We start from the raw sequence: 72,089 nt of genomic DNA on the forward strand, positions 1-72,089 counted from the left end.
AAGCCTGTGGTACCACTGCCACTTCCTCTCTTGGTTCGTTAGCGAAGGCGGAAACTAATTCTTTATTGCATTTAGCTGGCTCCATTTCTTAAAATAGTTCAGAAGCTTTCTGGCTTTGGAAGAAAAGATCACCATTGTGAAAAGCAGTGAAAAGCAACTGTAATCTTGTTCTTGGTTAGTAATGAACAGCAGTAGACTTTACAAAGTAGGCTGTTAAGATGACAGTAGCGGATTTCAGATCAGAAGTTTTTCCCACACAAATTCACAGTTTTAATTAACAAAGCTATGATATTAAAAAAAATAATAGAATCAAATCAATTAGAACTAAATTAATCTCAGAACCCCCAGAGCCCCCTCAATATGTGATTATGCTTGATTATGTATGATTACATACATGATTCTGTATGATTACAGGCTGAAAGGATCAAATAAGCCACCTTACATTGACAGCATGTATTTAATCTCGCAACACCTGAGCTTTTAAACTATTCTGACCCTTTTCAAGAAAACCTTTTTCAATAAGAACCTACAAGTCTAAAGAATTACTTCTTAAAGGCAGAGCTGTAGCTGAACATATTGTAAACGATGACAACATTGTTCTGTTAGGGCAAACCATGGCTAACAGTGGATTTTGTATACCTCTAGACTTGGGGGCGATAAATGTTTTATGAATATGGTTTTACAGGGGACACTTTAGTAGGGACGAATTAGAAAGATCTTGAGTCTAGAGTTTCTGCTTTTAGAACAGGGACTTCCATGTGTCCTGCACACAACTGTTTTCAAAGCGTTGTGAGTTGGTGTGGCTGGGGAAGTTGGAGATCATGCTGTGGCTTGCATAGTGTCTACGTTTTGAAAGAAAGCTTTAAATTCATCTTTAGAGAAGTCACTTTGGTTCAGACAGACAGAAGTCATGCTTTTTATTATACCATACACATTACTACTAAAAACAAAAACATTCTCCTGAATCTGAACATCTCCCATCTTAAAGTATAAAACTGTAAGATGGAAGAGGAAACTGAATATTCAAGTGGAAATGTTTTGAGTATTGATTGGAACATATTGATAAAATGTTCTTTTTAAAATACACTTTTGTGAACATATCCAATGTTTCAGATTTACAATGTTTCATTTTTCAAAGTAAAACTAATGTTGTGTTAGAGGTAGGTTCATAGTTTTTAGGGAAACACAACAGCCTAACCATTGTGTCAATAGAATTTTTATTTTTTTCCCCTAATTTAAAAGTAGATCAATAGAAAGGTCAATTTTATTGGAATGTATATTCTTGTTAAACAACTAACAGCTCCACAGCTTAAGACAAGTTCCTTCTTACCACAGGTGTTAAAAGTCATTTTTAATTTCGCTGGCTCTATCTTGTATCTTCTTTGTTATTTCTAAAGTAATATGAAGAAAGACAGAAAGCCAGCAATGGGTAGGAATATTCAACATTTTTAAAATACATATAAAATACATACATGAAAAAATTAATGACGTGCATGCTTTTCCAAATAATTTTTCATAGTACACGAAGTTAACCAAAATGGCAGGCTGGCTTAAAGTAACTGAAAAAAATATCAGTTTGCAAACATTATAAGAACTTTTATAAATACATGAAAATGAGTTAAGAGACAATTGCAATGAATTGTAGAATTGATCATCATTGAATCACAGGGCTGCAGGAATTTAAATGCACAAAAACATGGAATTGCAAGACAGTTCTGTTTTCTGTATCATTGTGATTGGACATGGAAATGTAAAAATGTTCCATACAACTGACCACATAACCACCAAACAAAGGTTGCATTAAAAATATTCTAGCTATTGCATTTCCTGTAGATAGCCTCCTGTTGTTCAGCTTTGATATATTGAAGTATCATCTGCGTAGTTTCAGGAAACAGTAAAATAATCTGTATTTTAGAAAGGTTAATGTATTCTTCTACAGAGTGTCTATGACTTCCTGGCATTTAATGCTTAAAGACACTCTTTATCAAACATATTTTATGTGTCTAGCTTTTCAGGAACTTTCAGATTTTATGACACTTCACTACAGATTCATGTTCAGAATTTTGACATTTCTAAATCCAAATTCCCTGTTGTCCACATTATGTAATTGTTATCATGCAAAAAAGGAAACCAAGATTGTCAAAAAAAAACGTGCTGTGAAAGGGAAATCTTATTTACCCAATTATATTTGATTTACTATAAATTACATTTGTCTTTTTACAGTGGTAGAAAATGTAAGATGCACAATATGTTTATTTCCTTCTACTCTGGTTACTAGATAAAAGATGTGTATGTGTGTATGCGCAGTCAAGGTGGAACAGTAGCTTTAAGCTTACCTTTTCTGCTTTCAGATGTGGAACACTGGCTCTCAGGAGTTCCTGTCACACTCCAAATGGCATTACAGTGTTAATTGCACTAGCAGTGTTCTTCCGCAGCCTTTGTAATAATGACCTTTAAGGTTTCACAGCAGCTTCCAGTTTTAATTTGCACCCAGTTGCAGCTACTTCCACACTTACTTGCTGCATGCAGTGTAAGGGAAGAGCTGAAGGTTACCTAAAGGACACAACGATAGGGACTCAGCACCATTTTGAAAAGACTACTTTTCTCACACTTGCCTGACATGCCGTAATTTATCTGTGTAAACAAGATATTAAACAAGAAAACATGGCTCCTGTGTCAAAGGGCCAGGGAATTAAAAAGCAAATTATGTTGCAGCTGTTTGTCTTATTCCAAACAAGGTAGGATACACCCTAGAGGGGACACCTGTCCATCGCAGGGATACAGATACTGAACACGCACACACTCACACCAGGGCCTGCCTTGAGACCATTGCTTGCTGGGACAAACTTCGGCCTTTTCATAACCCTGTATTGGATAATGTGGTTATAAAACGGATGGTGGTTGGTTTTCTAAACTGTTTATTGGCATAGTGAACTATACTTCTAAGAGACCCACAAACAAAGTGGCTCTTGAAAGAATATTTTTAAGGTGTCAGTAGAATTTTGCATCGTTTAGAGTTGTGATTCCTGAAAATACACCACAGTTGGCTGCTAATCCAGTGATTCATTTTACTCCTGTAAACTTAATATTCATTGATATTTATTCATTGACATCCCATTTTGGGTATTTTGTCTCAAAGATTTTACTTCTGCTTTCAAATTAAACACTACCATTTCCATGAATTTTGAGTGCAAACAATTATTATTTAGGGCCTAGTACCCAACCTTTGTGTTCAATTTCAAAAAGAAGGGTTGGCCAGTCTATTCAAACCTGTTCTTAACACCTTATGTATATATTTTGTCATTACTACTTAACACAGCAGACAGGTAAATGATTGGGCAGTAGAAACTCTACTGGTACAAGAACATTTGAGACAACATAAAAAAGTCAAAAGTACTTTTTTTTTATCTGTACTTGCTTAGCGCCTTTTTAGTTTGGCTTACCTTTACAAGAAACTTTACAAGCACTTTCACAGGAAGAGCTGCAGTGTTCTTTCCAGAGGTGTTACATTCACACCATCCTGCATTTAGCACAAACTCATCCAAGAACTGATAATTAATTTGATCTCCACAATCTGTGCTTACTTGCATACAGATTTTTTTAATTTAGAACTAAAATCTATTTCTTATTCTTTCAAAAGAAGATCCTTCTGTTTTACAAGTGCATTTGTAAATATTACAACATCTAAAGTAAAAGCTCATTATTCATTTCTTAGCTTTACGTTTGCTAGATTGTAACAGCCATCATATAATTTATATAATTATACAGCACAACTTAACTTCGCTTTTCATTTATCATCAGGTTTCAAAGATTGGAAAATATTTTTATTTAATCATTTTTTCATTGACAGATATTGAGGTCTGAGCAGGTACTATAAACCTGGGCTAAACAAAGTGATACTTAATACATAAAAAAGCATGAAAATGTTTCAGATTCAGTGAGGTAAATTTCTAACACAACACTGTCACTTTAGGAGAAATGCCGGCTGGTTTCTTGTGTAAGGGATTACTTTTTAAATGAATACTGTATATTGCTATATTTTAATTTTTACATATCGAATATACCTACAACTATACATAGGTCACTGCACTGGCTAACTTTTTCAAATTACTTTTCTACAACTTTGTTAATTTAAAAAAATGAATCCTTTTCAAGTTACCTTGCAATAGTAACTTTCCCCTACATGGCACTATATTCACAAAATAGTCTGATTATAGAGATTGAGTCCTCCAATCTGCTTTGCTACGCTGAATTGTATTTCCTGTTTCTGTGGTCTTGGGGTGAAAAGCAAATAGAGGTTATGTTTTGTGAACATTAGACAGTGTAGTGCAGATTCTTCTAATGGGTTTTTACAGATGGATTTCTTCTACCCAAAAAATAGGTTTTCTCACAGAGGTCTGGTTCCAAACTGTTTCTCTTGTAAAAAATGGCAGATAATGACAACATGAGAAATTAATATACCCATCATGCACCACCATTACAAAGAGGAAGCACAGTTAGTAAAATTAAATCCCCATAGTCATCTAATGCACATTGACTCTATACATTTTACTAGCGTATAAGCAGTAGGCAGCTGGCACCCTGATGCAGTGGTTAGTGTTGCTGCCTTGCAGTACTGGGGCCCTGGATTCAATTCCAGACCTGTGGTGCTATCTGCATGCACTTGGAATGGTCACCCTGTGTCTGTGTGGGTTTCCTCCCACAGGCCTAAAACCTACTGGTAGGTGAATTAGCTCCTGGGAGAATTGGCCCTGGTGTGAGTGTATCTGTCTGCCCTGTGATGGACTGGTGTCCTGTCTAGGGTGTACCCTGCCTTGTGTCTGTTGCTTGCTGTAGCTAATCTTACCCTTCTCCTGCCCTACCTTAAATGCAAACATATCCTTCTCTGCTTGGCAATTGCTTTTTCCAAGAACTATACTAAGCACACCTTCAGAGCAGAAAACACATGCTTTTCTTCATCATAATAAGGCATAACTATGCTATGATTTAGTACAATTCATAAAGATAATCAAAAAACAAGATGATCCAAGTTATACTATATGGATAAAATATCTATATACTGTACAGTATAATACATTCTGGTGATTTACTGTATATGCCTGAATCCATTTGCAGCTTTATTACAAACACTTCATATTACGACAAAATATATTTATTATGTTAGATTATTTCTAATATTTTCCAACATAGCAATCAGAATTCACTTTCTGACCAGTAGAAAATACATTTTTAGAAACAATTCTACACACCTACAGTTGTAAATTCCTTTACTCAATTTTTCTGAATCTAAAAATCTGAATTCCTACGGACATATAGTTTCGAAAACTTAATTAGTTCAACGAATAGCAAAAACTGAAGTATAAATAAAGATCTGAATAAAAAACTGAAGTTGTTCCGAATAAACTAAACCCCCTTATCACACAAGCACCTCCAAATACACAATTCAGGTGAAAGGGGAATTTACTATTGAAAAAATATAAATAGTAACGCTATGAACTGGCTGAGAAATGCAGGTGTGTGTTTTCAGGGAGTTATTATATAGCACATTGTCTTAAGGCAAGCGATTCTGGTGACTCATTATTAGTCATCTGAAAAAACAATCCTGGTTTGTCAAACTGTTTTCTTTTGTGAAACTGTTATGTAGAATAAATGCAAATAAAATCTGAACAGACTTTCTTTTTTTGTTATTGATGCTTTCTTTTGTCCTGCTTGTCTGTATTCTCAGTATGTGTTACCACATTGGCCAGGTCACAGAGTCTTCAATCATACTGTATGATTTAATCCATCAACATGCCAAAGTTCAAAACATGGCCTTTCATTTTCCCTTTCTCTTGAATATTATTTTTGAGAAAATCCTTAAATGTTTAACATACAATTACCTCATCTTTTTCAATGTTAAGTAAGGGTGAGCTGGCCTACTTTTTCTGTGTCTTGGTTTGATGAATGATAGCAGTGCATTCAGTCCTGGTGACAGCATGTTGCCACACTCCTTAGTCATTAAGAACTGAGATTCTAGATGTGCTTAATTTTAGTCTGAAAAAACACCTACACCATAAGTTAGGAACAAACTGTAATCCCACCCACAGTTCTCATTTCTTCAGTCATACATTTGTTTACTTAGAAATCCTCTCCCTTCTCATCATATTTTTATGTCATCTTGCACAGCAGGTATGGAGGTAATCCAAGATGCCTTGTTCAGAATCCTCTTGCCTCGTTAATGTATAAAAACAAAAAAGTCTGCAATTGGGACAAGGCTGTTAGGCCCCTCTAGCTCTTGCCTGGACAAGATACTGTATTTGCATCAGCTATGGAAACATGCCAGAGAATTAGCTTTAATTGGTCGGGCTGTTTGTTAACAAATGTTTGTGATTGTGATGCAACCCTTCAGAATGTTCAGACTGCCCAGGTCCTGATTTATTATCCACAGTTTTCTATTTATGATTTTTGATTAGGGTTAAGCTTCAGAAGGTTGGTTTTTCAGAACCCTTTTCCCTCTTTCTATACCATAAAGTATTGTAACAACCAATGTGCAAGGTTAACTATCATGAACTTCATGATTTATATACCTCTTACACACACCTCCCTTTCTATAAACAACCCTGCTAAGCACCCGTTTTTTGCAAAGATCAGGTGGGATATTAGCAGGGTTAAAAGAACCGTTTCTCTGCTTAGAAGCACATGTTGGTGTCAAGAGGCAAAATAACCTCCTTCTGAGAAGTAGCATCCCATCTGTTAGCATCCAGCACATGATAGCACTCTGTATTTCCATCTCCTTTTGTTGGAGAAAGCCTACACACATATCTCATCACTGGTTACTTTTTTTCTTTTTTTTTCTTAAAGGAAACTTAGTCGTTTAAATCTCTGTCTGCCAGAAATGATTTACATTTGTATATCGTCAGTTCTAAATACACAAGAGAAATACTAACAAAATGTATACCAACGAGCTGAGACTGTAAAGTTGTCTTGTACACGTTAATAAGTTAAAATCACACTTTTGGGTATTAATGAATTTTTACATTCTGTCTTGGTCTTTACTTAAGTAAGGATATAACAGTTGACTGGAATGAAGTTGTAAAGATACAAAATAACTAAAAATAAACTGAAAGGGGTTATGCAAAACTCCAGGCAACATTGACATACATGGCATTATTCGTGTAAAGCTGCGTAGTGTACAAATCAGAAACAAAAGTAGCATTTTAGAGAGCTGCCTGTGGTTGCTGAAAAATACTACCTTGGTAAGAAAATATCCAGAGCAAGTTACCAACCCAACTATTACTTTTATACTGCAGGTATAGATTTGTCCATTCAACATGGATAGTTTGAAGAACAAACTGGAAGTAAAGGGTGGTTTTCAGAGCAGAACATATTCTTCCAAAGGTCAAATCTTATTCCAGGCTCTATCACCCAGAGCTCCAACAGTGTCAGGACAAGCTGCTCACCATCACAGTAAGAAGGTAAATCACTAAGACAGACCTCACGCTTACGCACTACAGGAAATCTTCTCAACTAAGGCTGTAATTGGGGCAATCTCCTGTAAGACAAGGTATGGGCAGTATCCGCTGGAGAGGAAATAATGTCTTGAATTGACAATGCTAAGTTAATAACACAAGGCAATCTGCATAAAACGTCTGTTCAGAATTGTGATATTTTAGGCTACCTTCAAATTAACCCTTCATATGACATAAATAAAAATCACACTATAAAAAAATTACATTATCTCAAATGTCCTAAAACATATCAATTAACAAGACCACACTACAGATATAACCAAGAATACCATTACAAACTGCACATTTGGTAGCATAAAATGAGAAATGGCAAAAAGCTTAGCCTCTTGAATTATTCTGCGACTGACATTCCTGACAATTGTTTTTATTTACAAACTTCAATGGACCAGAATCTACAGATCTGGATCTTTTCAACATAAAAAAAGAATGGATTGAAACATGTTTTTCAGCTTGAAAATGAAAAGCAGATATGGATAACATTTTTATCAGATTTTAGAAAATAGGGGTTTCGGTAGCAGATGGAAGTGTACACAAACACTTAACAGAATTAGAAACTCAAGGAGATATTATCTCTTGTACCTTACAGAATTCCTGTATTTCCTGATAGTCTTTTGTGGAATTTTATTTACATGGAATGCTGACAGGGCATGATAAGAAGTTCAAAATGTGAACACAAATACTCTTAGTAATCCAAGTAAATGGCAAACCTGAATCTGGTTTTACTTTCAAAATCAATACAAAAATAGTTAAAGAGCAGCAACTTATCTGCCATGCCATTTACACTTAACTGGCTTGATTACATGTTTTTAATCACTGCAGGGAAGCAATTAATAAGATAGTAGGCTTCTTGTTTTCTTCTGAATAAAGAAGACTTCTGAAGATATTAAATAGTTTAACTCAGGTAAATAAAGAACCCTGTTCACAAGGGTCTTGAGTATCATTTTCCAGAGTTTGAAAGAGCCATTTTATCAAGGTAGTTAACATCTCCAAGACAAGTGTCCACAGGTTAGACAACAAGGAAGCTCAAAGTAATATTTTCCTATGGTTTGAAATATGTATGCTTTGTTTTGGCTGAAATAGTATTTGTTGATGTCGGAGTTGCAGTAAAAGACACAATAGAAGCTGTTTGAAACTAAATAAAATCCATGTCACCTTGAGGGTTCTGCTTAGTATTTAAGTGAGTGGTGGTGTAAAACAAGCCTTTGTGTGCTTGTACCTAAACATCAGGTGGAAGAGATTCTCCAAAACACACTGTTTAAAGGTTAAACAAAATATCTAACATGCAAGGTGAATTTCAATCCAGGGAGGAGAACGACATCTCGCATTCAAGGTCTATTTCACTTGCAGACACTTGCCTCATCAGTGCCTACCAGAGATCATTACAGCGTCCGAAAAAGCTATGACCTGGTCAAGGCTTAATCTCTTAGTAATTAATCGGGAGAGAATCTTTTTAAAGCACGCACATTGCTTTCCCAGTGCAGAGGTAAAGTGAGGAAGCATATGGTGTTGTTTCTGTGACCTCACACCCCCAGTGTTCCCACCGATTGGCTATAACATAATTTGTTAGAAATAGCTTAGTTAATAAACAAAGAAGGAAACAATACACAGCATATATTAGCCTGTAATATACATTTTCATGCATGATTTAATACAGTTTTAGCTAGTTCCATTAACAATGAAGATGTGCTTTTGAGATCACTGTAGTAAATATATCCAGTATATGCAAATAGTTTACTAAAGAAATGTACAGAATGCCCTGGCAAACATAACATACTGTATAGCAGTAATAACAGCAGTGGCATGTCAGAAGCCTTTAAAAATACTATGGCGAAGCAAGCGTCTGCAAAACTTGGAATCTCCTGTCATCGGAGAGTATGAGGTACTCCGGAAGGATATAATTAAGCAAACTGTAATTAGATGATGCAATTTTCCTTTCATACAATGTGAGATGTGCTGTTCTCAGAACAAGGTGTTTGTGCCATGCTTGCCAATTGTGTGTTTTTTGTTTAAAAAATGTTCTTTGTGATCGTTTTTTGCTCATTGATTTCATTTTCTTTGAGGCAATGCCTTCTTTCCTCCCTCAGTGACAGGCTCTGGCAGCTGAGCCTGTCGCACCCTTTCGCTTTGTGGGTTAATGAGACCAGGCTGTCTCAGAGTGACTGGGTCTGCTGCCACCTTCCTTGTCTCACATCCTTCCCTATCACGTTAGAGAATTTGAAATATGATCCCAACACATTTCTAGTAATATTCTCTTGGCCCTGTGAAATGTTTATGCAAAGCCATTAGAAAAGCAGCAGAGCAACATTACACTGCATGTCAACCTCAGTGCAATGCTTTATTTTGGGAACCTCAGCTAAAACACAAGATTCAATATATACAAATGTGTCACAGCAGAACTGTACATTGTCTGAATATTGTTGTTATATGGTGTTCTGGTATACTCCGTGTGCTTGCTTTTAAAGGGTTTGTCTTTCAGATTAATCTTTTTTAAAGAAGAAATTGTTTGAATACAATAAGTTTTATACTACACAGTGGAGGCAAAAAGAACAGAGGAGGCCCTCATCTAGCCTCCATTTGGTTGTTAGTGTGCTAATTGATCCATGGATCTCATCCAGTTGTTTCTTGAAAATCAGCTATATGACCACATAGAGTTTGTTTCAGACTCCCTTGACCCATTGTGTAAAGTGCCTTTTGTTCACAGTTTTATATGCACTTTCCTATAGTTTCCACTACTTCTGGGTTGTGGTTCACTGTTCTGATTCTGAAGAAGTCCACTGGTTTGATTTTGCCAGTGTCTTTGAAGACAGTTCTTGAATCAGGGCAGCTCAGTCTTTCCTGTTCAAGACTAAAAGGTTTCAGCTTTTTTTTGCCTGTCAGAGTAGGACATTCCTTTATACTGTACCCAAGCCCGTCCTTGGACTAATTTCAGAACATTTTTACTCTTACATTGTAGAATTTTAATACATCTTCTTCAGTTCTAATTCTCATGTTTATAATCTTACAGAGCAATAACATCCGGAATCAGTTGTGACATACAGTATAGGAAATCCCCAAGGGTGTCAAAGTGTATTTTTCCATATACAGTATAAGCCACAGAAGCTCATCAAGGGAGAGTTTATCCTGGTTTAAGCAGACAAGAGAAATACATGACCCCCCCCCCCCCCCCCCCCTCCTGGAATGGACACTGGTCTATCACAGGATTACAGCAAATCTAGTCCATTTACACAGCAGGGCGCACTGGTGTATCTTGCTCAAGGTATTAATGTAGGTCCTTAACAGGGACTTGAAGCCACAGCCCACCAGTTATGAGTCCAGATACTGACACATTACACCAATAATCCAAAACAGACCAAATATTGTAATATATATGTAATTACCCCATTATAGCATTGAAAACTTAATGCAATATAAAAATCACAACTATATCAAATATGCTCTATAATTATTTTCTTGAAATTGAACTATTTTTTTCAGACCTGCTCAGCTGTATGCCAGTATGATTATAAAAATAAAAGGGGAATGTCCTTTTCCTCAACTTATCTGCAGTTTAAAGACTAAGTGTCCACAATATTTTACACAGCTTTTACCATTTTCTTTAGCTATGTTGATATCGATTGATTTAAAACTACCTTGTCTCATCAACCCACTTAGTGAAATCTGATGTTTTAAAGTGACTGGATCTGCTGCCATCTGTCTAGTTTCACATCCTTCCACAATAGGTAAGAGAACTTCAAATATGATTCCCAAAACTATTTCTAATCATATTCTCTTGGCCTTGTGAAAAATGTATGCAAAGCCTTAAATTAAACAAATTCTCTAAAATCATTGTAGTAATCATAAATGTTGTGTATCCAACTATATAATTTCAGTGTTTTTTTTGTGCATGTTGCTTTGTTTGAAATGTTAAATAACCCTTATTTCCCCCCTCAGATGTCACTAAGCAATAATAGGTCAATTGGCTGGCACAATGAAACAGGCTTGACCTCAGAGCTAGATCCGTTTCTGTAATTCTAGACCTGGGATTTCGCAAGCAGGAAATGGCTTGTTGACGTGCTGAATTTTAATGCATGGGCTATTTTCAGGTTCAGTGGCGGAACTCGATTCGCCTTCTCAACTGCAGTCAGGAAGCTGGAGCGTTAAGATGATACGCCTGATACCTGAAGAATTTGTCACTGTATATTGTGTGTAAAATAAAGAAGAGGCCTTGTATAACCTCATTTGCCAAAAATAGTAAAAGTGACTTACAAGCAGTAAAGGAGGGGAAAATCATAAAAGTGGGTCTTTATTATGGATTCATTGTCACCTAGGGGAACACTGAATTTAGGATTATGGCTTAGGGATGTCAAAAACATAAAGCTTTTTCACATATTTAACAGAATCTACAGTATATTAGATTGCAGTGCTTACTTTGTTCTGGCACGTCTGACAGACGTACGAAAACACTATCTTGTTAGTAGGTGTATTCTCACTGGGAATCCAGATCTGAGACAGACTCTGTTAAAAGCTTTAAATGTACAATGTAAGACTGGGCTATAAATATCACAGACATTTCCTAGCACTGAAAATTGAAATTAGACATTATTCTCTCTCTAGATCCATTTCGGCATATTGTATCTACAGTACGTAGAATAAAATGCAGCCAAGAAAAACATCCTTCAATATTTATGTCAAGAAAAATCTATACATGAATCGTACTTTGTAATTCATTTTGTAGTTGTGTTGAAATGCCAAACTGTTCCCAAATTTACATCACATGTGTAAAAAGGTTTTAAAGCAGGGTGAAAAAAAAAAAGACATTTTAACACAGAGAGGCAGCCCGAGTGTGGCATGGTTAGACCTCGTCTGCGCATGGACTCTTACAATTAAAACAAAGTCTACGAGGTGAAGACAACCTGGCCTTAAAAATCAATCTCCCTCACTAACACCCACAAAATTTGGCATCCAAGTAGCGCTTTCATGTTAGAAGTGTTCACTTTATAATTAGACAGTGCACATCTGCCACACAGTGAAGACGCACAGCCTGCACATTGAAATTAGACACAGCTTGCATTAATGGATGTCACAAAGTGTATCAGCTTGGCTGGTTTAATGTCTAAATCGATGGGATCCAGAGTTCCTGTGGAGCTTCGTGTTCCTGGTTCGTGGTGCTGAAAGCATTTGTAGCTCATTAAAAGAGCAGGAATAAGACCCCGTGGCCCTCACGGTATCATTTGCTCCAACCTCAGAGCGAGGGGTGTCACCGGCAGGAAATGCCTTGCTGACATCTTGATTTTTAATGACGCTGCTATTTCACTCTAAGAAATCGATACTGTTGTTAGAGAGCAGGGGGACGAAACAGTAGAAAGGCAGGAAGGAAGATAGATTCACAGAAAAGGCACTTGTTTTAATTTATTGTAAGCGACGTTTCCCATGGTGTGTGCTTCAAATTATCCGTGACTTGGGCCTGGCTCAGGGATCGTATTGGATTGCGCGGCAGCCCCGGCAGTTTGAGGGCTCGCTGCCATGGTAACCATGGCAAGCACTGCAAGTATGTCAGAGGAAGGAAGCGAAATGCTCCAGAAAATGTTTGCAAGCTGTCTTTTATAATACGGTCATATAAACTGTTTCCTGTTTCAGCTCTAGCACCTACTAGCCCAGAAAATAATTAATGTTACTTTTAGGACAACGATGGGAGGTGAATTGAACTCCCACATCCATCCTGAAAAGTTTTTTTTTGACAGGATGCAATTATTGTTATGACACGTCAAAAACATGCAATGATCTTGCATAGACCTGCATTACTCTTTTGGTCATCCTATGTGTAGCCTAGAATGAGCTTTCCTGGCTGTTATATGCCGTGTGCATAGTCATTAAAAGAATACTTTTTTAATTAAAATGTTTGCTCTGTGTTTCACAAAGGTGGAAGGATTTACGTTCACTAGCATCGTGGTGAGACAGGTCTGCCTGCTCTTCTCAAAGAATTGCTTTCACAGTTCATGAATTGGAAATGAATCCATCTCTGCAGATGTGCTGTGCCAATTTCACACTTACCCAGGGGCTAGATATTTTTCGCAAAAAGCATTGAACAGATGTTGCTCACAGACCACAGAAATACCAATAGCAATGGTTCTCCTCAAAAGTTTAATTAACTTAAATGCTGGTAAGCAGAATATCTTCCTTCAACCAGAGGCTGCATTGAGCTACAATTAAGAAATAAATATGAAACTGTGTTTCATATTTAAATGCATGCCGTTTTTAAATGCTTCTGTAAATGGAATTACATTACAAATCCTTTTTTGGGGAGAAATGTATCCTTTGAAAATCAAAAATGTTCATAACATTTGTTCTGAGCAATTCACTGCTGCAGCAATATAATAAAAATGCAACTGGCTAACCAAAAACAATACATTCCAGAGATATTTTATATGTACAGTATATTCAACCTCTTAAACTCTTTTTTATGTTTGAATTGTTTGGAACTAATATGGATTACAGTTCTAAATGGTACATATCTTTCCTTGATGTGATCATCTCTGTCAAGCTACACAGAGAGTTTGTTCCTTTCATGATCTGGAAAATATTTAGACCTCTTAATGATGTGTATTTAAACTGACATCTTGCTGCAAACACTTTTTGCAAGATTGTGAAAACAATAAAAGACTATGGAAGTATCTGTTAATATTATGCTGCATGTGGTGGCTCACAGGCATGTTTATGAAATATCTGTCCAATATGGGGACACTAACTTAATACAGCACTCATGTCATCTACAATTTAATACCATTTCTGCATGGAATGTAGTTTAGTAGTTGTCACATAAGAGAAAACAGATGGATCTCTGGAAAACCTGGATATCAGACAAGATGCAGAAAGGGTCGAGATTTGGAAATGTACTGTGCTACAATTTTTCCTCTCACTCTTTCAGATTCATTAAGTAACTTTGCACACAACAGTAACAGGATTCTTCTTCAAATGTAGATCTGAAACCTACACTATAGCCATGGGAAAAAAAAACAGATGTGCCAGGATTCTTTTGAATTCAGTGATAATTCCACAGGAACGAATTGAATGCATACAGATGTTTTCAGGTTTATATTTGCTTCTCAAAAATAGACATGAGAACACCCAAATATGTTTGTCTTAGATTCTCTTTCTTTTTGAGCTTAGCTTTGCATTCAGTTGGAAACATGCAAATTGAACCCTGAATGAATGTCTACATTTGTCTTCATTGCTTATGCTTTGTTGTATCTTCCTCTTGCTAAACCTTTAAAGTTCATCTATAGAAGAACTAAGTCTTCATTGATTCTTTACTTTTTTTAAAAAAGGCAGATTTTTGGTCATTGCACTTAAAACACTTTCATGACTCTACACTACAGCTACAAAACACTACAGCTCTATCCTTCCATTTTCAAACTTGTTCGAAAATTGGGTCACAGGAGCTGGATTCACAGCCTATCCTGGCAAGCAAAAGGTGAAAGTCAGGACACATTCTGGACAGGACACCAGTCCCAACACAAACACACTCTCACCTAGGGCCTATTTTTCCAAAAGCCTAACCTATCCAAATGTCTTTGGACTGTGGGAGAAAGTCAGAGCACTGAAGAAAGCCTGGTTCTCATGACAACAGTGAGAACATAAACTCCATGTAGATAGCACCACAGGTCTAGTATCGAACCCAGGGCCCCAGCACTGCAGGTATATCCACTGTGCCGCCTATAACTGTACCAACAATTTACATGTCCTTTAACATTACTTTAATATGTAAATTATGCATCATGTATTTTTGTAGGCGTACAATGCAATAAAAATACTTGGCAAAAAAAAAACTGGTACTGGTAATTAAGTCTTTGTTTTCCACACTTTAATGGACTATTGCTTCAATTTTTACTTCAAAATAAAAGTGAAACGTTTTTCACTTCAAAGGATCTATAGTCTTAATGTTCTAAGAAGGCTTAAAGAACTAGTCATAAGATAAAAAAGCAATGCTATAACAAATTGATATTTGTCATATTTGTGTGTACTAAGTGGACCAAATTAGTGAAAGATGAGCTCACAAGAAATGTATGGAGTAAACATGTAAAACAGAAAGCTTTAAAAATATGACAACTAGCAATTTTGGGTATGGCTGTGTTTCAAAAGACAGGAAAACACTGAAGCTCTTTTGCAAGTTTGTTTTAAGGACAGAAGGCATTACAGAATATCAGAGAGAAGTGTCAAATGTGACATTTTTCTTTCAGTTTGAGTGTATCATCAGTCACAGTAATTGCAGGCTAGATTTAGTCTCATTAATTGATGAATCAAAATGAAGGGGAAGAGCTGCAGAAAGCAATCTTTCTGTCCTAGCAGGAGATTAAATGGGCTGTGCTGGAAGACCCTCACATGGTATTTTGTGACAATGAGCCACGGACATCAATGTACACACCCGGCACTGCATACAGTGTCCCCGAAAATATTCAAATAGTATTGCCTTTTGTCAAGGCTAGGTTTCTCATGTCTTTTATCCTTACCAATAGTGTTGAGAGAATTCCAGGTGAGGTATGTTACCCTTAAGCAAAGCACTTACTTTAGATGATACACTCCGTATCAATGTAACTGAGGTTGTCTGTCCTTAAAAACACGTGTGTGTAATGCATGTGATTGTATCTAGCAGTGAGTCCCAAGGCTCTGAGGCCAAGCAGAATTGCTGAGGCTGAGTTATCTCCATAGGAGCAGCTTTATTAGGCTTATCAATTATTCATGCTGCCTGTCCAGAGTGTGAATGAGCCTGCGTTTCACATTCATAAATCAGCTACCTCCTTCAAAAGAGGGAAAGCGCATGCGTGCCCCTGTGTGCACGAGAGGGAACACAATGAAAGCAGCAAAAAGGAGGTGGGAATAATTTCAGTGAAGATGTAAAATGGGCAGAAATAATCAGTCTGCAAAGTTAAATTAAACAATGATTAATGTTTATTAGTAAAAAACTGACATAAAGATTGGCACACATTAGGCCTTCTGAATAAATTGTTATGTTATTTAGAAGCATACTTAAAGAACAGTTAAGCTAAATGACATCTAAACAACAGAAACAACAACCCCCACCAAAAACTGGTTAGATACGATGATTGACTCATGATTGAAAATTCATGGCACACAATTCAACAAACAGGAGCCTGTTATACTAGCTTTTCTAGATCTTCCTTTATAGCTGCTAAAAAGAGCAAACAACAAGATAAACGTATCTGAACTCACTTATGTTTGAACAGCAAAAACACTGGTAGCATCATTAAAGAACAGGGAAATTAAATTATCCTTTTCAAAATAAGTGGATTCTTAGATTGACTATAACCAAAGAAAACTAATGGGAACATTAGATAGCTGTAAAGAAAATAATAATTCTCTCTCTTTTGCACAAACCTTCAGTCTAAACAGAAGGGGTATGCAAGAAAACACTTCATAAAATATAATTAGAAAGAATTTATTTTCTTAACGACATTTAAGGAAGAAAAACTTATCTGAAGAGAATAGCATTGCTGTCTTTCCATGAGGGGCCCAGTCAATGAAACATTAACAATGACCTTGAGCTATTTAATGTCATTAACAGCATAGTAAGAACAAAAGTAATAATTGCTTACACTTATATAACACTTTTCTAGACACTCCACTCAAAACGCTAAACAGGTAATGGGGACTCCCCTCCACCACCACCTGGATGATGCGATGGTAAGGAATGATATAGTCACAGATGGGGATTATTTGGAGGCCATGATTGGCCAGGACGCCAGGGTAACACTTCTACTCTTTTCGAGAAACACTCTGGGATTTTTAATGACCACAGAGTCAGGACCTCGGTTTGACATCTCATCCAAAAACCAGCAGCTTTTTTACAGCACAGTGTCCCCATCATTATAGTGAGGCATCAGGACCTACACAGACCGCAGGGTGAGTGTCCCCTACTGGCTCCACTAAAACCTCTTCCAGCAGAAACCTTAGCTAGCTGTTCATCATAAACCACCTGTTTGGTCTCCATTTATACTACTGTTTCACAGTAGTACAGTATATACCATTAATTATTATTTCTCCATTGGATACATCTCAAAACAACACAACAATAAGAGGTCTTCCTAACAAAAAATATGAAAATTGACATCTATCTGTATAGCAAAATATATCTGTATAAACAAAAAAAGAAATAATACCTATTAACCAAATTCAATAATCAAGTTTTTGTTGGAAATCTGTTTCTTTACGGTAAGGGTAGAGCCAACTTTGAGATAATCCCAAAAGCATAAGGTGTAACACAGGGCTACGCTTCAGACAGGATGTAATTAATCAAATTAAAAATCGAAATAACATCTTTCTATTACTACAATATGTATATGGGAGACCTTTACACAGTAGGCCAAGAATGTATTAATGCTTTTAAACCTTCTAAATCCAGACTGAAAAAAACATGTTGATGGTTTTTGGTCATTTTACACATCTAGGAATATTTTTCTGGTTAAACCAAGAAGCTTCCTTGCATTACTGTTACTTGGTGAATCAAATAAGTCTCCTGAGTAGATAATTCCTGCTTTAAAAATGGGTTATACAGGACTGAACAAAACCCAATATCTTAGAAGAAATAGGCAACATTAATCTTTTACAGAACTCCCTCAACTTCAAAAAATAAAGAAAAGAATGACCGGTTAGGTAAGGGTCACGACATTCTTGAAAGAAAGTCATACTGGGACTTGTTATACCTGTGAAATCATTAAAAGCCCTGCTCTGATAAGCAGCGCTGGTCAGTGAATATAGCAATTTAGAAACATTATCTGTGGCTGTGGTCTGAGTTTGGAAATACTCTCATTCAGTAAATGATGGTGATCATGTTTTTATAGGATGAGAAAACTGTCAACTACTTTATCACCTCTCCACTCAATCTCCCTACCCCTGAGCACCCCCCTCCATCAGCCTTCACTCTTCCTTTCTCCAGATGTGTCAGAGAATTAATGCTAATCCCGTATTATCAGTTTTCCTCCATCCATTACAGGGATGGAAAGACCGCGCTAAAGGCTTCAACTATGATTCATGGGATTAGACTATAATCCCCCCACAACAGGAAATGAAATCAGGACTGTTACAATACAGACGTGTAATAAATTTAACAGCTAGGATCAGTCCTGTGAAAACGTTGAGGAGATTTATACGGCTGCTAATTTTTTTTTTCCCTTCCTGGAAAGTAAGGGGAAAATGAAACAATGTGCCTGTGTCCTGAGTTGTCACTGGGAGCTGGGTGAAGCAATTCCTGGCCTTTCTGGTTGTGCTAATGCTCCCCAGAGCCCCATTGTTAGACTTGGGGGAGGGAATCCACCACATGGAAAAAGCTGTGAAGTATCAAAATATTTCTGAATGACATCTTTGCTGCCCCTTTTGCCAGCTGGGAGACCTTGTTTTTGTCTGCTTTCAGTGTGTTATTGATTCTTTGAGAGCTAGGAAATAATCTGAATTTGCATTTTCTTTCTTTAACTGCTGTGACATTTAGCCTTCAAATTACACCAGCTGATTCAGTTTTGGGCCAGGTACATATTCAGACTCGGGCTGTAAAAGGCTCCTCTTTAAATCACAAGACAGAAAATAAAATAAAAAGTACTTTATTTTGATCATCTATCCTTGGGTGATAGCACATGCGGCCTTTGCCAACAAAATCAACAGCCAGATTGCTAAATACTGCATGGAGAGCATGAGGCTTGGACAGTCGGGAAAAAATATCAGTCCTTTGCGAAGATTAAATTAATTTGGAATTCAATATTTTTACACAGCAAAAGCTTACCATCTGGTACAGAAACAGAGGAACAAAACTGCATGTCAGTAAATAGACCTTTGTCGTTGTAATTTAATTTCTAGATACCATTTGACTGCAGTGTGACATGACGAGCAAGCATGGATTTTTCTTTCTCCAAAATCATCTAACGTGTTGTGGTAACTAATACTGTACATGCAATCATTGAAGAAGCCATGGAAAAATGTTTCATGCAGAAGAGCTTGTTTTAATTCTAATCCAATGCATCAAATGTTCCCGTCTTAAAAGACTCTAACCACAACAGATGTGCTTTGAAGAAGAAAAAAAATATATGCACACTTAACACTACTAATGTGATTTAACAGTTCTTCGCATTCTCTTAGACAAAGCACATGTGCAGGACAGTTGGGAATCCTCCCACTGCTTTTGCTGAGCCAAGCAATGTGTCGGCCTCTCTTCTATTTATTTCCAAAAGTGACAATGAAAATAGGACAACAGCATACTAGACTAATCTGTTTTACAGTCAACAGACATTTAAAAAAAAAAACGGACACGTAAAGGTTTATTCCATGCTGAAAAGAAAAGCAAAGAAGGCTCCACAGCCGAAACGTTGCGTTTCTTTTCTTCGCTTTTAAGCATGTTCCTTTGCAGCCCACACATGCTGGTGCAGCTCCCTACTTAAAAAATATATTGTGTATTTAAATTAAGTATAATTCACTCATAATGCAGCGATCAAATACTTTTATAAACAATAAAAGAAGGGCAATGGTTGCTAGTTCTTACGATTCTTATTGATTTCCCGTTATCCTCTTATTCATTTTGTAGGAGAAGTTTTGCAGTATGTGTAGTTCAAAATGGCAAGAATATTGGACAGCACAGTAAAGTTTTCCTTGCTGTTACCATTGCACTGAGCATGCTTCTCAGAGGGAAAAAAAAAATCTGTGCACGCCGATTATGTAATGTTGTTTTTGGATGTCTGAGAAGACTGCACCATTTGACTCTTTGGAAAAGTGCATGGGAAATCTCCGCACACTGGCTGGCAAATATGTCAAAGCTATTTCTTATCCCACACCTGCATAAACATCTGTTCCTATGAAAGACATTTAGATTTATGAGAATAAATATCTAATAAAGAAAGAACTGCAAAACTTGTAAATGTACTACTGACAATATTACTTCACTCGACTTGAATTACTGCTTTATTAAGTAGCCATGATATCAATAAGTACAATACGCTTCGTTTTTTCATAGATTACATGCATGCATTTGTATAGTTTGTGTTCCAATGGATTGGGACACCTTCACTTTCAGTAAATTTCAGAAAGTGAAAGTCAGTATTTGGTGGCCTATTAAGATCACAACTTTGTGGAATCATTTGAGATTCGTTGCTGCAACCACTTTGAGTCCTCGCCTACTCTTGGGGTGTTCCAGCTTCTAATTTTTTCTTCAACATATAAAAAGCATGCTCAAGTAGATTTAAACCTGGATATTTACTTGGTCAGTCTTTCCTATCTTTCCTATTTTGGTTGCACTGATGACATTTTCCGTCACTGTCATGCTCCATGGAGAAGCAGTGTTCAATAAATAGGAAAACATCGTCTACCTAAGCAGACAATTTCTGTAAATGTAAGAAATCACACTGCTCCTACATCATTAGTTGCATCATCAATAAAAGACAATAGAGCTAGTGTAACGAAAGCGTTCTTTCCGGACCCTATGCAGACGACACAATCCGGGGTTGAGTGAGAATACACGAGGGAAAAAAGGCATGCAGGAAGCGGGGGTGAAAACAGGGGGGCGTGTCCAGGAAGTGCTGGTGGTCGGGGGAGGTGTGGCCGAGGCAAACGATCCAAAACAGAGTCCAATGCGAAATCCAGGACGAAAACAAAAGGTCCAAAGCCGGGCGGTCCATCCGAGACTGACGGGGAACAAGAAGGGGAACAGGAAGGGGAACAGGAACTTAAAACCATAACGGAGCCAGACGATTCCAGGTCCCTGGCTTGCACGATACGGGAATCAATGCAGAGCCCCGAACTGAGTGGGCGTCTGGCTTTTAAGGGGGGCTGGAAGGAGGCTGGAACAAGGGGCAGGTGCACAAAATCAGGTCCGAAGTGAAAGAGCCGGAGCGCCCTTAAGGGGGGGGGGAGGGGAACTACAATCGTGACAGCTAGTTTTAGAGGTAATATGCCCAAGCCTTGACATTACCTGCATCATACTTCACAGATAACACCGTGTTCTTAGGAAGCATCTCCAGTTACTTTCTTTCTACATACGTTAACCTTTCCATCACTTTTGCTCATCTTATCTTCTATTAAGCTGTTCCAGAACTCTTAGTGCTCATCACTGTACTTCCAAGCAAATTCACATTTGGCTTTTCTGTCCTTATGTACTTATGAGAGATCTACATCTTGTGGTGCAGCTTTTGTAATTCTCCTGTTTCAAGATTTCGCAAATAGTGGGGTTTGAACCTTCACCCCCACACTCTGTAGGCAGCTAGCAATTTCACACTGACAGTTGCTTTAGGGGTTTCCTTGACAGATCTGATAATTTTTCTGTCATCAGCTGCAGATGTTTTTCTTGGCCAACTCTGTCTTTCCTGATTGGCAATTATACCTGCGGTTTCTTTCTTAAGTACATTCAAAACTGTTGATTTAGGTATGGCCAGTTTCCATTATTGTTCTGATTGAGTTCTCTTTTGGCTTTAAAAACTGGATTTCAGAAAGGTCTTTACTTATCTTGCTTTTCAACTACAGACATCAAAGTACAGATGTGGTGATAGGTTGCTCACAGTACTTTGGAATGCCTACTTTCCCCAGTAAAGAACTGACCAACAGGTGATGCCTGTCTGTCAGTTGTCCTGCTAGTTTTGCTCCTTTAAAATAACAATAATATCAATTTAAACCAAGCACGAGGATAGAGCTAAGCTGACTTTAAACAAAATACTTAGATTATGTACTTAGTCATGTTTCTATGAGAAAGGATTATAGATCAATGTAAAAAACCCAGTTTAACTTTACCTGTTCCAGTACTTTGGGAGAGCAATGTAATTCAGTTGTCTGTAAGAAACAAATCAATACTGATGTGGATAGTACAGTATCTTAAGGTCATGGATGTTTCACACTACATCAACAAAAATGTCAATGAGTGTTTTGGTAAATCCACCCACATCCTGTATCTATATGTGACGCTAACAGATGTGTGTCCTTGTGTGACATGAAAGTTTATGGCAGAACTATTCATTTCTATAATTGCCGATTCCAAATATAATTTCTCGTTCCATTTTTGAAATAGAAATGACAGCACAATTCTCTTCCTTTTTTCCATCTTTACACGTATCTGAATTTTCCTCAGCGGTTTCCAAATATTGGAGAATGATATGACCCTTTCTTTTTTGGTTGTCATATGATGTTACAGCCACAAAATGACATGAGAGCAAACCTAAAAGAAATCACAGGTTGTAACAGGAATTTTTTAAAAAAAAAAAAACTGTTGCAATGCCCCTTCAAGTCTGCTGTTTCACATTTTATAGACAAAATCGTAAAGAGCATACATCGTACAAAGGAAGATTTTTTAAATTGGAATATGCAGTGAAAACTGAATGTTTCCCAGTCTTTAAAGCTATGAAGGCTGGTGCAAGCAAATTATAAAGTAGTTCTTTATATACAGAGCACACCAACTACTATTGTATTGCATTAAGAAAAGTCCAAGTGCACTGAAGTGTTTTGTTCCATCTCAATGGTACATTGTAGACACATGACAGAATGGTTATGAAGAAGGAACTCAGAGTGCCTAGGTAATGTAATCATACTAATGGACACTAATCTCTCCCTTGAGACTTTTACATGAGATCATAGGGTCTGAGTTCTCAGCATCATTTTTGAAAGTCAATTGGAGCTAATGTGAGCCAATTAGCAGGACCACTTCTGTTTCCCCAAAGGCGTGTTAGGTAGGATAAGAGGAACTATGAAGAGCGGCACAGTATATGTGCAGTTCTCACCCTTTCGCAGTGAGAGGCAACCACTTTGATTTGCTCTTCATACTTATTAGCAGACACAACAGAAGCTACAGAGGAAATTCAGAAAAACTCATTTCAGGACTAAACAGACACATGAAACATGATATTTAATGTAGACAAGTCCAAGATGGCGCATGCATGAATGGCTTGCGTGTACATCTGGTCACATCATTTACATCTTAAAAACAAATAAAACAGTAGAACAAATAGAACACATTGGTACAACACAGTGTTTGCAGTACTATATATAAAGTATATTTACAGACAGATGAGGGCAAGAGAAGAAAAACAATGTTGTTACTCAAGCACAGCTAAAAGGTAAATTCCACTGGCTGATATAATAGTTACATTGTGATAAGTGTCCCATTTCTAGTTGGATCTTTTCCCCCAGCTTACTAACCTCATAAATACAACCTGACCCACCACATGAGAACCTTAAGAAAGGCTACAAGTGAAAAGATGCCATTTGGTTACATTTATGCGTGTGCAAGGGAATATAACAACTAAAAAAACTAAAGCTTCGTTTTGTAAACATAGCCTGATGACCAAAGAAAAATCGATTCTAAAAATATATAATCAGGTCTTCAGACTACCATTATTTCTGTTTCAGACATATATGATTGTTTTAACAGGAGATAACTACCGTAGAAGTCAACATTTTTCAACGTGGCAGTGAGTACATGTCAAGTCTTCGAATCATAAAAATAAATCCTAGGGCTCTATTTACACAGACACAGCAAACAATGATGAAGGTAGAGAGATTAGATCAAGGAAACAACTCCCTTCTGCTCCTTATTACCCTGCTCTCCTTTCAGGATGGGAATAGAAACTTACCATGGAAATTAAAATTGGCAAATTATGTAGGGGTGCAATATGATTAGAAATGCAGCCACGGGCACCCCCTCATTCTTCTACAATGAATTGCTTTGTAGTCTAGTTCTCCTCCAGACACCATTTCAAGCTTCACAAAATGGATTGGGAGAATAGTCACCTTACATCTCCGCAATGAGATCTCTTCACCACAACAGGGATTGCAGCCTCTGAAATGTTTTATTTTCCCAGCAGTAGGAAATTCATTAAAAAGCATAACTCACAATTTCAATTAAACTTGTAACAGATGTACAAAAAAGCAATGTAAAAGGAAAAAATAACTTCTAAGCACTGCATTTTGCAAATTGCATATTTTATGGTTTCTTACCACGTGGGAAAAAAACCTTTTCAACACAGGTAATTCAACATCCCCAGATTCAAAATCTCATACACTATATGGGTCCACACTTTTTATTTTTCGGTAATATTTTCTATTTTTCTAGTTTTGCAACTCTCTAAGATTAAATAAAAACAGGCAAATTAATTGCATGGTAGTTAAAAGCCATACAGACAAACCATGTTTCATGCACCTGAAATATCTGGTACTGTATCAAAATATGCAAGCAATTTATTTCTGTTGGGTGTATTTTTTCCCCATGCTTACATTATGTGCATAAAAAAGATTAAAGTCCCTTTATCTTCCTGTGTGGAGGTCAAAACCAATATATCAACTGTACCATGTGTGAACACAGCAAGTACAAACTCAGCAGGAAGGCACTTAGTGAACACTGGAGACAGAATTGTGAGAGACAAGCTCTTCCTGATCGAGTCCTTTCGCAACACGCAAATTAGCAAGAAATCACATTTTTAAATCTTTCCTTCAAGGTTAGTCTAATTTAATCATCAGTTGAGGGCCATGAACCCAAATATTGTTGTTTTTTTAAAACTGCACAATCTTTGTCTTCAGTCACACACTGTATTCCCTGTTTCTAATATGCAAGCAGTTATGTCTTTGACATGCTTGAATCTTGAATAATTTCCAAGTCAATACTGTAGTCGATTTCAGCTGGTATTAGATTTCAGGAATTAAAAACAGAGATAATGCAACTCAAGTACTATTATAGACTCTTGGATAATAGGAGATCTTAAAGTCTTATATCCAAGAACAGAAAAGATACATAAATGTATTTGTCTGACCCAGTTTTGTTGGGTAGCTATTTTGAAAACAATGAACGAATATAACAAATGACGTTGTGAATAAGCTTAATCAACATCTGTTTTGTTACTTGTATATTTTACATCTACAGTTGTTTTCTCTCCATCTAGTGCCCACTGTACTGTTAACCTTTTGGACATTGCAAAAAAAAAACTCTTTAGGTCTATTAGACATTGTTCACACATGACAAATTCCAAAATTAGCAAAAAATGACACCTCAAGATCAAAGTTAGAGACATTTACTTCTAAATTAATCAGCTGACTTTTAAGCACTCAAAAATGAAGAAGCAACATTGCATTTGGAAAGAAAATTGAACCACAAAGGTCAGTATTGGGTTAATATGTATATCTGTCCTGTAGAGTTATCCATTAACCCAGTGGCAAGGGATCCTAAAGTACTCTCTGCCTTGAGAAGCCTTTTCATTAAAGTCCCTTTTGTTTGATTTGTGAGAATGATCCAGAGATTTTATAATTAGCGGCAAGCAACTGTTTGCCCATATTTGGATATGACACTGCACCCATTCAGTGGAAAGTGATGATGAGAGGAAGTTATGAGATACTGTACATTAACACTTTTGAAAAATAGCCTTTTAAGGCAGCAGGTACTTTTATTTAGTTTGCTGTTTTTATCCTCTATTTCTCTATTTCAGAAATTTGGATAATCCATATTGGCTTTTAGGAACATACCAATTAAAATACCATTTATCCTGTTTAACATCCTTGTCCATGTATTGTTTGGCTAATGGAACAAAATAAAAACAAGAAACTGATTGGTACGATGTTTGAGCTTTTATCATCTCACAACTTTTCACATCTACTGTAGCTGTCAAGAATCTCATAATATACCACAGAAAATCTGGTTTAAAGAACTTATGACAGATGTGTTAGACAATGTTTCGCTGCTGATAAGTTCCATTCAATTACATTTTTATGACAAAACTCAGTGAAAAACAGACATGCTGTCTAGTGCGAGTTAATGCTATCTTTTAATGGGTGTAAAATGTTAGTGAAAAGCTCTTAAATTTATTTTCAAATGCTAGCAATAAAAAAATCACGCCTTAAATTGTAAGGAAAAGGGGAATGATCTTCAGTGCTATAAATCAGGAAAGTTATATCTTTTTAACAGATCTAAATTCCTCTGAAAAGGTATTCAATATTGTTAGTTTTTATTACCTCTCAGCTCTACTCTATATTAATTTACAAAATACCATAATGGTGTAATTCCTTCCTTTTCCATACTCTTTGTGAGTTAATCAGCGCCCTTAGAACAGTTTGAGTTTTTTGGGGGATCTGCCAAGATTGGCTGGTTATGCCATTTTAATCGAACATTAACATCCTCTGCTGAGAGTATTCAGGTTAGTCCGATCCCATTTCTTATTAAGTTTGTCTTGAAACTGATGCAAAGGATTTTTTTTTTCATGAGGTACTCAGAAAACTGAAAGCCGCAATGTCTCACACCCATTTTGAGTGTAAAATCCAACAAAGTTTCAATGTTGCACACAGGAAAGGATTACACAGCTACCAGAGGAACTAAACAAGGGAGATGTTTGTGCAATAACAAATGTACAAGTGCCTTTAGTACAAGGACCTTTCACAGAGGTCATCTGAGGACTATGGCTATAGTCACCTTGGCAAAGGCAAAGAGGTCACTGAAGGTAAAAACAATTTAAAAAAACAATTCCATACTTTGAAAAACAAAAACGACGAACAAATGGATTGTTGCTCACCTTTGCAGTGAAGTATGAGACTTCATAATACTCCCAGTCTCGTGTGGGTGTCATATTAGGTAGGGCTTGATACTTCTGTATCTCATAACTACCTGTTCTTACTCCTAGCACTTTTATCACCTGATTGTCAGGTCTTTTTTAGGGGAAGACCCAGTGAATCTGTGTACAGGTACTGCACAGCCATGAACTGACATGATGTTTCTGTTCCGACTGTCACGCAAGTTATAAAGGAAACTCTAACACAGGATTTTCATCCCTTAGAAACTGTCCCAGTGGCATAACCAGGCCATTACTGCACTTCCTCACCAACTTTGTTATCCAACTCCACATTAACAAACTGTAGAGGGATTTAAGCTAAGCAGGAACTGACAATTAAAAAGCTTATAAAATCCTTATAAACTATAAATGGATACCACATACATAAGGGAGGAAGCAGACATAAGAATTAATTTTAAATCCACTCCCACAGCTGCTTATTTTGGGTGGACTGACATTCACAGAGGGCATTATAACAAATCAATGACACTGGCATTCCAAATTTCCAAATCTTCAGTTACTATATCTTCCTCACTTTTACATTATTAGTCGTAGGAGATTTAGAAGGTAAGTATTATTGTATATTACCAAGCAATACCAGTAGCAATATCTTTTGCTCCAGATTTTTTAAAGTAATTAAAACAAATAAACTTAGTTTACTTGTCAAAGGTTTTTAACACAACTGAAACAAACTGTTTGACAAGTGGAAACTTTACTAATACTGCTAAACTAAATGGCAACCAATTATATGTAACCTCTTATGTTCCTAACTCCTGGTGTTGAAGAACAAGTCTGTTGGTGTAGGGGGTGTGGTGGTTTCCTAGGTGATACCTAGGAACTTGAAAGTCTGTCAGAGACAGCATTTCAGTTCCAGGGTCTGTCTGGACTGCTTTCATATTATTGTTTTAGACACTCTGACTTTTCTGCAGAATTATGATTAAGCGATGATGAGGCCAAAATCATCTCTAATACAGTAGGAGTACAGTCTTATTTTTTTATCATTTAACCTTGTATTGAAGGTCTCAATCCTTTCTCTAGAACTTCTCTAATATCACTTCTAAGAAGAAAGTTCTTTTTCCTTCATGTTTCTGGGAGCTTCATTTTTATGTGTTATTGAGTTTTTTGCTGTAATGTTAGCTAACTCCTGTCCATCTGCTGATGGGTTTTATATTTACGAAATATCAGCTTAGCACCGAAGAGTGGAATGATTTGTCTGAATGTGAAATGATACTTCTTAAGATAACCGTTTTTCCTTCCAAAGCTCATTTTACTTTTGCTGTCTCTCACCTCTAAAGGATACAACCTAAGCAAAGGACACAAAATAAATGCTGGAAAGTATGAAGAAATCAGTATTTTTACTAATTTCTGTTGTAAACAGTAATTTAACCAGTTGTGACTGCAGATCCAGATAAAACTTTGAAAGGCATTACAGTATATTATTATTGAAGTTCCATTTTTAAAAAGTGATTTTAAAATTACTGAAATAACTTTTCTCAATGTAGCCTAACATTAATTCACCCTGTTTGTTTTGAGTTAGCAGCTACAAAAGGTTACACTTTAAGAAAAAAACAAGATTGATTATCAAAACAGGAAGTATGCTTGCAACACAGCTAAAGTTACATACTGTAGGCATGCAGTATTACATGAGGGGAAAAAAAGAAGTCTTCTATAATCCATCATGCAATGGGAACAGTCAACCCCTCAGTCACCTTGAATGACAAAGTCAGTACATTTTGACAATGCAATTAGATGTCCATTGCTTTCACTGGCACACAGTCTTATCTGGGTTAAAATGACAGCTAAGGGGTGCCTGCTGATTCACTTAATTTAAAATGACTTAGTTTCCACACACATCCTTGTTAAAGTTTAGCTAAAACTACCGGTGGTTTTGTAATAACCTGTTACTATTTAACTGACTGTCCGGATGTGGCAGGTCTTATCTCTTGCTCAGCTGGTCTCTTAACACAATCATTTTCCACAGGATTGAGTTCTCTCTAAATAAACCACAATCTCATGGAAGAAGTCACAAGGGCAGATGGAGCACTATTGAAAATAAAGTTTCCAATTTATTTGTTTCTGCCTTAGAATGCATATTTGACACAGAATGTTCAAGAAATAGTAAGTAAACCCTTTACAGGTTGTCCTTATACATTCTCAAATCACATATATATGTATAATTTCTCCAATCACATAACCTCATTAAGAAACCTGTGACAGGCACCAGCACATCACCTCATTTTCAACTCTGTCAGTGTGTTACCTTAGCATTTTAAGCTGCGAGTTTCCTGTGCTTTCCCACAAAGCCCCTCTGAAGATATTAGCATATTGCTGTCTTGGTAAAGACTGCACCACCCTTTCTATCCAAAGTAGGTCCTCTACTCATAGGTCAGTAGATCTTACTTTCATTAAACCACCAGGCACTGGAGAATTCAACCCTATTAACTCAGCCACAATCTTAACTAATCACTTTAGCTCAAGCCAACACTAGAGTACTCAAGTAGGAGAACTTGTTTACCCAAGCACAGTGTGCATTAAAATAATCACTAACTCCACTCCTTGCTCTTGCTCGTCACAAACCACCAGATCTCCACTAGCAACTGCTAACTCTTCTGATCATTAATTATCCTGACCGATCCTGTTTGGCCAGAGACACTTATTCTGTAATCAAGAATTGCGTCCCTAACAGAAGCAGCAGCTGGATGGTTTTCTCTCATCTCACACACAGAATGTGGATGGTAAGGCCCAGGTAGAACTCAGGTCTTCACCTGTACCATCTCGACTCTTCTGTCTAGGTAGCTACAGGGAGAAGATATGCTGCGGCCCTGCCAAATAGTGCTTCACTCAATCAAGCCTCCAGAAAGCCCTGGTTCAGCTTGTCTTTCCTCTGGATCTTTCACTCTCCCTCCTTCCTGGTTGGAGTCTAGACACAGAAACCCTTTCCAGCTGTTCTTATAAGCCTCCTAATTAGCGCAGAGTGGCTAATTCCACTCTGAGCCTATCCTGACAGCTCCCTCACATTGAATTTTACTCCCTCTGAATACGAATTACTAAATTAGACCAGCTGTGAACTCATTGTTCAACCTTCTGCAATTAAAAGGCACAGTTACACAAAGAAGTTCAGGTGGGTAGCTACGTCAGCAAGCGTAGGTTGCAAAGGAACAAGTAAAGGTTTATTCCATGCTGAAAAGAGAAGAAAGAAAAAACAAAGTTTTGGCAGTTTCAAAACATTGTGTTTTCTTCTCTTTTCAGCATGGAATAAACCTATTACTCGTTCCTTTACAGTTACATAAAGCCACCTCTCATTAATTAACATAGCCCCCCTGGATACTGTTTGTGCATATGTATTCGTACAAACATAAAACAAAATTAGTTCTAGCAAATCAAAATACCACAATATATAGGTTGCATTGTCAGAGAGCCATAATTTGTTTTGGCTGGTTAAATGAAACTTACAAAATGTAAGTTCTTATATAAAAGGCTTGATTATTGGTGTTATCTTTACTAAGAGTACAGAGCCAAATAATATGTCTTGCTTATGTCAAAACCTCAGATTATAAGTTCAGATCTTTGTAAGAAATAAGCCTTTTTATGTCATTGCTTACTACAGCAATCCTTAATTTAAATAAAGAACAAAGCAAATTGAAACGTCATGTTAATAGTCATCATAAAATATTAAAAGGAACTAGCAGCCAAGTACAACATTAATGCCTTTTCATTGAAATGAAATTCAACAGAAGGCAATTCCATTTTAAAGATGGAATATGAATACATCAACTTGTTGTTGTTGTTGAATGTAGACAAAGTTGACAAAGTGAATCTGACTTCTTGCCAAAACCTTATAAAATACATTCACCTGGATTTTGTGTAAGACAATCTTATATTCAAACCAAAAAATATTTCCCCGATTTATGGCAATTTAAGAAATCATAACAGTCTACAGCAGTAATGCTGTTATCACAGATTTGATTTTTGTTTTTAAAACAAGTACATTGACTAAAAATTCAAAAGGCAATTGCTGAGGCACAGCAGTAAATGTATTTTTCAAAAATATTTTAGAATTTGATTTAGATGTCTCAAAACAAACCCAAGTGAATGGGCTCCTTATCTAACATTTTATAAGCTAATACAAGCCTATATTAACAAATCTATTCCAACTGCTCTTAACTCTTGCAAAAACTAGGTGTTACCTCAAGCAAATTAATGTTCTTATCCAGGATGGTATTTAAATTATAGTTAAATTACCTTGTATTACAATTTTCAAAACTACACAGAGCTTATCTACAGTATATGTCTATTAAAATTGTCCTCCCTAAAAAAATATTTCATACTGAGTTTGAAGTCAAAATATATCAGCATGTATAGACATGTAAAAGAAATTTAAAATAAAATGAATTTGGTTAGGAACAGCTAAAATGTTTCTGTTTTGTTGACTGCTCCAATAGAGTAGAACCAACTAGTGAAAAGATGCCTTAGTTCAGCAATGCACAGACTGTTAAATGTGTTTCTTCACTTTCACACCAACAGGAGGACACTGATTCCAAGACACAACACATACTCACAAGGTTCACGGCAATTGGAATGCATTCTACTTTCATTATGTAACATGTTGCAACTGAATCCAGTTCCTTCCACTTCTGTGCTTGCTCCTGTCCATGAAAAACAGCATTAAAACACCTCTTTTGGGTAAATGGGGCTATTTCATTTGCCGATTTGATCTTTGAGCCACAAAAAACATCAATAACACATTGGTTCTTAAGGAGTAGGGGTAAATGAATATATCACAGCGCGAGCAGGTTAAGGCTCTTAGTTTATGGTTACGTATATTTGTCCACAAAATGAAACAGAATTCTAAATCAAGAGTTGTAGTGAAAGGCCAAATTAAATTGAGTTTTTACTGAAAGTTCAGGAAGAATGATAGCAACCAAGGTCGTTCTCAACTCTGCAACTCTAACCCATAATTCTCAACTTGACCTCCAGGGATGAATAAAGTATTTTGAATTGAATTGAATAATTCTCCACGATGTCACTTCCTGAAAAACTACAAATACCATTGTAAGTCCACATCTTTCTGCATTAATCTTCCACCCATCTCCATAGCTATTCCTTGGTTAACTCCTCACTCAGCATACAGGCCCTAATTTCCTCTTCCTACAACCAGGTGGGTTAAACCTTCTTCTTAACTTTCTTATGCCTCCTCACTAAACATTTCTAAACAAACTTTCTAATAATAATACCGTCTGTGTTTTGTCTCATGACTACAAAGAGTAGTTCAGTAGTTTCCCAATGTGATGTACCTATAGAAACAAAATGTACTGAAGATTATTTGGCTGGCTGAAATTCCCACCTGGCTGAGGGAACGGCAGCCAGCCTGTGAGGGCGAGGCTGACAGGACCCCACCTCTCATAACAAGGAATGAGCCAGGGAGCTGCTGCAAGGGTGAAGATGAGGCAGAAGGAGAGGTGTGAGAAGGATACACAAAGGGGGCGTTCAGCAGAGGAAATATTTATGTGTAGGAGAGTCAAAGTGTGTGAGATTCGAAATTTGGCCTCCCCCCAGACTTCTGTTTAAAAACACCATAGGCACCACTTCACAAGCAGAAATGGTACAGATGGCGAGTTCTATGTCATAGGATTGAACGTTCGTTGCAGAGATGTTCAAGACGTCTTTAATTAAGCGATGTGTTGCCTTCACTGAAAAACAGGATGTTAGTTCTAGAAGCATTCTGTTTTGCATCCTAACAAAAAGGAAGTACAAGGCCCTCCAAATACATCTATAGAAACACCTTATCAACACATGTCAGCTCTGCACAGATATTGTACCTAAATGCCTCAAGGAGTACTGAAGAATACTATCTGCAAATAAATATGAACTACAATTCTGAGCCACTCTGTATGCCTTATGTTTGTACTTAATTACCTTGTGCAATTTTCCAGGTTGGCATAAGGTTGTCTGTGGAATTTATTCTGTACCTCCATCAGTAATTTAATTAACAGTGCTTACTCATATGTTTTTGCCTGCTCACCTAGAATCCATTGCCAATCCATAGAATTATGAAAATATTCTGATGTTCAAATTGACAGCTATTTTTTTGTACTCTGGAATATTTGCAAATAAAAAGAGAAAGATAGACTGGCCATTTCCCCCTTTATTTAGACTTCCCTACAGTTTCTGAGAAAGAGAAATAAAGTCCGATATGAAAATATGCAAAACAAGTCCTACAGGGTAGTATAAGAATGAAATCCATGCTAATATGATGCAAACGTGCACCTTCAAAAAATACAGATGACTAAATTTGAGTATTTACGTCTTTCATGGTACACCTGCAACCTTTTTTTGCACACCATTTTTAAATATTGTTCAAAAATTTATTTCGGTTTCTTTAAAATTATTAGATTTTGCAGTGGATGCTGCTGCAGTTAGGGCCTGAACAGCAGTAGAGTGCTTTAGCTTACCCTGCAGAGAAAAGGATAGCCCTATATCGGATAATGTTTCCAATGACAGCCATTTAATTATAAAGTACATAAACACCTGCACACAAAATAATCACTTAACAATTAAAATCTTAAGTAAATTATCACTTAACAAAAAATCTCACATAATTTCAGTTCTGACCAATTGTTCATAATCCTGGGGTCTCTTTTGAAATGCCTTTGTCAATTAAGAATTTGCATGTATTCAACTGGAAGTAGGCAAGTAGGTAAAATGCCTACTTTTGTGTGCCTACGTACACAGTTGCTCATCAGGCCAGATCTCATTCTGGTTTCTGTGCCATTGAGTGGGTTACATAGCACATGACTCCCCCTGGGTTGAACAGGGCTGGTCCCCACTTATAGTATACAACTTTGGCAAAATAGCTCAACAGTGTCTGCAGCACTGACTTGAACTCACCATCTTTACCAGTTCATAGGTCTACCCCACTGGGATATGTCACCCCAGAAACCATGCAAGTGTTTTAAAAAGATCACAAAATGTAGCTGAAAAAGCGATTGGTCTTGGTATAGCTTGCTATCCTTTCATTCTATTCTCCAATACACACAGAGCAAATAAAACCTTTGTTAAATGACTGCATATATGGGAGGCCAGTCACAAGAAGACTATGAGGATGACATCAACCTGTTACACATGTGGTCAGCCTTCATTGATTACAAAAATACAAAATTCAATAAGCTCTGTACACACAGCTTGTTCTTTGACCAAAGTGACTGGAAAAGAGAATATTGACATGGCAGAACTGACAGTTTAATTTAAACACATTTTAGAGTCTGGCAGATTCACCTTTAGAGTAGTCGCTATATTGCATGTTAATGCTTAATAGTTTAAAGTAGATATGTAAGACACAATTACAGGCATAAGGTTTATATAATGTTCAAAAGATTTTAGCAGAACTACATTAAAAAGAAGCTATCAACTCGTCTTATAAAATTAGATTCAGTGCATATCATATACAGTCAGTTAATTAACCACTTTTTAGTAGTGTATATTACTAGCTTAAAAAGTCACAGATGTACAGAATAAGAAATAATGAAAAAGATATGTGCATGACAATTATAAGGGATTTGTAAAACATAATTATATTTTGCAATTTATGATTTTTTTCAAGTCCTTACTCTTTCCATATGCTGATCTCTTGCAAATAGCAATAATGGATAAGTACCCACTTAAAAATAAACATCTTTTATTAAGTGAGTTATTCTACAAAACGGTTTCTGCAGCAGATCTGCTGAATATAAAAAAACAATGTATTTTGTGTGAAGTCTGAAGGTTTTTTGTTAACCTAATGCCAAGTGGCACTTCCTAGCAGGACAAAGTCTGAAAGATAAGGGGGTAAGATTGTCTGTTTGATAAAAATCCAGACCTGAGACACAAAGTCCAAAATGTTTCAAGGTAATCCCTGACTATGCTGATTCTGCATTTTACTAATGTTATTTGCAGACAAACAACTGCAGGAAACCCTGACTATGTTAACAAATTCACCAAACAGTGAAGTGAAATTTGGGACACGTAATATAGTTAACAGCACATTATATGTAAATGAATGTGCTCATTTCCAAGTATTACAGAGTGCCTACTCCCAAAGATTTACATGCCAATATTCAAACGTTAAAAACTTCAATAAATAGAGCAAGCTAAATAATCCTGTTTTAAAAGACATTTTACAGCATCAGAGAGTACATAGTTATACATATTTTCTTTCCTTTATTAATACACATTCATTCCTCAATGGGTCAGGAGATAGCATGGTCTGTCTCTTTAAATTGTCAATAGCTGGAATTAAATTAAGCTATTAATTAGGTCACTTATGTTGTTCAGTGACTCTGTAGAACTAGTCTAGTCTAGTTTGAGTCTAGTAAACTAGAGTTTGGCACCCATGTTATAAGGAGTTAGGGTTACATTGCAGGCCTGAAACTGAACCACCCCTAAGGCAACAGTCCTCTGACACCCACAAAGACCAAAAATAGCTTTTAATGTTCATTTTACTCAGCAGAAAGTTGAAACATGTTATTCTTTTGTACCCTTTAAAGCCCAAATAATATATGTAGCTCTGCTCTGCCCCTGCTAGGATTCTATTCGAGGACTCTGTTGCTCATGGGCTCAGAGCAGACAGCCATTTCCCAGAAAGTGTGACCGTCGCGGTTCCGCGCGGTGTCGTTCCCCCCCGCCACCTGTTCCGTCCCGCAGCACCTGAGGCGCAAACCCAGGTCTCCGGCGTAACGCAACAGGGAACCAGCCGCATGAGCTACAGGAGACCTCCCCCAGCCCAGCCAGCTGAGGTCCCTGCTACGCGCAGGGAGAGCGCTGACGTCACCGTATCCGAACGAGCTCCGCTACAAAAGCAACAAAATCCACTGCAGTGAAAGAGTGGATCCTCAGTCACGGTACAATCCCACACTGTCTTGGTTTCCACGGGAGTGACGTCACTTCTGTGACATGTTCAGTGCACCGAGCTCTGTTAAACCCACAATAAACTATTCTTATATTTCACTGTATTAACAGAAATTCCAACAGTTTTGCTTTAACCCGCTGATTGTTTTGCAACACAATCAACACAAAATATGGATCATTCAACACAAAACAAAAGCATGAGCTGGAGAATATGGGCAACTCCAGCACTAGCAGCTGAACTGTAAAATTCGCAATATGGATTGTGACAAGTGTGTGGGGGAGAAAATGTCTGTTCTACTTTTTCCCTGTTGCAATATTTCTTTATTTTTTTCAGAGCTTGGAATGACTTTTTATTTATTTGTTATTGATTATTCAATTATGTGTTTTATGCTTTACGATTCCACACACAGAAGAAAACGAGGCAGACTCCTGAGGCCTGGTCATACAAGAAACACATGTCACAAGTACCATAGCCCTCCACTGGAGGTTCTGCACCAAGTGCAGGAGAAGCACGTCTCTCAGGAACAGCTCCACAAACCTGTAAGTGCCTAGGAGGCGGTGGGGTCACTGTGTTTGCTAGAAACCAAAGAGCTCTAGCCGACTAGTCCCACCATACCCTCAATAGTCAACTCCATGCCACAACTAGAGGAATCCCAGTCACAGCTGGCTAGTGACAAATTCAAGGCTCAAACCCACAGCACAGAGATAATAGAGCTCAAACTTCAACTAAGGTAGCATTTTTAATGCTGGAGGCCCAGTTCTCCATTTTTTGGCGAGTTAGCCCTGCCCCTTACAAAATACGAATCTTGTACAAATTGTGGATATTCTGACAATGTCACTAGGTCAAACACATACACTCCACTAACAAGCCGTATTTCACCACGATGCCGAAGGCAGCCTGTTTGTAATGCACACGTAAGTATGCATCCTATTTTCCATCATATATGATTTAATGAATGGATTGTGTCGTGTTAACAGCTATTCATAGTTGTTGTCAGCTCTGACCCTGTGATCCCTTTAAGGTCCACTCTTTTGTTAAGTTGGTCTTTCAGAGGGAAATGTACTTGCTTTTGAGCTAAATATTAATATTATGATGGCACCTGAATTGTGTCACGACTATAGTTCCCCCTCCTTAAGGGTGCTCCAGCCCTTTCACTAAAGACTTCATTCTCTGCACCTGTTTCCCATTCCCTGCCCACCTTAAAAGCCAGGCGCTGACGCTCTTCCGGGCTCTGCATCTGATTTCCGTATCGTGCGAGTCCGGGACCAAGAAGCGCCTGGTCCCGTTAAGGTTTTAACCTCGGTTCCCGTTCCTGTTCCCCGTCCGCCGGTTCCGACCCGGCCTTCGTGGTTTTTAATTCTTGTTCTGATGGATCTCCTGGTTTTGGACTTACTCGTGTGTTTTGGATTTTCCCTAAGGATTACTCTTGGATTGTTCGCCTCGGCCACACCTCCCCCGTGCACCAGCGCACCTTGGACACGCCCCCCTGTCTTCAGCCCCGTTTTCCTGCATGACGTTTCCCTAGTGTTTCCCCACTCCGTCGGACTGTGTCGTCCGCATAGGGTCCGGAAAGAACTGTTCGTTACAAATTGTGGGAGAAACTGGAACAGGTTGGTCAATTTGGTTGTCTAAAGAGCTCTAGAAACACACCCGTATGTCAGTTCTCTGCTCAGTCCTTTACTTCAAAGGTAAAGAATAGGAGTACAAAGCCTGTTTGCAGGACAATATGATCCCATGTTTGACTTCAGTTTCTCCAGGAGGAGAAATGTCTGTGTGTGTGATGATTTCATGCGAGTCAGGCCCCATTTTTAGATTTTTGCCTCAGATGAGCTGTGTTCAAAACCTTGTAAATTCTGGCAACAAACATTTCCCTTCTCCCTATCCAAAAACCAATGTGACACCCTGCTGCCATTGTAAATTTCACACAGTAGCAGCTGAGGTAGTTCCAGACAGGAAATGGTACTTAATAGCTATCCATTGCTCAAGTGTCACTCTTGGAAGGTGCTATCATATCAGTTACTGTGACAGTAGTCAGGCCAAGAGACAACTTTCTCTATGCATTCCCAAGTAGCTTTTTCCCTCAAAATGCAGCAGTGTTACCTGAACCTTTTTCATTAAAACCAAAATCTAACATTTAAAATCACCATTTTTTAATTGTAATACAACTTAAATGACCTTAAATAAAGCACAAATAAACCAAAAATGAATCATATACTAATGTATTCATTTTGACTACCTCTGTGAATCTGTGACATTTAAGATCAGAAGTTTAGCAAGGCTTTAGCAAGAATAGCAATGCTGAAATTATCCTCCAGATTCCTTTCTCTCCTTCCTCTCTCCCTACAATGTGATTGCCAGCTGTGATATTAAAAGGAAGCACAACAATGACTATCAGAAATTATATATAATCTACCAGCTGCATGATATGTGGGCAAGTATACTGTATCTTATTTATAAATTCCACCTAATTCATTGACATCCTGCATTAAAGCTGTCATTGCATGCTCCTTGCTTCATGGTGAGCTAACTGGTTTAACAAACATTTCACAATTATCTGACTTTACATAACACCTGCCTTGTGATTTATGTTAGCTGATAAGATTTCTACTTTTATGCTAAACAAAGAAGTGAGTTCAAATTAAACTGATTGCATAATAAGGAAATGATAAAATGTTGTTTTTTACTTGACGTGGTAACTTAATGATTTACGTACATACACACATATATCATAAATACATTTCTGGACACAGTGAGTCATTTTGTGCAAAATTACACCCCTGTTTTTTTTCAGCCTTCTTCATATATAGTAACTAAAATGACTTTCTCAATCAATTTGTAGAATTGAACTTTCTTGTTTTCAGTGTAATGCTCAGATATCCTTTCTGCCAAGTTACCAAGCGTTGGAATATACAGCAATTCAACATTCAGAGCCAGACAGCTTGTACGAGAAAGATTTGCCACTGTTTGTTCTTCAAGGGTGCTCTTCCCACTTTTTCGGAAAATATTTTTCGAAAAGATCACATTTCAATCCGATGAAGATAACGGCCTCCCGCTGGCAAGACGAGGCCTAACTCTGTGACCGCAGAAGTGCAGATTTTTCGACCATTGATCTCATTACTGTACATCTTGTCAGCACCATCGCTGTTACGTGGCTGACAGCACTGTGCTTATCTTGCACGCAAGGCCCCGCTCCCTCAGGAGAAAAGAATTTCCTGCTTTGCTGCTTACTTTGTAACCTTCAATTACAGCCTTCTCCAGGCTCAGCGGCCCTCTTGTGCCTTCAAGGTACAGTATGTGGCCCGTCAGGTTCTGTCAAGCTGGTGAACTTGCCCAACCCTGTCCTTTATTTTACAGCAAGGCGTTGCCACACATGTCACATCAAATATTGTGTGGGTTCTACTGTACGTGATAGGGAATAGAGGACGGGCCTATGGGGCCAATGACCAAGAAAAGTTGTTGTTTTGTAGTTGGGTTTCCTAGCAGCCATCTGCTGTAAGTGTTTTAAAATATTTTAACAAGTCAGATCAAAACATCAGTTACATAACTAGAAACTCCTGAATTAATTTGTGACCTTGTTACCACTACGAAGGAAGTGAGATTTGCCCTATTTGTGCTATCTGTACTGTTTCAATCTGAGCTCACTGAGTAACAGAAGTTACTGAGAATGTCTTTGAAACTAAAAAACAAGCTCTTACCAGTGTTCTTGTCTAAAAGATGGCAAGGTGTGATAGAAAGCATTTCAACATGCCAATATCTTTTTCTTCTGTGGTCCTCAGGAGAACATATTTTTACCACTGTCAGCAGAAACAGTCATCCTTAAAACAAGTCAGTGGACTTTCACGAGAAAGTCCTGTTTTTTCATCAAAAAGCATTTATTCTAAACAAACATTTGTTATCTCAGGGTTTTTCGTTAAACTCTTGCAAAAACACAGTTATTAGTTTCCATATTGCAAAAAAGTTTTCAGATTGTAGATCAAATTACTGTTCCATTTATACGCCCAGCTCTGCAGGGTCTATTCCTTGTCCAAGGTTCACAGAGATAATACACTGATAATGCAATGCAAAGTGCATCAATATTCACCTCTTTGCTTGCGTAGTGCATGGATGAGCCATAGTTAGTGGCTGTTCTAACATAGGATGTCTGCAGCTCTTCCATTCTTGCAAAACTAGTAAACCGGCCCAGCTGTGTTCAGAAGCATGGTCATTGTTCATCATGGTTCTCCCAGACAAGATCGATCTTACATTAAACATGATCAGCAGTTCAAAACAATGCAAAAAATCACGTAAGAGAATCACTGAAGGTCAGTGATATAAAGGATTGTTGTTTTGCATATTCCATGTAAGTGGTGTTTTGTCATGGAGTATAGCAGGGGTATCCTATCCTGGGCAAGCAGAGCCGGCCTGTCTGTGGGATTTCATTCCAAAGTCTAAACAAGATCAACCACCTTAACTTGACCAATTTGTCAGATTCTCCCACCTCTTCATGTGTTGCTGCTTTAAAGAGGTTCTTGATGATAAAAGATGTTCAGTGTTGTAAACTGATGGCAGATAATGACTCCTACCATTACAGGTGAGTCTCCTATCTGTAAAGCACTGTGTAATATATAAATTCAAGGAATCATTACTTACAATTGTGACAGTTATTTCCCATTTAGATTAGCTTCTTAATGGGAAACTTGAATTTTAAAATTGAATCCATAGGTTTGCAAAATGATTATCCTAAAAAGCAAAGTTTTTTTTTGGACAATTACTTATGGTACTTCCTATGCAGTTTTCTCTAAGAGCATTTGTTCTAAGAGTGTACCTAGATGTCTTGATGAGAAACTGGTGATGTTTGGATTTTTTTGGCTAGGTTTTAAAAGCATCCTCAAACTGAACCAGTTAATTAGGGGGATTGTATTTTGGCCAGATTATATTTCTGCTTTTTAAGCATGTGTTTATAGTGGAAAAGCCTGTAATTTTCTTAAAGCAGGAAAATGCATGTTTCATTAGATAATTGTAGGGTTAATTAGCGTGTGCCAGGTAAAATGTGGGTTTTAGGCTAAATTCCTTCCTTTTGACTGAGTGTTATTTATGGTTCAGCGGGCTTCATGATGCTGGAGTTTAACACCTGCTTTACCTGTGCAAATCTATGAGTTCAAGTACTTTCTGCAATTCAACTTATACTCTTCTGCCAAACCGTGCACTACCAGGAAGTCTTAAAGTAAAAAAACAAGATTCTTAAAATATTCATAAATAGAATGGAAGTGGTTTTGCACGGTTCAGTAGAGTGAAAAAAGACAGAGTTCAAAATAATGGTCATGTTTTCTGATTTGAATACCCACCATCCTGAATGAACTATTCTAATGCTAAGCTGTAGTTCCTTGTGGCCGTGGCAGGAGAACATGCTGTCTTATAAAAATAAAAGCTCAGTGAGTGGCAAGAAATCAGAATTGCTCACATACTGTATATACAAATAAAGTAAAGGGATCAAATCATTCAGAAGATTAATTAAGGCATTCATATTGACAAAATCAGAATAGTTTATATCCATATCCAAATATACAATATCAAATCTATATAGACTAGATTGTTTAAAACTGAAGTGGGATTTAACCAGGACATTGGGGTTGTTGTTTTTATTTATATAGATAGTGCTATTTGGGACCTCAGATTTCGCTCCCATAGGCTGGCCCCTCCAACAGCACGCTCTCTTCTGTCACTATACTGAGCAGTGGTTAGACAATCCTGGTCCAGAGAGAAGAGTGCAACTTATTAGTCCACCAAAACTTCTTACAGCAACAACGTAGTTTCCCTGGAGGCCTCCTATCCAGTACTGACCAAACCCAGATCTGTTGATCTGATGAGATCCGGCTACATTTTGTTAATACTGCTGTCAAAATGAAGCTACAACCTTGAAGACCAATCCAATCTCGGGGGGTTAGGATAATAATTTAAAACCAGTGTGGACTCACACTGTCACGTTTGTATTTTGTATGGGACGACACAAGCTGAATGATGTATTTTGCCTTCCTCAGGGTAGCCCCTATATAGAGCTGGAAGCTGTGAGATATTGGAACTTCCAGTTTTAACAGCAAGGTCCGGGTGGCGGTGCAGGAATGTCTCAAGGATCAGGAAACATGATTTTATTGCAAAGACATCCTTTTGACAAGACAATAGAACTGTGTACATGTACGCTTCTTACACAGTGGCCCGTGGAAGGGTCGAAAGGTGATAAAAAGGTAATACCTATCTTATTTTAAGTTATAGCTGGCCTAACTCTACAATTTGGCTTCAGCTCAATTGTAACCTTTCTTATGTTCTCAGTGGTGGAATTATTCAGAAATGTATCTTATATTATGCATTTTACATATTGATTTACTTTTGCACTGCCTCAAAACTGACACCAGAGTAAGTTGCTAATTTTACAGACAGTGGGCGTCTTTGGAGAATAAAATAAAAAACATATTGTAAAAAGATATGCCACAACGGTTTCTGTTTCTTCAGCAATGCGATTGTAACATATTTTCGGTTATAAAAGGAATAGGGAAACTCTAGTTTTGAAATAGCTGGTAGTAGGAAAATCCGGTTCTCAGTAATTTATTCCTTTAATGGGCACGCAGATTAGGCAATAACTAAACCCTTGACTAATTTTATGTCAAGCAGACATGATAAGCAGGAACCAAAAGGCATAATTTAGTATCTGTCACTGCCACTTCCTCTCTCCATCAGACCTGTGCAGTAATTACCACACACTTTGTGCTGTAATAAACCACAAGCATCCTTTTATGTAACCCATCCATTACTCACCTATACAGTATGTATACAGCTGTTCCCTAAAGTCTGGAGTCAATAAGTGCATAGGTCAGACAGTTTCACTGTTACTAGATTCACAATTACTGATAGATGTCTGGTAACTAAAGTCAATGGATTTCATGGTTTAAAACTGCTGTCTGCTAAGAAAATGTTAGCATGATATAAGAAACCCACACTTAGGGCTTTCTTTATTTCTGGAGAGCTTAATTATGGCCAGTGATTGCAATACACCAGAATGTGTAGGCTTTGTTTTAGAATCTGAAGGACATGTATACTTTATTATCTTTATTCAACATTTTCAGCATATTTTTTACAACTTACTGACTTTTAAACATAAACATTACTGAGAAAAGAGCAGATGCAGTTATCATTGAGCAAATGAATTCATAAATACCGTGTATACAATAACGTATATATTTTATATATAATCCTTTTATAATTTTAGCAGACTTGTTGCTGACTGGCTGGTTCAGGAAATATCGTGATATCCCATCAAGCACCACAAAAAAACAAATGTTCAAGAAACTTTCATTTTAAAATCCTTGGAATCATAAACAACACAAGCTTGAATTTCTCTTTTCCCTGAAGGAGTGATGTCAGGGTTTAACAGAGTCTAAATATGGAAGTGTGTTTATGTTACTTGGATGTTTGATTTGGTCATTTTTATTTGACTGAACACCACATATGTAATTTTGTTGCTCTTGGCTCTATACTTGATATAGGATGTTTTGTCATTTAATACATACAAAATATTCAAAAATATAACACTAATTACATACAAGGCATAGTGGTAATTGAAACATTATATAATAGCACTATCATGTGGAGAGTATTCAGATTGAAAAGGACAGTTTGTATTATACAGTTTATACTATTAGTGTATATACAGTATCTGCCCTCCACAAGGCCAAAGGGAATTAAATTAAAAAAGCTTAGACATAAGTGGTGGTAATTTCGTACAAACTGTAAATTCTATCTTCCCAAGTTTTAAAAGAACAATAGTTACTAAAAGAGCATAAGCCCAGTCATAAGCTAAAATAATTACAAATTGAATTTTTGAACAATTTCAAATTGAACAGAATGGCTTTTAACATATGTCCATTTTCAGTGAATACTTAAAAAAAATCCCTATTCAGTTCCTAAAATCATTTGCTCACCTCTGTTCAGTCTTCACTATTCAGCACCTACCCAGTAACTGAAGACTATAGGAACCATATCAACGTGTATTATTTATACGCTGTATACATACTGTAATGAAAGCAATGAATAATACTGACTGCACCATTTCAAGAAGATGAAAATACTTTTGGAAATTACAGTGGTGTGTTACTCTGGTTTAGTAAAAAATGAGACAGCAGATCCATTTGCAGTACTTGTTTTGTGTAGGTGCAGTTTTTTTTAGTAGGGGAGAATGTATTTCTAATTGGCTTTTTCATGCAAGCCTTTACAAGTTCAGAAACGTAATGTTCTCCAATGTGTTTGCACATGCAGAGGACAGCCACGGTCTCAAATTTCTGACAGTGTTAAACTGAAAACCTGCTTTTTTTACATTCCCAGTGACTGAGTTTGTGAGCATTTCTCAAAGGAGAGCAAAATCGAGGTTTTCATAATGATCATGTCCATTTGAAAGTGGAGTAAAGTGCAAGGGGTGGAGGATGTTAATGCTGCAATTTTTAGAAGCCTGTTAAAAGGATTTTTACATTTTCAAATGAAGCATTTAAAAAAAAACAGGTTTTTCAGCATTATGTTTGCAGTAACGTTAATCAGGTCACAATATTTTTCAAAACACTGTCTTACTCCTACACAGCCAAATGCAAAATAATTTGTCTGCTCAGTACTGCCAGTGTATTGTTCGTGTCTTTCTAACCTACCAGGCTAGAATGACACCTTGTATATCTTTCCGTTCTGTTGACTGTAAGCAAATGCTGCATTACAAATTATTTCAGTCGTTTAAACCACACTGTTCAAGGCTGTAAAACAAGGGGGCTACCAGAGTTCTGCTCTTGGTCGGGCTACTAAAAATAGCTTCCAAACTGGCCAATTAACACATTCGCACCCGCAACAGCTAACACTAACCCAGCTCATGCCAACAAAGTTCCAGTTCCAAAGGCAGTATTGATCTCATTTTCCTGCCTTTCACTTCAGTGGAAAAGAAAGACACCGGGGGAGTTATTTATAGAAAACCTGCCTGTGGTACTGTGTCTTCCTTCTGTCTCCTCCCCTCTTTCTCTCTCTCACAGGCACACAAGCTCAATATCATTACCACTCACACATCTACCATACAGTATTAATAAGCTCCCATTTTTTTCCCCCACCATATTCTTCTGAATCTCTATGGCTATATTTCCTCACACAGTGAATTGTTCAAAGACTGAGCAATAATCCTTTAAGAGGAACAGAAAAGGCACAACTGACATGTCTTCACATCCCATTGCTGATTTGTCAAAGCTGTTACGTTGCCTCAGATTCACATTCACCATATTCAGGTACTTTAATAAATTACAGATTATCAACTTGTAGGCCAGTGATCGTCATTTTCATGTTCTAGGTATAACACAGTAAATTGCACCACCACTTTTCATTTTCCAGAATGCTTTTTATTAAGCCCTGCCCTGAGGCAGCATTTAGGAACACTAAAAATCTTCCTAGAAACCTGTAAACTCCTATTTCTTAATACATCTTTTTTCTTAATAAACCTAGAGCTCAAAAGAGACTCATTCCAAAAAATTACAGAGAAAATTAAGAAAATTACAGAGATAAATAAATGTGTATTTCATATGGTTGCCGTTCCTGAGTTTTTTGGGTTTTTTTCTATTTTCACCTTTTTGTTTCTATTTCCCAACACTTTTTGGATTTTGCGCTGTATTTTGACTGAACTCTACTCACATTCTGATAGTTAATTATGGACAACTCTCCAAGCTAAACACATCACTTATTTTTATTACAGTGTTCCAGACTGATCCTGTGATTCTATCCTTGGATTCCTTTCTGCCTCAAAGTTCAAAATCATTGGATTTACTGCATCTTAGGTATTTTGTTATGGTCCTTTGCAGTTGGGTTTCATGTTCAAGGAAGGTCACGCAGGAATACTGTACATTAACCGTTCAATCCCTCATCTAAGTCACTGCAGGCTGAACCTTACTTTTTTCTCAATGGTTTAATACATTAGAGTTTACCCTGATCTTAGAAAAGAAATTAAGAAAAACATGAAAAAAAATTTCATATGCAGGTGAAATTTACAGTACAGAAAGGAAATGTTTTAGAACAGAAAGATTACTGAACAATGACTGTACTATAAATGGTTATATGCTTGACAGTTAATTAGAAATGATACATAATCTTTTTGCTGGAACTCACCTAAGAAATTTATGAAGCCCATAAATCTGAGCCACTATTTTTATTTGTTACTTTTTTAAATTTTGTTACTTTTTTGTTCGTATTAAATGACAAACTAAGGAGTAATGGAGTTTCACACAACTTTGGAATTCTAACACAGATATTAATGAAGCAAATATGAGTCTACAGCATATTTTGGTCCTCAATGGTATTTTTTAAATAATAAGATGTACAGTAAAAACATTTGTGCAAATTAAGTATTTTCTTAAATCCTTTTGCACTCACCCAGAATACCCAATTAAAGTTCAAAGTAAATCCAAAGGAGATCACTCTTTTACTATAACCATGACTTATGCTGAATGTACAAAATTGTATTAAATCTACTTACAGTTTATTGGAATATACTGTATAACTTAAACGGAGCTGATAAAAAAAATACATGTAATCATGTAAAAGGGGAATTAATTAACATATATATCATTCACATTGGCAATAAATAGATAATTATGCTTTTTATGCCTTTTGGGAATCAGGTCTGAAGAAAAGTTAATGAAATTCAAAGGAAAACGTTCTGTTCAGCTGGGTGGTCCAGAGTCTTTTGCAAAGTGCTCAGAATTAATTTTCTCTTGCCAAGGACTCATATATCCTTATGGAAGTTATACACCTTTCACAACTCCTGTCGATTTTATTTACAAAACCTTTAAAATGTAAACTGTTAGAAAACAAATGTTGAGGCAGTCTATTTTTTTTCTTTCCCAAAAGGCCTAATTTTACAAAAGGAAAGCAAACAAAACTGTAAACTTTTTCAGCCTGTAAGTGATTTCAAAAGAACAGAGCTCGATCCAGATGGCAGCCAGTCAACTTTACAGACGGAGTTAAAGGCCAAAAAAACTCCTCTTTCCACTTAAGGATGTTGGGCATCCAGACAAGAATTCTGGAACCTCATTCCTGAAACCTTACTCATAAACAATAGTCCCAGTATGGTTAGTAAAGTAACGATGGAACAACTTGGAACAGAACCTGCAGTGTACCTTACATGAATATGTATTTATTAGATTTAAAAAGTATTAAAAAGCTTCTTTGTATAAAGGATTATGCTCCATGTGTGCCTAAAGACACAACAGAAATGAACTACAGGGACTGTTTGAGTATATGTACACTTGAGCACAAGTGTGATAGAAGAAAATCAACTGAATCTATGCCAATATGGCAGACTCCGTATTAGCTGTAACTTGGCATGAGGTCTTCAGTCACATTGTATTATCCTAACTAATTTTCAGGAAAGGTGCTCCAGCGTTCAATTCCAGACTTGAGCGTCTGCCGCGTGGAGTTTGCACAGTCCACCTGTGTTCATGCAGGTTTTTAAACAGGTGCACTAATTGCTTCCTACCTCTCAGTGACATACTGACCTTGTTAAAGTTGATACTCTGTCCACTTTTCTGTAACCAAGTGATGGACTGGTGTCCAGTTCAAGGGAAAAACAGTTCTGTGTTCTGAATCCCACCTTACATCTTGTGCTTCCAGGGTACACTCAGGGTTTGCTATGGTACTCACCAGGGTAAGTGGCTTTCTGATAATATATGGATGGATGTGGTCTTCTGAGAATAGCTCTATGAATGGGATTTGTACATTGTTTCCCATTTTATAGCTACATTACCAGAGGCTGATCATTAAAGTTTTTTTTGTGTTTTCTTTTTACCTGCAGGCCTACTTAGGAACAGCAAATTCAATCTAACGAAAATGTTCTTGGGTCACATAATCATTTCTCACTTTTTGTTGTGACTTTCCAGGTTACCTCAACCCATAAGCCAGACTACACATTTAGATGCATAACTGTTGTGACATTTTGCCATGTCTTATCTAGGACTATGCAGACACCAACAAAAAAAAGCAGTCAAAGCTATGTCTCTAAAGTTTTCTAAGCAGAGGTCAAACATACAGTATCTGATAAAAGCAGCATCAGCATTATTCCCAACAATAACAGCAGTGGTAATGCAATAAAAGACACAGTCACATGGCTCATTTAAACACAGGACTGAAAAAAGTCAGGGTCATTCATTAGTTAACCTGTATAGGGAGTTGATTTTAAGATGTAAATTCAGACTTTTTGTATTGTAATGCCAATTTACTAAATCCCCAGCCATTTGTGTATCTTGAGTTATGCAAATGTACAACACAATACATAATGTGCTCATGATGTGGTGAATTTGACCTATAGTGATCCATGGATCGGAAGATAGTCATTATTTTATCTTAGTAACTGGAATGAATCAAACAGTGAAAAATAAAATGAATCTTAACTCATTTACAAAACAGTATCTTTTCACATGTCTTAACATGGTAGTGCAATTTGTACATTTATTTTTTGGGGTAAAAAGAAGACAACACAGGACTATGTAAACAATATGATGAAAATAATCTGTTGGCTTGAAAAATAAAAAAAACACATACAACAGAACTTTTTTCAGCTTTGCTTAGCTTTGCTTTGTTTATTTTCAAAATAAACTTAGCTTGAATGTATCCTAAAAAGGTGCAACCATTGTGCTGCAGGCAGAGCCATATAAATGTGTGTGAATGAGTCTCAGCAGAGATAAATTATCTCTGTCTAACCCAGTCTAGTCAACACATCTCATAAGTGCTGTATTAGTGCTTTTTTGTCAAATCAACTTGGCTCAAGGCAGTTAAGTCATTTTTGTAACTGAAATGATCCTTCAGACTACTTATAGTACTTGTATGCATCTTCCTATTGGAAAAACATTCATGTTATCTAGCTTTCTGCATTATATAATTTCACTCTCACTCAACTGTATATAGCCAACAACATTTTGTGAATGTTTTTTGCCACTGATTGTTGAAAAGATTTTTCCAAGAAGTGTAGAAGTAAATTTAAACTGCACACTCTCTTTGGTGGACACATTATGCCACATTGTCTGCATGTTGTCTTGAGACTTCACAATTTCACAGAGCTGTTAAACAGACGTTCAGGAGATCAAACTATAGTCTCACATCTCCACTCTCTTACATATAAATACTCGCCTGCTGAGCACTCCTTTTCAAGAATACCTTCCTCCACCCCATCTTCACCTTTTAATCTGCGTCCCTGGTTCATTCCTCACTAGTAAGGGGTGTTTTAGCAATCCTGACCTTACAGACAGTGCCGTAATTTCCTCAGCCAAGTGAGTTAATGCCAAACTCTAAAATATAAAGCACTCTATTTCTTTAGATTTGGTGTAGTGTCTCATCATAATCAGTATTTGACCAAATTACTAAATTCATTTTCACAGAAATAATGGCATAGCCCACAAAAAAAAAATTCAATACCAGATGAAGTAATAGCTGCATCACTTTAGTTGGCTGGCCCTGACTGGCCAAAAATCTAGTCTCTGCCCTCGGCTTCTTTTGTTCTTTTGAAATGAAATAAGAGAAAGGTGTAGATAAATTAAATTACTCCATTAAGGGCATTACAGTTAAAAAGCCAAGAGATTCTCCGGAGGAAAGAAAAACCCATAATGTCAGAAGTAAACATCGCAGAGAATACACAAAGGAAATTGTTCCTTTTAATTCTGAAAAAGAGATCTAAAAAATTATAAATTTAAAAAAGTACTGATAAAATAGGTTGTATTGGTTTTGTGAGTTTTTCATTTGAAATTAAACAGTGCCTAAAACTGCAAGCGTTTTGTTTTGTTTTCTGGTTTGGTTTTATGGGAAAAACTGAAGCCAAATTTAGAACTAAACATTTTTCAGATGATTTAAAAGTAGGTTCGTCAGACACTTTTTCTCCCAGGACCCAGGGAGGGGAAACAGGAGAAATAAATAATTTCAGTTTTCATAAAGTCCCTGGGAAAAGATACTTTTCTTTTAACATTTTGTACATGTTTCCTTCTGTAATTCAGTTTCAAATTGTTTTAGATTTTATTGGAAAAAAAATGTATTATCAGCATGGAGTAATTTAATTGCTTATAGAATATTAAAAAAATGATACTTTAGCCATTTCAAATTCGCGAATGATTAAGCAACTATGCTGTCATGCTCCATATACTTGGCATTATTTTAAAGAGGATAGCACTGTAAAATCAGAATTCACCAGTTGCTTACAGTGTCAATGGAATTTACTTTAAAAAACATACACATCAAACACACAAAATATACTGGATATCAGAAGAAACATACAGTACTATATCACTCTATTTATGCAAGTATATTTATTAACTTTTGATATGTCAATATTTTTAGTTTCATAGTGGTTAATTAATTGGTCATGCACGGCTCATCATGATTTTGTCATGAGCATTAAATCACTTTGTTACAGAGCATGGGAGTTGATTGGCTGTGGGTGTGTGACAGAGTGCTTGTTATTTTTTTCTTTCTGAATGTGAAATACTCCAATACTTCCCCCTACCCTCCTGGTATGTTTGAGAGAGTGTATGTGATACGAATGAAGTGTGACTGATACTTGCCCTTTTTGTTGTTTCCCTAAAAGCACTGCAGTTTTCCCCATTTGGAGTATTGTATTGTGTTGATCAAGATGGCCACCAGTCACCTTTCCTGTTTGTAGTATTACACAAATGATCTTAAAGGGAAAGGTTGCTGGTGAGCCATCTATAAATAACCGATGTAAGGTTAGGTGTTTTGGTTAAGTGAAAATATCACAGTTGCATGACTCTGTTAAAATTTATAAGGTTTTTTTGGATGGTTGAATACTTTATTTTGAGCAAACTGCTCATTCTGTTAAGAAAATGTGAACGAGTCCCTTTAAGAGGATGGTCCTTAGAAGAGGAGGGGCTATAAAAGGGACTGGGAGAGCTCAGGATGGGGAGGGTGCCTTGGAGGAAAGGTGTGGAGAGTACTCCTGTGAAGGGTTTTTTTTATCCCTATTTTTTTTTTTTTGGCAATAAATCCAGTTTGTTTGCATTTGAAGCCTGTGGGGGTATCTTTTCTTTTGAGCCAAGCCTGGTCACTTGGCTGGTGACAGGGTGATGAGGTGTTTTAACCTGTGGAATTGTCAAGCCTGGTAAAAATCTTGAAAATAAGACCTACGTAGGAACCCGATATGCCCTGAGTATCAAGAAAAGTATTCCTTTGAAGAATAAGTGCAGTATGTTGTAGGGTGAATTAAGTCAGTTCAGTGTTGCTCACCATCTGGGGTGTTCATAGCCAGCAATTTCTATCCTGTTACAGTCCAACACAGTCCATCAATGATAGGACAGATCACAAGCAACTACACTGTGTAAGACTGAAGCATCACCATGCTGGATCTTTACAATTATTTCCCCTCTGCTACTTGCACTGCATCAGAAATGCCAGATGGCAACAGCTCTCCTATCAGCAGTTCAACTGTGAGAACACAGCTATGCAATCATCGTCTGCAGTCCAGGAAACCACACAGTTGCCCAGTGTTCACCAAAGTTAAGCGACGCAACAAAATGAGGTGAAGTGCACAACACCTTGAGTGGATTCTTAACCAAAGAATCAAGGTCTTTTGTAGATAATAATAATAATAATAATAATAATAATAATAATAATTAATTGCTTACACTTATATAGCGCTTTTCTGGACACTCCACTCAAAGCGCTTTACAGGTAATGGGGACTCCCCTCCACCACCACTAATGTGTAGCATCCACCTGGATGATGCAACGGCAGCCATAGTGCGCCAGAACGCTCACCACACATCAGCTATCAGTGGGGAGGAGAGCAGAGTAATGTAGCCAATTCATAGAGGGGGATTATTAGGAGGCCATGATTGGTAAGGGCCAATTGGAAATTTGGCCAGGACACCGGGGTTACACCCCTACTCTTTTCGAGAAGCGCCCTGGGATTTTTAATGACCACAGAGAGTCAGGACCTTGGTTTTACGTCTCATCCGAAGGACGGCGCCTGTTTTACAGTATAGTGTCCCCGTCACTATACTGGGGCATTAGGACCCACATGGACCACAGGGTGAGCGCCCCCTGCTGGCCCCACTAACACCTCGTCCAGCAGCAACCTTAGTTTTTCCCAGGAGGTCTCCCATCCAGGTACTGACCAGGCTCACACCTGCTTAGCTTCAGTGGGTTGCCAGTTGTGAGTTGCAGGGTGATATGGCTGCTGGACCCATCACCCTAATGTACAGTATGTCAGTGAATGTGTAGCAGAAATGCAGCATGATATCACTGTGTACATGAGACAAATTGATAGAGAGATCCAAATGTGGTGGTATGAGCTGGAGTGTTGTCACACCCCACTCAGACCTCCAGTTGTAATAAACCTGACTGCACAGCACTACATCGATCAGGTCCAGGGACCTCACCTGCTGCCTTTTCAGCAGGCTCATCCTCATACGACAACATTCCTGAAGCACATCCTCATGTTGCTCATGTATCAGATGCATTCTTGTGTAACTGTATTGTGCTGTAGATAGTCTGTGGCTTTAAATTTATCGAAGATTTGTGGGGATGAGCTGGGAAAACATGTGGGTTAGCATCCATTGAACAGCTACATGCTTTTCTAGGCTCAAGGAAAGGAATGGGACAGAATTCCACAAGGCAACCTGGTGCAAAATAGATGCTGCAGATACATATTGCATTGTATTGAAATGCAGTCTGATGAACTCTACAACCTTTTTAGCACTATGCTCCAAAAGGGAAGCAGACTATAAGAGGATGATATAGTGGGAATATAATCAGGATTAGAATAGTATTCTGAAGTACTGTAGTATTCTAAGGCTTATTTTGTCCTCAAGTCACCCTTTGTTTAATGTGTTTTTTGTACATTTGTAAATATATTTTTCGGCAATTATATTAAATGGATCTTATCTTGTTTTTTTTGTGCCCCTGTTTGTATATTTCAAGCAAAACGCCACCTTGAAACATATCAAAACATATCAAATGAACATGTCATGTCTGTGGTGCATGTTTTTGCAAACCATGGATGGTAATATTGATCAACAACGTAGTTGAAAAGATACATTTTGATTGTTCTTTCATGCGCAATTTTTTTCTTTTTTCCTTTACATTATATTATAATTAAGAGTGGTGTATGAAGTACTTCAACCTTTAGTTTCTGGCTTATTGTCCCTTCTTTTATGAGCAGTCTGGGTGGCTATATGACAGTACAACTAACTAAACTTTCATTCTCATTTCTGGATATGGACACAGCTTTTAAGGTAACCTAACATCCTTAGCCTTTCATTCACAGTGACTGGGACTGTGTAGGGAGTTCACTTGACAGATTACCTGAACTAAATACTTTACTTCAGCTAACACAAGATACCAGAAACAAGCAGCCAAGCTCTCTTGATAATCAATACTTTTTTTCATATTCTTTGGTGTCTACCTCAGAGATACTTTTTTCTCTCCCAGCCCGCTCATTCAGAGTTTCTCAATGTTGACTTCTCAAGCAGAAAAGGAAGTGGAACAGTAGTGGTTTGAGATATCGGATATAGTATTGTCACATGGCCTCTGCCTCTGAAACTAGCCACAGAGAAACAGGAAACCATGCATGAGAGAACAATCTAAGTACTGATATCACACCACACCTATTAGTTGCAAACTGAAACCAGAGGAAGGCTTACTGTGATAAATATAGCTCACAAACTGCTGCTGGTAATACATTTTAGTCAAAGTGGAACTTTCTCAGATGCCAGCATTTAGCATCTGAATAAAAAGCTAGCCGGTCAAACTACAAAAACTGTAGCAGTTTATTTTACAAAACTCATGTCATGGCACATACCTTCTGAGCTTGAAAATGTTTCCATTTTAAGTCTTTTAACTGCCCTGGAAGCTGCGTAGTTATGAATTCTGCCATTTGAGTGACATGTTAAGTAATTGAACTAAAACTTTGTAATTATAAAATCATCTCAAACAATTTCAAACGTGAAAAACCATCACCTATCGTATATCAACATGTCAGTTATCAGGTGTGAGGCCTTTTTTAATTTGTTTTCAGCTCTTATAAAGCTGAATGGCATTTGTAATTATTTTGAACCTCATGCTGCGTAGTGAGTTTCAGGACTGCCCTCATTCAGGTGTGCCCACTGAAATATATATTATTGGACTTAAGCAGAAGGAAAAATACTTGAAAGAAAACATCTATTCACTGTGGATGTCGTCTGACAAAGTGTCATTCCCTGTCTGTCCGTCTTCAATTCATCACTTATTGATAGCAGTCTAGATAGAAACATGTCATTATTATTTTTAGAAATGAGCAAGTGCTTCATTTGCAAATGTGGGAGAGACAGCAAGTCCTGTGTGATGAATGTTTTGTAGACAATGTATTTGAACTAGGATATTTTTTTGGAAACCAAAACCAGAATGCAGAAAAAGTGTAAACCAACAAACACATCAGCCACAGATACCAGTTAGCAATTGTGATTAAGGGTCCACATGAAACAAACACTGGTAGACACAGAGGCTCTCCAGGGACTGTATTGAGAACAAGTAAAGGTTTATTCCATGCTGAAAAGAGAAGAAAGGAAACAATATTTCAGCTCTGGTGAACTACTTGAACTACTGTATTGAGAACTACGATCAGCAAAACTTTACTCTGGCTCCTGATTCGTCTCTCCAGTTCCAGCAGAAACACCAAGAGATTTTGGACTTCACCTCTCTCTTCATACATCTTTCAGTACAAGAGACTTTCAAGTATTGTGTTGTTTTTGTAACTGTGAATTATTCCATAAGTTTACTAAATGTATAAAATATGGGGGTTTCGGAGACCAATATGTTGTGTTTGATTGTGTTTGGGGAGCGTTTCATACCCTAGGTCCTTAAGTAAAACTGTGGCAGAAGTCACAGGGACACGCACAACTTAAAACAATCACACTGAGCTGGATGTTTTGCTAAATGTGAACTCTGAGCAGACCGCCACTGAAACATACTTGAGACTGACTGCACTGATGAGCACCGCAGTTCAAAGCACAGGCTGTGGTTACTAGGATACCACCCAACATTAGCAGAAACTTCACTCAAATCAACAGTAACCATGAATTACTTCCATCAGGGACCTGATAGTTATTGCTGGGGATCAGTCAAAGAAACTACATTTTATATCAGAATCAATGCACGATATTGGCTATTTGGAAAGTAGTTATGGAAAACAAATGCTATAGATACACTTCTGTGAACAATGTAATTAATAATATGCTTAGGATCAATTCTAATATTAACATAAAGTATTGACAAAAAAGTAATATGTGGAATGTAATTTAAATACAGTAAGAGATTCCTTTTACTAGTCAATGTTAAAAAGAGCAGGAGGGTAACTACTGTAATGTGAGAGTCTTTTCTGCTTATTTGTTTGTGAATTTCATGGCTGAAAAAGAAAGCAGGTTTCTTAGCACAGTCTCGTCCTGGTGTGCTCTATTTTACGGGTGAGTCCGAGCAGGGAGAAATGAAAAATTATGTTAAGAAAAGAAGTTTGGAAAAGAAAGACACAAGTGTTCTTACTGGACACAGCAATAACTTTAACATAGAGATTAGCAGCAAATTCTGTCCTCTCTAATCATTCAATAAAAAATCTGCTCAGAACCAGTGATTTTTAACAAGCTCTCTGAAATCGATTTTGACAAACAGATGGCCATATTTGCACAATGGGGGCATTACTTCAGCAAATTCTAATCGGATGAATAAACAATTCTGATTTTCTCATTAACATCGTATTGCTTCACCGCTGCAGTGTGTTTAAATTTGTCACAACACACCTATTCTTTTATGTTTCAATTTATATTTCAATTTATGTGTCCTGAATTGTGAATCCTTGGAGACAGTACTGTTTTCTACTATTCCCCTAATACAGATTAAAAAAAAAACTTTGAATCTGTCCTCCCTGAGTCTGTGATTAGTTTTTCATTTGCCATGCAGTCTGCAGGGCTGTAGCTGGGGGATTGCTAGTTAAGACTGCAACCCTAGAAAAATGACACTTGTGTCTCTTTCTCCAACATCCAGTTTGATACATGGGCAGGATTGCAAGCAGTTTAATTGACCGACTGATTTAACCCCTAGAATATTTAAGACAGTGATCCATTTTAGATTGAAGAAAGATATTGCAGGGAAAGGCATATCACTCGACTCAGCAAAGGATGATGTTGTGACTTGCAGCAAACAGTGCTGCACAGCTTAGTGTTACCCTTGATACTATACTCGCTGTACTGCCATGAGACAGATTAACTAAATGCACTAAAATGTTACACATATTAAAAATAAAAGAAAAAAAAAACAGTTAAAAATGATTAAATATGTGGGACTTTTACAAAACAGTATACAGTATGGTGGTAATACTACATACCCGTAAGAAAACACTTTTAGACGTGCAGTAATTGCCTTTTTTTGCTTTGCATTTTCATCATGTCAGTTGTTTAGGCCACATTGAAATCATTCCCTGCAACACTGTGGATTTGAATAATTTGGATAGAATAGAATTATAGAATTTTTAAGTGTCAAGAGCAAGAATGAGGGAAAGGAAGTAGGATAGGGGCACTTCCTACTTGAATTTAGATTGTTGTCAAATCTGCAGAGACGTCATGTGGTTTGCAGCACAGTGAAATATTAATAGATCTGTTTATGGCTTAGGTATAAGAAGTGAATTCTAGAAATTTAACGATGGTGCTTACTTCTCTTTGTGATCTACCACAAGGCCTAATAACATTGCACTGTTGGAAGGTAACAAGAACTAAATAAAAAAACATCTATAAAAAGTCTGTAGCTGAAGTCAACTTCATTCCACAGAGGGTCTTAGCACACTAAGCATCAGACATCAAATGGTCTTCCTTTGTATAACCAGCAAAGCAGGATAACCAGTGGGCTACATTGAATGCCTGTTTTTTTTCCATAACTGCCTGTGTGCCCAGGTTTGAAGTGATCCAGATCCAATTCACAGAAATTGTGCAGCCGAGTAAACTGTGTTTTAACAGATGTCTGGAATTGCAACAAGAACCGTTTGGGTTATCGCCCTAAGCACAGCGCAGTTTTTTTTTTACATTCGTACAGCCATACCAAGACAAAACAACAAGTCACCACGTTTTTGCAGTCACATCAAAACCAAACTGCGAGTCACCCTCATGGAGGCTGACTGATAATCAGGGTCAGTGTTTATCTAGCGAAACGGATATCCTTCCACTAACGCCCACTCCTGACAGGATAGACACCTGCCAGATTAAATGTCCTTTCACTATCATTTTTACCAAACTCATTCTGGCTTCTTTAAGGTGGATGTATTCTGATTAGCTGGATTCAATGGGTCCAGTAAGTACAGAACATAATTAAGCTTTTAAATTCTGTGTTGGTTGTAAGTCATTTAAGGTGTATAAGATGTATTTAAATATGGCAAATGAGAAAACGTTGTGTCGGTAAAGTGGCATTAATTTCTACTCAGTCTTCCTTCCTCTCAGCTGTAGAACATGCCATAGTGCATTTCATGTGGAGTCTTTCCAAACGTACTGTAGCTTGAGTGGGGTTTCCAGAGGATTAAAACTGCTGCCAGTCTCCATCTGCTCTCCAGATGGGGCAGGGTGTCACCAGTTCTTACACCACCCGGTAAGTTGATTGTAAAAAAAAAGGGTCAGGCTCTTTCACTTCTCTGAGAGTCTGGGTAGTGGTTACCTACCACCACCATTACTGAGGGGTTGTCCAGACACAGTGCACAGAAAAATGGACCCATGCAGTCAGAAACCATGAACTGATGCCTGTATTTGAGGTTTCTCCTGTTCAAGGGATACATTTTAGAGCATCCATTTTTAATAAGAACTCAAATACAATGTCTGAGCTGTATTTTTAACATATATCCCCCAGTAAGAACCACACACAAAAAAGCTAAGATTCAATTCAAAGCTCTGAGATTTTTATCAACATTTCTTTTTGATGTGCCAATTTATCTCAATTCACTTTTCCTGGCATAAAATAAAAGGTAATTGTTCTGAGAATGAAAGAATGAAAGTTCTTAGAATTTATTATCCTATAACAACCTTGTCTCACGTAAGCCATAAAATAAGGTGTTACACAAAATCTTTTTTTACCACATGGGGAAAAAAAATCCACAAAACAATTGTTTACAGAAAAAATAATTCCATATTTATTTGCAGTATAAACAAGTCTTGTGTTGGTTCCATATACTATACAATATATAGGGTCAATTTTTATATCCTTCATAAATCAGAAAGTAGAACTGCCCTGTTACCAAGCCCATTTTTATACACATGTATAGATTGCATCTTAAAAAACAAAAAAAACGTATACAGCACATTAAAAACAGCTATTTGACATTTATATTAAGCTGTAACATGATGCAGATGCATTGTCAAAAAAATCCCTGAAAATTTCCTCAGTGAGGTAAGAAATAAATTTTTGTTCATTTTTCTCTCGCTTTGCTCATTCACTTTAACCCACATTTCGCTCTTGCTCTGATGAAGCTACAAGATATCAGACAGAAACAATCGTTCCTGTGCTCTGGCATTTTACAAATAAGAGAAAATGCATTTTAATTTTCTCTTAACATTATTACAAAAGACAGACACTCCTCCTCAAGAAAGCAGCTGGAAATGTGAAAAATTATTTTCATTTTAATACGCAGCTCCTCCCTGAAATGAATTTTAATCCTGGGGTGTGAGCAAATCATTTTTGTTGCCATCTGCTGACTGTTGGGCATCTCATTCTCAACAGGCTAGAGCAGTTAGCTCATACATGGAGCACAGCACGATTAAGTTACGCAGAGCAAGCTGTAAACCTGCACAAAACATGCTGAAGGCCACGGGGTGAAATCTAGCTGGGGATTTGGTCATTTGCTAAAATATTTGGAAGTTCCTCGGAGATCTTTGGATTACTCCAAAAAAAAAAAAAAAACTAAAAGAAAGCCACTCACATTTTTAGAAGTTTACACCCTTTTGGAGAATATTTCCCTGTTTCTACATCTGCTTCTCAAATGTCAGGTACACAAGTTGGACACCCCAAGATTAAGCTTTCCTTCAGTGACAAAGCAGTCAAGCTGTGTTTCTTGGAACTCTTGTACAAAAGTAGACAAATAGAAAAACCCGAGGCCTATTGTTTAAAAAATACTGCGGAAACTTGTGTATTGTATTGCAGAGAATAAGAAAAACAACAGTGTAGGACCCGTTACAAAGAAATTTGTGGGTGTCCATTATTACTATGTTTTGCTTTACAAAGTATTTTAAGCACATATCCTTTTCAACATTTACGTCTTAAGTGAAATACAAATATAGTGTTGAACAGTCAGCATTACAAAAATGCTAAAAAAGGTCATATAAGGCTGTCTTAAAGCCACAAATTCCACTCTAGCATTGATCCTTCCACTGAATGCATTCCCTGACTATCTGTTCCCAGAAACCACCTCACTAACATTCTCAGTGCTGCTCACTTCATGTCTCCCACCTCTCTCCTCTTTAGAGCCCAGGCCTTGAAAGAGCAGCAGCAAAGAAATTAAAAGAAACATTCTCTCCATTGCCTTTGAATACAGTGAGTGTTTGTTATACCCACCTGCATGTTCTCCCTCACCAGTCCCTCACTCACTATTTCCTCCTGTGAACTACTGTACCTGCGCTTCAGACTATTGGAAGTGAGCAAAGCTGTCCCAGTTCTAACAACATTTCTAATCACCAAGGCATGCGGGCGCTCAGAGTCCACCCAGAAAAACACTTTAAGGAAGAGGGTCTTGTAGCTTTGAAAAGCAAGGAACAATGAGCTTTTAAGTGCATCCCCTCTCTGCCAGTCCAGCCTGTTCTGACACTCCAGCTGCAGGGGATGATCACAGCCTTGAACTGGCAGGCCGGAGGACAACTGAACGTCTCTTTATCTTTTGTGGAGTACCAGTTTTAAGTGCCAAGATGTGAAAGGCTTCACCACTGTGCAAACTGCATTAGGTCATTACAAACATAGAAAAAAAAAAACAATCAGAAAATCACAAAGTTCTTTTTTGTTGGTTTGTTTTCTTGAGTTACAATCCAGGATTCTATTTTGCAATTTTGTCGTCTTCTTTGCTTTTTGAAAAAGTCAATATTTATATATATATAAATGTATGTATATAATCAAATCCATGTACTCTACATTCGGTAGAGTGAGATAACCTCTGACAGTAAACTCCAACCATCACATTGGCACCTTCTTTGTCAGGAGGTCAAGTGCTATCTAATATTCTTGACAGATAACTTAAGAAGCGCTGCAGATCTCTATTTTTCTTTCTCTGTGTAGCATTTCTTTCCAGTCTAATACTGCCTTTTTTAGAATAAAACAACAGTCCTGGCTAAAGGCAAGAGGTGCCACTTCTCAATCATCTTAAGTTGTGGCACAGCATCTACAGATAGCAAGTGAACGCCCTCTGAGCAGCAGTCTTAGAGACATCTCGTTGGCCCATCCCATGGTATGCACCAAGATGGCCTGGCAACATGTTTGAAATGCTTTAGGAGATGAGAATAACATTCAATCTCAAAGGGTAGATGCCCACCCAGTTCCTGATCTTCATGTAGACTCCAGCGTGTCGAGCTGGAACACATTGTGATTGGTCGGTGTCGTGAAATAGAGCTGGTCATTGGGTGACCGGTTATCACAGGGGCTGTTCAGCCCCAGAGTCCTCTCAAAGTCCAAGAGCTGGCCCATGAAGTTGAAGTTGGGCGAGATGTTCGACTTTTTCCGCTTGACGAAGTCGTAGGCATCGTTCAGGGACAGGTTCAGCTTCTGCATCAGATAGGCCACCGTGACAGTCACCGAACGGCTGATCCCAGCGAGGCAGTGCACCAGAATACCACACTTTTGAGAACGAGCCTCATCTGCAAAACAAAAAGGACAGCTTTGTTGTCAAACAGTTTTATTACGACTTGAACAACAAAGCAGTTCCAACCTCTACACCGTTCAACAACCGGAAGAAAACAAAGGCTTTGCAAGGGTGGCAGAAATAAGCAACTACCCATACAGCATTATCATGTATTATAACCAAAGAATATCCGCGTGAGTTTCTGTTCAAATGAAGACGCTTGCAGCCAAACCGAACTGTGAAATTAACCATGAGTTCTCCTTCCACTGTGCAATATTTAAAACACTTCCTTTCTGTGATCTACACATTTATAGATGTTATATATTATTTAAACACTGAATGTAACAGGTTGCACAGGTTGTCTCTCTGTGCACTGTACCATTAGTGTTAATCGTAGGTAAGTGCCTCCCTCAGCTTCCCCTCATCTGACGGCAGCAAATTTTCAAAAAAGATTTTCACTGCATCTTTAAAGATTGAGGTCAGCTGTTATTTTCCTCAGAGGCATTGTCAGCCTGAGGGGGAGATTTTATTTTTCTCCTCGATTATGTTCCAAAATAAGAGTCTCCAAATTATAAAGTCAGGTTCTATCATCCTAATGGCATAAAACTGAATTCAGGACTGTTTCAATTAAACTCGTTCCTCTTAAAACGGTAAAAAATGAGTTTTCTGCACATGATTTAAAAGGAATTAGTACCACAAATCTTACCAAGAATTTGAAAAACTAGGACTGAAACCAAAATTCTGTTCTCCCACTGTTTCAATTTCAGTTTAATGTTCATATTTAATGGTTAAATACTGTGAGGAATAACTGCACTCGGTGAATACAAATTCAATCTACTCATATTTTTACAATTCATTCATTTCACTGCAAATTTAAATGGAAAAACAGATGTGACCATAAGACTGTATTGAAGGCACACATCTACTTAAATTCCTTTCACCCAGTGGCACTGCTGGAAAAACTTTTGTCTAACGCATCCAGATGAAATAAGTCTATAAGAAACTGCTGTAACTGCTCAGAAAATTAAGTGGACGCACTGAGAAATATGTGTTTTGCGTGAAAGCTTCTGATTGATACCAACAGCATGGAAGCATACATAGAACAATATAACTAGATAAGGAAAAATTTATTCTTTCCCCCAATCTAGCACATTCAGTTGGCTCTAGATGGTGAAGCACAGATCCTGAGCATAACTGCAATACTCAGATCAAAGACTTCAGTGAGGATGGTAATTAGGTCCTGTGAATAAGCAATAACAAAATTACTTAGTCTGAAGCTACTATATTTTGTAAAGAGGTACAGAACCTGCCAAGACTTTAACAGCTGTCGTTTTACAGCACACTGAGCTGAAAAATACTTTTTGTATACGGAGGGTGGAGCATACTGATCTACTTTTTTAGCACTCAATTGTCATTTCAACATTTGGTTTGAAATGCCAGTGTTATATCTCTCTGTTCATGTGAGATATAAAACCAACTTCACACTTTATTTTTTTGTATTGATTTCCTACATTTTGGATAATAGAATGACTTGTCATATCATTTTTTATCCACCTAGGTTGCCTCACTAAAATTAGTCTCAGATCCATTCTAACCACAAAACAAACCAGCACACTCTAAAGTTATACTGAATTTTAAGTGTATTTTGTAAGGGGTTAATACCAAATGATAAAAGTCAAGGGTTAGGGAATGTAGGGATAGCTATCACATTTCCATAAAAACCAAAAATACAAACTGTGATTCTGTCCTCCTGGTAAAAACGATAAATATGCATGAAGGCCTAAAGAGAAGCCTTTAAAACTTTATCCTCTTTTGTTTGTTTTAAGCCCGTGGACAGTAATCCTGATTTTACAAACATCTGTGCTGAACAGTTGTGGGCTCTGTGGTTATGGGTCTTTTAGCTAAATATGACCTGAGTAAGGGAAAGAGCGGTGAGGTTTAGACTATTAAAACACAGACATGGTATGGACCAGAGAGACCTCCACTCAGAGGGAGAAAAAACAGACTCAGGGTAAAACAGGATGTTTTTGCACTGCTTACTGCTCTGCATTTTCCTCCTCTTGCTACAGAATTAATCTTGCCTTTAATTTGACACAGTGGCCACATTTTCTAAAAAAAAAGTTTTACCATCAGTGGGCGAGGTAATCCTCCATTTCCTGCCATTAATGCTAAGTACATGAATACACCACAGGGCTCAATGCTTTCTTTTCCTACGCAAGTGAAGCAGGAGAGAGAGAGCCAAAGAGCAAGCCCAAAGTACGCAAGGAGACGGAAAGCACGCAGGGAGAAATGCATGGATTAGCTAGATATTTCCCTGTGCAAACCCAGAGCATGGATAATCTATTTGAAATGCTAAACCAAGCACATGTTACACAAAACATTCATCATACAAGGAACTGTTTTCTTCTCAGATTGAATCTGAGCTAAATGCTTAAACAGTTGTTGTCAATTAACCAGTCTAGGCCTGTGTAAAAAAAAAAAGCTTCAGATATAATTGCTTTGATAGGATAGTTTTCAGGAATTTTAAGCCACTGTGACGGAAATAAACTATATGAAGTTGCCTTACAATGATATTCTCAAATGGCAACAGTTTTTTTTTTCCTGGCCAGAAAGCGTTTTTTCTCTGCTTGATAGATTTTGCAGGATACCCTGTGGAGATTCAGCTCTGCAGACCCCTTTCACAAGGCCCCAGTAGTTTGGACTATTAAAGATATTATTAAACCATGCATCAGGAAATGTGGATATGAGCCCTACCCAGCTGCTCACTCTTTTTACCCCAAGCTGATATGAGCACATCTGTGTGAAATATCACAGAACAGTTCTGTCCAATCTGAATTTTCAAACCTCAAAAGAACACCTTGATCTTATAATGTGGAGATCTTGTGGAGTTTTGTTTGGCTCTGTGTTACGGTATGTTCAGATTTGTACTGGAATTTGCTTGATCTAAATGTTAAAAACACACAAATTCGTTTGCACTACCAGTGGTTCAAAAACTTTGCACCTTTTGAAGATTTCCATGATTGATGAGCTATTTAGCTGTGCATTTTATCATACATTTCTTCTGTTGGTTTTCAGTTAAGGTAATGATGAAATGTAAACAGAATAAGAATCCTGAGCAATACTTCACACCCTCAGGTTCATCTGCATTAACCTTGTTAGCTGTTCGGAGAGGGTTTTTTGGAAATATCAGATGACCTCTTGCGTCAAGCAGTGAGACGACAATTGATTTGATACACTCAAGTCCTCTTTTCCTTTGGACTGGTTGGCAAGCAAACCAATCACTGTTAATACTTTCCTCTAGGGGTCAGCAGAAATATGATTATAGTGAGTTTCTGCCCTCAAAATGAGTCTCTGTTCTTGAATGAAAAATTCAAAGAGCCAAATGGGGTTCATTCCCAATGCAGTAATAAAAGTAGCCAAGTAATTTCTTTGAATAAGTAATACCGTCTTTTACTGCATAAAGCAAATATCACATCACTTTATATACAAAATATTGGTTTTGTTTAAAATTACATAAAAGAGAAACTGTAACAGCTTCAAAATGATTGTACTGCTGATAAAAAGATCATCTGTAGATTTTGAAAGAACAATATGGATGTTTGGTAGAGAAAGGAAAAAAATTGACATCTCAGTGTTTTCAAGATGTGAAAATTAAGTTATGAATCCCAGATGCAACAATCGCTTGTCACTCACCAAGTTCAGTGCAAAACCCTTTTAAAACCAACAGATTTGATTGTTCTTTAATTTGGGACTTCATTTGTCAATGCACTCTTGAACAGAATCTGGCATTTCACTTTCATTTGCAGTACTGAATGTTACAAACATTGCGTGTTTAGTTTCAATGGTGAGCTAGAAACTTAGTCCCACATACCGAAATGTCAAACGAATCTGAAATATTCCTACAATAGTAGAGGCTTCCCCCTACTGACTTGACCTTTCCAGAGGTCTTTTTTCCTGTAACAGTGTCCCTTTGTGCAAACCAACATTGTGCTGAATATACAGAAAAGCAAAACAAATATTTCTAACCCCATTGTACAGAGAAAGACTCATTTTCACTGTTTAAATAAACAGTATTCATTAAAGTCCCCCAAAAACTGAAGGTCTACAGAAAATGACAGGAGGGTGAAATACAACGATTTCCAGCTGTAATGTAGCAGATGAGCAGGGCTTATTGCTGAAAAAGTAGATATTTCTATGGCTTGTGCAATAGCAACTATGTGGAAACAAATTCATATTTCTTATGTCAGTAACTCCCCTGTCATGAAGCACTTCCATCCCTAATCCACAGCAGGTAATATTGGTAGGGTTTTTTTCCTACCAAACTTTGGAAAGGGTGATGGGTCTAGGATATATAATAAGGATCTATTCAGTGTCTTTCTCCCTAAGACGTGTTCAGATGTCCCTGTATTTGATCCTCTCTCACTATTAGACAGTAAATGAACTGCCACCAGTGACAATACCACAACAGCTGGCTGTGCCCAGGAGTCTGCACCGGCAGGGCTGTGGTCTGCAAGGCCAAGGGAATTGGATTGCTCCGAAATGAAAAGGAGAAGAAGAGCCATCCTGCTCTGCAAGCTCTCAAGGTTTGTTTTCTGAATAAACAAAGTGAACAGAAGAAATGTGGCTCAGGACAGGATGTGTTGTGAAACAGCGCTCTGTCTGTTAACCCACGTAAGCCGCAGAAAGCGGAAGCATTACTTCCTGAAATAAGACAATACTAAAAAAGCTTCATGATGACACTTGTAATAAACTGTGCCTTCCCCCCATTTTGGAGATAACTGTGAAACCACGGTAAAATTAAAAAAATATATATTCTAAGATGTAATTATTTCAAAAATGATTTTGCCGTGTTGCACTGAAAGCTTCATGTTTTTTTGCCTGTGCATTTTATCGATTCAAATGTAATTAACAGATAGTTTAGTCCAACTCAAATCTTGTTGTAGTGCACATTATCAGGCTTTTAAATATACCTTACATCAAATGTAAACAGATATCACATTCTGAAATTGGACCTCTTCTATTTAATCAGTGGATTAGCACTTTAAGACTACATCCCCAATGTCTGCAGATCCAGTGTAAATATGTAGTGCACTGAATAAGAACCAGTGAGCTCGCCACATGACTGGTTTGGCGGCGACAAGAGTGCAGCAGTTCAGAAGCAAATAAAGTGATCATTATGCTACTTAATCACAATTAAAACGGTAATAAACATGGGAATTCTGCAAGGAATATGCTTTGCAGTTCAGTCATATACAGATTAGCAATGCTCATCATGAAGAGAATACTGTTTCACAAACATATAATGAACACAGAAAGACTTATTTTTACATAGGATGGCGTTCTGAGGCTAACTGCAACTAAAAGGGGTAAAAGAATAGACTAAAAAGTGGATTATTTGCTCATCTTTGAGACCAGTAGACATTTTTGTTCTATGACTGTTCTGAGTTTATATTTTACCTTTTTCTGGTGAGACTAAATCTCACCAACAAAAACCTTAAGAAAGCATGCAGGACTGGGTATCTTACATTGCTGATTCTGAGTCATTTGGGCTGATCTTCTCAATACCGTTGGGGATTTAGAATAACTTGAATCAGGTCCCTTAGGTATCTTCTCTTTTCAAAACTACAATGCTTCAGTTCTTTTAACTCATCAGTCCAGAGCAGCAGTATACAGTATATTGTGTTCAATGCTGACTAACTCTCCATAATATTACAAATCAAGTTTTATGAGTGCATTGTACAATCTTAACTTAACCTCCCTAGAAATATCATACTGTTTCTATACGACATACTATGTCTCTTTGTCTTCACCTTCCTGGGTAGAAGACATAAATGATGTGGCAAGAAATATCAAAGGCTTTTTCAGACGTTGCTTCTCCCTTCTTTGTTTTTGTAGTTTATCTCCCTGCAATTCATACTGCATCTGTCTACGTTAAATGCCATTTGCCAGATTTCTGCACTTGTTCGGAATTGTACAGTATGTAAACCATTTTGAACCTCCTTTGCAGCTTCCACTGTGTTTGTGAACCTTCCTATTTGGTACCATTTGAAAAAGTAATTCTTTACCCAAATTTAGTCTATTGACAGAAATTAGGAATAGCAGTGATCCTAATACAGACCCCTGAGGTACTCCACTCCTTATATTGCCTCAATTGAAACATTCAGCCCCTTATCTGTACCCTGTTTTCTATTCATTAAATACGAACACATACATTCCCTTGATACCTACTCTATGCAATAATAAGTACATCAGTAATGTACAGGTATATAAAAATGCAATTGTTTGCTTTCTCCACTGCCTACCGTAAGCAAAACACTTTGTTTCTTAGGCATTTGTTTGTTTCCAACCACAGTTACCAAAATAGGTTGACACCTCATTGAGAACTTTGACGTCGGTCTTAGTTGTCTTAATTTCTAGATTAAGTAAAAGAGAGACATTTAATAACCACCACTGTCTACAAACTTCTGCTCTAATAACAGTGCTACCCTGATTACAACAGTTAAGCTTTATGCAGCTTTTACTCAGCTCTCGTTTTCCTAGGGAATGAATGGAAGGAGATTCTCAGTGGGGACAATAGATACTAGAAGCCCTCAGATCCCATTAAGTTGATGGAGAGGAGAGAATGGTATGACACACATGAATTAACGTTCTGGAATATTGAAGGACAAAAGGATCAAGTCAAGTATCACAACAGCAGATGACTATGAACTGCCAAGAAACTACATACTACAACCATATTAAATATGGACACTCCAGATACTGAAAAATGACCAGTCTCATCAGCATCCACCAAGAAGATTCTACTATCTGCCCCTAGCTAATTTCCTCAGATGTCTGAGTAAATGGAAAGGCTGTTGTCGCAAATCCTCAAAAGTCCTCATTGCTTTAGCCTAATGTTTACAACAGGCATTATCCTATAAAGAGGTCCAGCATTATCAGATAGCAGTAAAAGCAGTACAGATGAATGTGGTCATTCCTGAGACGGAACTGATGAGTAATCTTGATATAAAACAAATCTATACCATGCGTTTTTCTCCCAATACGCAGTTGTTTTTGTGTAATGTGAAGACTTTTGAAAAGGAACACACAGCCCTCAAACTAAAATCACAACACAAATTAATTCAAAGTTTCCTTCTTTTCTCAGTGCAGCACTCCAAATGCATGTGATCTTAACAAGATGGCTACCTGTCTTGTTAATACAGAAGGTGTACTGTATGTTGCAAACCCCATACAGCGAACTCAAACTAAAACAACACGAAGCAGAAATCAGCTATTTTTACTTTAAATTGTAATAAATGCAAGAAGAAACACTCCTAATCGGTTAACAGATAACTAAAATTGAAAAACTACAAAGGGTGCTTGTGTGCTGTGCAATGTAAACAATTTTGAGGACTCATTCAGGAACAGCAGGAGTTGAGCTGCAATGACATTTCTAAACAATACTTTTTCAAATTACAGAAAATTACAACATTAATCTCCTATTGCAAAACCAGGCTCGTTAGAGTGTAGCCATGTTTATGCTTCTGAGAGGAAAGATTAGTGTCCTCCAGCTATTACTTGAAAGAAACCTGATAAAAAAAAATGTTGAGCGCCTCCTATCCGAAGCCTGAGAAATAACATGCAAAAAAATTGGGTAATTTCTTAGCACCCGAAGAGCAAAGAAGAAAAAGAATGTTTTGAGATTAAAAGTTATGGCTCTGGCATGCAGGTCCCTAGTACCTCAAAAAGCTAGGCCACTTACCAATGAATGAAATGGCCTCTGGAAAGAACTGTGATAGATTTTGGCTCCAGTGATCCGAGATGGGGATCTGTTTGTACTTGAATTCACCGTCGTGCTCAAACATGTTGGGGAGGTTGGGTGTCACATTCAGTATGTACTTAATATTGTACTTGCCCAGCACGTCCAAGTTAGTAGAGTCTTTGGCACAGCCCAGATAAAGGTAGGGAAGAATCTGAACAGGAAAGGCAGGTTGGTTGTTAGGCAAGGGGCTTCCCTCGGACTCAGTAGCACTGCTGGGCTCCCTGTCCGATTCCCCATCGGAGCAATCGGAGCTGATCCGTAGTCCTCCCAGACCAAGCACAGATACAGGGGGGGAACTGCTGGGACATGAGCTGTCCAGATTGGTCTCGCAGTGCTCCGCGTACTCCATCTGAAACTTGTTGAATCCACCTAGAATCACATGCACATGAACAGCTAAATAAACAGAATACAGGTTTTTCAACAATGTTCAGTGTAATTAAGGCCCTTTTAACCGACTTTCAAAATACTTAAAAAAAAGGATATTTTCCAGTAAAACAATGGGATTACACACAATACCCATGTACATATTTTAATTCCAAAGTACACCCTGCTGACATGTTTTTAAAATTGTTTCTGATATTTCTGTAAAACAAAAACGTCCAACCTCTGTATTGTTTCAGTTGCTGCTTAGAAATGAGAGGCACTTAAAGAGATATCTGGAAGTGACATTTTGGGGACTATTTATAGAACTTAAGAGTGTAACTGAATTTCTGTCAGAGCTTATTCTTTAAAAACACTTATTTGGTCCAGAGATGAAAGCAGTAAGCCTGTGCAGAATCAGGTGTACACATTGCTTATGATATCTGCTTCTTGGAAAGAAATACCAGGAAATGAAAATGTACTATACAGACTTATAATGGAACGGATATGAGGCTTTGCTTTTCATTTCTAACTCAACCATGAACGTTTTCATTCTTTACAACTCTTGGTGCGTTATTATTTTCCTATATTAAGCACAAATTCCAATTTTAATGATGCTCTACAACGTCTATATAATTTCACAATCTTATTTCGATGCCTAAGACATAGAAAAAGCTTCTGAATGACCGGGTGCTATTTTGTGAATGACAAGGAAGTCACCTATGAAAAAAAAAACTGTTACCGCTTTTTCAAAAATCACGGAAGATCAATAAAATCTCTTTATAGACAAGCGGTATAAATGGAATAGTTGTTTAACTTTAATTTTCAGTGCTATATTTTGTATTTGATTATATAAGATAAGAGTAAAGTATCTGTCTCTGTCCATTCATGAAAAACATGGCTTTTTTCCTAAAGGAAGACAACATGGCGGAGCCATTTTGGAATTTTAATTGAAAACATCTTCATCTTGGTCACTCACATTCTTTCACAAAGTTTGGACTACAATTTTGACCAAGTGTATTTAAAATAAAAAAATACGTTAAGGATAAGGACTTGCTTAGTTTCAACACTAATTAATTTCACGATATAATTTCTGATATTAAGATTAACGATTTAAAATTCTCATGTTTAAATCCCACGTTTTGCAAAGCCCTCGTCGAGAAGTGTTGCTTGAAAAATATTTTAAATAATTATGAAAACACTTCAATTGTCTAAACTCAAAAGTTACCAAAACATTCCAGTGGCATCACTTTTTAATATAACAGGAATAAAGCTTATATCATATCTATAGATTTAGGTTTTCGCAACGTAACAGTATTTTAAAAATATAATCTTTGCAAAACAAACAAATGTTTCAACACTTATTTTTTAGTTCTGACAGTGAAAAGTAGTTTTTAATGTACAATTTAAAACATCTGGGAAAATGTTACTTTTTATGTTTTTAATATACACATTTAAGACCTCTGAGCAAGGCTATTTTGTTTCGTTTCTTGAGTGCAGAATACAAATCAGAAGTAGAGATCCTTTAGACAGGTTTTGAACACCTATAACTAACTAAAAGCTTTGCTTAATTTTTTTATATAAAATGCATCGTCCAACATCATGTACGAAATCACAGCTTACTAGTCAGTGTCCTAAATTAACTGTTTTGACCCTTAAGAAATTGCTTGCTACGAAACCTCAAACTCCGTTTAAGTTTTACCGCATTCACAAATTTAACGACTCCGGGACGGCTCTCCTTTCCTTACAGACCTGCCAGCCACATTACCCGAACCCATTACTTGCCAGAACACTTCAGAATTTTTAATGCAGACAAAAAACGAAACTCAAAATCAAGAACTGTCTTGACATATCACCTAGTAATAATCCAGGCTTACTTCTGCAATGACATCCGTCTTCGAGGCTGTAAACCTCGTGAATACGGTTAAAAAAAGTGGGGGATCCTTCAGTGTAGATGTGTTTAAAGCACATATAAAATATGTTTCTGTAACTCGATTTCGTCTTTTCAAAACTGGGACAAACTTAGTAGGCATACTTAAAATAGTCCATTCGGTGCCCGAGATAAGGCGCCGAAAGTGCAGTACTCTCAAACTCGAGTGGGCTTTCGTGACAGAGTTAACATGAAGAATAATACAGGCGTCTTACCCTCCAAGTAGTAAGCCTTGCACCCGTCGTCCCTGAGTTTCTGCAGAAGTAGCCCCAGAACAGAGCTTGCCGATCCATTTTCCTGCCAGTCCGAAGTGGCCTCGTCGTACAGAACCACCGTGTCCGTCTTGCACCGCTTCACGAACTTTTCCTTATCCTCGTTGTTGGGGATGATGGACCGGATTGGCAAATTCCCCTTCTTGAGCCTCCGCAGCATCAGCCCCGGGATAGCCAAATTGATGGCTGTCTCGATGTGAGACGACTCGAAGAGCTCGTGGGACCGACAATCCAGGACGAGCAGCGAGCCCCCGCCGGCTTCCAGTTCCTCCTGCAGCCATTCCACGCTTTTGCTCGGCATCATCGTGGTCATGTCCCGGGAACCGCTCCAAAGATTATTTTTCATGAGGGAAATATAGGCAGGCTTGTTATTTGCAAATAAAAAAGAAGAAAAAAAATGAGGGGCAGATGACAGCGAGGTGGCCTCCTGGAAGAGAACCACGCGCGGTAGTGGTCGTCCTCAAATCTAGCAGCAGTAGTTGTACTAGACTGCGGGGGGAACTTCGTGTGATCACGAAGCTACAGTATTGCAAAAACCATAAAGGATATTTGAGTTTCTTCCCTGAAGCAGGAGGATGCAATCCTTTTTTTTTTGTTCTATCGTTTTGTAATGTTGCTGTCCATGTGCTGTTAAAGCTTGCACTCCTCCCGTGGTATGTGAACTTAACTGTACTGCATATGACGGAATAAGGATTTTGGATTTATTGTACAGATCATTATTTCAGCATGTTAACCATTCTGCTCAGCCTCCCTCCAGTTTGTCATTTCCTGCAACCACTCTCTGACAGTCCGAATTAAAAGGGTTTTGCTGACAGCTGTGTCACGGAGGAAGGAGGAGCGTTGAGTGGAGCTTTTAAAGAAACAGTATCCAGGTTGGAAGTTGGGTTACAACAGGCGCAGCAACTTGCTGGTTGCTCCTGTGCGCTTTC

The 72,089-nt window shown here is 37.5% G+C and overlaps 1 protein-coding gene and 1 long non-coding RNA gene across 4 annotated transcripts in view; both read right to left on the minus strand.

Moving 5' to 3' along the window:
* Positions 1-1,323: 1,323 nt before the first annotated feature.
* Positions 1,324-50,616, minus strand: LOC148662070 (uncharacterized). 2 transcript variants are annotated; one of them, XR_015939832.1, is made up of 3 exons: positions 50,522-50,616; positions 2,337-2,553; positions 1,324-1,391 (listed from the first exon to the last, which is right to left on the minus strand). It is a non-coding gene; the product is annotated as an uncharacterized LOC148662070 (long non-coding RNA). The 2 variants fall into 2 exon arrangements; XR_015939833.1 differs by lacking the exon at positions 50,522-50,616 and adding an exon at positions 49,386-49,467.
* Positions 50,617-58,082: 7,466 nt separating this feature from the next.
* Positions 58,083-72,089, minus strand: part of dusp7 (dual specificity phosphatase 7) — a 14,125-nt gene continuing 118 nt past the window's right edge. The window contains exons 1-3 of one of the 2 annotated variants that reach the window (XM_088636774.1): positions 71,104-72,089; positions 68,692-68,967; positions 58,083-60,813 (exon numbers count right to left, since the gene is read on the minus strand). The exon at positions 71,104-72,089 is cut by the window's right edge and continues 118 nt beyond it. In XM_088636774.1, coding sequence (XP_088492900.1) covers positions 60,506-60,813; positions 68,692-68,967; positions 71,104-71,506 — 987 coding nt within the window. In that variant the 5' untranslated portion in view covers positions 71,507-72,089 and the 3' untranslated portion in view covers positions 58,083-60,505. Of the gene's footprint in view, positions 60,814-68,538; positions 68,968-71,103 lie in introns of both variants that reach the window. The other variant, XM_088636773.1, reaches the window with a different exon arrangement.

This window comes from Lepisosteus platostomus, chromosome 6 (genome assembly GCF_059453375.1).
Source record: "Lepisosteus platostomus isolate fLepPlt1 chromosome 6, fLepPlt1.hap1, whole genome shotgun sequence".
Classification (NCBI taxonomy): Eukaryota; Metazoa; Chordata; class Actinopteri; order Semionotiformes; family Lepisosteidae; genus Lepisosteus; species Lepisosteus platostomus.